Source organism: Salvia miltiorrhiza, chromosome 4, assembly GCF_028751815.1.
Source record: "Salvia miltiorrhiza cultivar Shanhuang (shh) chromosome 4, IMPLAD_Smil_shh, whole genome shotgun sequence".
Lineage (NCBI taxonomy): Eukaryota > Viridiplantae > Streptophyta > Magnoliopsida > Lamiales > Lamiaceae > Salvia > Salvia miltiorrhiza.
Window position 1 is genome coordinate 39784992 of NC_080390.1, and position 72089 is coordinate 39857080.

Genomic DNA, 72089 nt, shown 5'->3' on the forward strand with positions numbered 1-72089 from the left:
CTGTTAGCATTTGTATTGATTTGACTTGCAATGAGTTTTCAAGGATGATGAGATGAGTATGTTTTGATTTGTGCATTGGTTATCTATTTAGTTGTGGTTGTGACAGGTGCAACTGTAAACGAAAGAAAGAGTATTGTGTTGGTATGTGATGGATGCATTTTTGCCGCAAAAAGCAATAATATACTCCATCTGTTTGGATTCTTTTATACATGATTGATGATTCATAAGCTGCATTACTAGATTGAGTTGCCAACATACTCGCTGTGCATTAACCAGATGAAGTAGCGGTAAAGTAGTAGATTTTCTAACTTTAACCAATGTGATTTCCTTGTATTTGTCTTTGTTTTCACAGTTTTCCCCTTCAATATATTGCTATCAGTAAACTGTATTTGCTCAGAGACAGCAGCATCCTTTCCAAATAATGTATTCTAGTTACATTCATACATAGATGCAATAATACTTACAATAATATGATTGATTGCAGCTGCTTAGGGGGTTAAAATATCTACATTCTGCAAACATTCTTCACCGGGACCTGAAACCCGGGAACCTCCTCGTCAATGCAGACTGTCAGCTAAAAATATGTGATTTTGGACTTGCACGTACTAGCAGAGACAACGGGCAGTTCATGACTGAATATGTAGTCACGAGATGGTACCGTGCACCAGAGCTGCTGCTTTCCTGTGACAACTATGGAACCTCCATTGATATCTGGTCCGTGGGATGCATCTTAGCAGAAATTCTTGGCCGGAAACCAATCTTTCCGGGTACTGATAGCCTCAGTCAACTCAGACTTATTATCAGTGTTCTTGGCAGCCAACCTGAAGCTGATCTCAAGTTTATAGACAATGCAAAGGCGAGGAAATATGTGCAGTCACTCAACTTTCCTGGAAGAGTGCACTTTTCTTCTTTATATCCGCATGCGGACCCTTTGGTGATAGATTTGTTGGAGAGGATGCTTGTATTCGATCCTACCAAAAGAATTACTGTTGCAGAGGCGCTCTGCCACCCTTACATTGCAAGTTTGTACGACCCGAGCTGCAACCCTCCGGCCCAGTATAAGATCAATGTCGATATAGATGAGAATATCGGGGAACCAGTTATTAGGGAGATGATGTTGAGAGAGATGCTCTATTACCACCCTGAAGCTGCCTATGCCAGTGCAGTATATTAAGGTTTCAGAAAAACATTCTGCTTGCAGAAGAAGGTGACGCAGACGAAGAAACGACGAAGAACAGCAAAAGAGGAATCAATTTCTTGTCTGCTGAGAAGAGGAGTTGTATTCATTGGTGTTGGCTTTAAAGGTTCCGAAAAAGATGGATGCAGGAGCTTGTGGGTTATAATTGAATCGTTAATCTAAGATATTTTCATGAGACAGATATAGTTCATGATATGTAATTTGTTTTGTAATTAGTTTTTTGGTTTGAGAATGTTTGTCAGGCCATTGCTATAGCATATTTCTTATAGCTGCTGCTTGAGGATTATGAGTTCTATACTACGGCGGTTTGTAGTCTTTCAAGATTGAGGTCTGGAATAATATATATAGCATACTAGTGCGCAGAGCACGGTAAAGTGATCGATTTTATAGTTCATCTTCTTCTCTTGGGTTCAAGCCTGGATTGTAGTTTTATTTTATGTAAATATTGATCTACTATGTACACAATAAAATCACTTTAAAATAATATTTCACGACTATAAATTAATAAATTTCTTCGATTCGAACATGGCTAATGCAAAAAATCATTGATTCCAATAAAATAATAAAAGTAACTTTTTAGACGATTCTCATATATATTTATATATAGGGGAAAATTCAATGGAAATACAAAGTTAGATGGAGAAAGGACACGCAATTTGATTCGTTAGATCAATCTTAATCAAGGGTTGAGATTAGAAGTTAATATAATTAATATAATAATTTCTGACAATAAAATTGGTAAGATTATAGTATCCCTAAAATTTCTCACTTCCCTTTTTCCTCTCTCATCTTTCTCTCTCTCTCGTCCCTTTTTTCCTCTCTCTCTCTCGTCTCTCACACATAGAACACACACACACTGAACCTGCCGCCCCTTCTCCCTTTCAAATTTCCGGCGAAGCAGCGGCAGGCGAGCCCACCGCCGCACGCTCGACGCCCTCCTTCTTGCTCCAACTGGATCTCCCCTCTTTCTCGCGCCGTTAGTCACGCTCGACCGTCGCCCTTGCTGCCGCCAACTGGAGCCCTAGCCCTACATCCCGACTTCTCTCAGATCTAGGCATTGGCGCCGCCCTACGTGGCGCTGCCTCCTTCCTGGACGACGGCGACCGCCGCCGCCTCCCTCCGTGCTCTCTCTGTTCTCCAGCCCCGATTCACCCCCACCACCACCGCCGCCTTCGACCGCCTTTAGGTTCACTGACACCGCCACCCAGGTTCACTGACACCGACTCCATATCCCTCGCTCTCTCATCGGAACGGCAGCCGTCGAACTTGTAGTTCATAACTTGTAGTTATGAACATGTATTTAATTTTATTGAACTTGTAGATATAGTCCAATGAACTTTTAGTTTTCTGTTATTGAACGCAGCCGTCGAACTTGTAAATACAATCGTCGGAGAAACTTGTAGTTATGAACTTGTATTTAATTTTATTGAACTTGTAGATATAGTCCAATGAACTTTTAATTTTCTGTTATTGAACGCAGCCGTCGAACTTGTAGATACAGTAGTCGCAGAAGCAACTTGTAGTTATGAACTTGAAGAGAGAGAAAGAGAGAGAGAGAGAGAGATGAGAGAGGGGACGGGAGAGAGAGAGAGATGAGGGAGAGAGAATGGGAAGTGAGTAATTTTAGGGATATTATGAATCTTACCAATTTTAATTATATTAACTTCTAATCTCAGCCTTTGATGAAGATTGATCTAACGAACCAGATTGCGTCTCCTTTCTATATATAAGGGACTATTTCTATTGAATCTAATATATATAGGGGTGCACTCCACTGCTATTTTTCATGAGATCATGAGTACAATGAGTAAGACAGTATATAGTGTTGAATAAGGCAGTATATACTGACGAATAACGATATTAAAAAAATTGGTAAAATTTTCGCTCCCTCCAGAATTCGAACCCTGATAAAAAAAATTCGCCCTCTAAGTAAATATCAGCCATAGGTGTGTGTGTGTCGCGTCAATATTATAAATTAACAGTTCATAAAATACTAAGATTATGAATATTAAAAGTAACTTCTTACAATATGAATCTACAGTTATATGATGTCATTTGAAATTAAAATGTAGATGAATTTTATCATTAACTTTTATAATACACTTAAAAGTTCTCTGATGTTGAGTCTCCAACTGCAATAAAATGTAAAAAGTTGTGAAGAGTTGTTGTCTCTTTCAGTACTTCATTTTGCGTATCTGCTTATAGTTGTGTTGAATTAGATACAATGTGATACTGAATAATGCTAACTCTCAGAAACACTATGTATCAAATCTCTCTATAGGACCTAGCACCGCTTCGGGAGCCACTTATTATCAAAATCCCTTGATAGATAGGTTATGTATTTCAGAAGCCTCTTAGTCTAAAGTCCCTATCTTGACCTGAGATGGCAAATCCTATGCTGAGAAGTCTATCTTCAAAAGTGTAACAACCCAGCTCCAGACTTAACGGCTGTCCTCACAGATCAACACGAGTCTTTTCTAGCGTATTTTTTCGTCACTTGCACGCTCCTCGAGAAACTCCCCAGAGGGTCACCCATCCTGAAATCGCTCCAAGCCAAGCACGCTTAACCTTAGAGTTTCTTCCATGTGGGCACTAGAAAAGAAGAAGCACATTGTTGATATGAGTAGCACCTATCAAATCATTTAAGCTCTCCTCGAATATGCAGTCTCATACGCATATTCTCATAATCCCTCTCGTTCGGGTGTGTTCCGGTTCATCCGTGCACCCCTCCGCTTGGAAGTCTTAATCGGAGCCGCTTCTTGTCCGTGCCTCTTTTTGCACCGGCGATCACTCCGCACTTCATCCCCGGGCGTCAGAAGAAGTGTGCGAAAGATTCCTTATAATCCCTCGTGATTTTCCTCAGTTACTTTTACAACTATGTTATTATTTGCTACAGTATTGGGAAGAAAATGTCCTATGTGAAAATACTATTTTACTCCCAAGGTACTTCATTACACCTATAAATACCTCTATTCGAGCTCATGCGTACAGTACGCAAACACTTTATCATTTAAAGAATTATCTAAGTTTTCTCTTAGATTTTCTCCCAAAAACATTCTATTGCATTGTTGACTTAAGTGTCAGAAACTCTCTGAGGAGGAACCAATCAGGCTTGTTTTGCCGATTTCTCATGGAGATTTGAAGATCCTTGGAAGTTAACGCTTCGTCGATTCATCACAACACCTCTTCACCTTCAGATTATGCTTTTGAAGGTAGTTCATCTTATATCATTACAAGATTGAACCCAAATCATACACAATGAATTGATAAATGCATGATAATAACTAATTAGTTACCATGAATTTGTTTAATTAAACATTCATGAATCTATTTAATCTAAATACATTAAGTTACACTCATGGTTATACACGCATTCCCTAGTGAAAATATGTTGTATTTAAGAAACAGTCTTTTCTTTCATTCCGTAGTGAAAACCATCCCAAGAATTCGACGAATTGATATGTAGAACTGGGAAGTTCGTACGCTTAGAGGATGCAAAAGCCTCACAGAAACTCTAAACAACGACATTTCGACGAGATTGCAAAGATAAAGCAGATGACAAAAAGAAAAGAGGAAATCTCGAGAAGCTTACATCTTATACACCTTTGACTCGAGAGCTACCTGAGCTCCTTGAGATAGTGGTTAAGAAGTCAGTGGTTGTTTCTCCTAAGGGGTTGAATGAAGACCCGCAGAATCATATGCCAACCAACTTTTGTCATTTCCATAATGAATATGGGAACATAACCAATGAGTGTGCATACATATGAAGAACACGATAGAAAATTTAATCCGTGAAAGACAACTCCTAGAATATGTTAGGAGGGAAACAAATAAGACTAAAAGAGCCTGAAGGCAAGAAAACGTGAAGGCTCCTGAAAAAACCTTGAGGATAGAGAAACCTCAGCTAAAAAAGGGTTGATCAATATTATATTTGGTGGACCAACTACTTCTGCGCATGAAGCACAAACATGAGATAGTCAAGGCGTTATGAAAAATGAGAAATGATTCACTCCTCCCACAATCTCATTCGGAGAAGTAGCGATTACATAGTATAGCTAGTAGATAGGCTCATGGATTGTATCCTAAAAGTGTGCTTTAGTATAAGTGAGAGAATAATTGGATTTGTAAATTGAAAAGCAAGACATTTTATACTTGTATACAATTATACCAAGTCGATGCTTATCCTCCTATCTGAATTGTTTACAATTGCATATGTATGTCCCTATTATCTCTTTATAAGTAGATCATATGGTGATAAACAGATCACAAAGCGATCATATAATGGGACTAACCTTTATAAGATAATAAAATATGTTGGGAACTTATTGAAATATCCTAATCATTGTTTTGATGATACCAAAATCCATAGGCCTTAATTGTAATAGACTAGAACTATTCGAACTCAAGTGTTAGAGTTCTTTTCTAGTTTAGTTTGCTGTTCTGAAGACTGAAGACTGAAGTTACCAACTGAAGTATCAGTTGAAGAATTAGTCCGGAACTGATTACTTAATGCGTGCAACGTGGATTCAGCGGACTGATACTAAAGTCATGTATCAGTTAAACATTTTTCCTCGGACTGAACCTCCAACGTTCATAGGAAGCCACGTACTCCAAAAGTACAGCTGCATTAAATGCAGAGATCTCAGGATCATCCCTCTCTGCAGAGGTCATTCCTATTTGGTGGCTACTTTATCAGAGACGTCAAATCTCCTGCTCTTCAACATAGCCGTTCTCACCAAACAAGGAACCTCGAAGATTGAAGCCTCAGCCCAAATTCAAAAAGCTCTCCAACGGAAGAAATCTTGAAGCCGTTCTCCGCCAACGGATCTATTCAAGACCTCTCCTATAAATAGCACTCGAGGATCACTTCAATCTTCACCGATTCAACAACATAAGATGAAACTCTGCCAAAATTGTTTCTCAGTTAAAGCTTAACCTCTCCAAAGCTTGAATTGAAGAAGAGAATACCAAAGCCAAAAATCAGTCACTGCTGATTACATACATTCTCTTAGACCTTAGGCAAACCTCTGTTTACCCAAAGCCTAGGTCAAAACTAACTCCAAAGAACTTGTTCTTTGAAGTTTAGTTGGCAAGATTTCAAACCTCCATTCGAGAGATAGAATCAAGTGTTTGAGTTGAAAAGGAGTTCAGGAAGGTACTCTGACTCCATGAGATCCTAGTGCAGGTTCGTGCTAGGAGTGGAAAATCCAACGCGAGTGAAGTATTGGTACTGAAGATTGGATCTTCAGTTGTTTCGGTTGTGTGCACCCGGCTAAGAACACGAATAGGTTTGCAGTGCACCGGTAAAAGAACTTGCGGAGTAAAGTTGTTGGTCTGATCAACCGACCGTGGATGTAGGAAGTGTTTTCTGAACCACGTAAAAATCTCTGTGTTATTTACAGCTTTCAGTTTTACATTCTCACTTGTGCTCTCTCAATTGATAAACTGAATACTGATTAAATGCAAAGAGAAACCTAAGACTAACAACATGCTCAACAACGGTTATTTCGAAACAAAGTTATTTCCACTGCGTATGTTATCAGTCTGACTGATCTATCCTCTGATAGTCAGGAAGACTTGTAACATCTCTGTTTTAGCAAACTCGACTGAAGCCTTAACTTGCATCAGTTAAGTTCCAGTTACTTAACTGATAACTCTTTACTGAAGAGTATTTCAGTATCAGTCGTCAACCCTGTTTGGTCAAAACTCCTTTCAGTTAACAGGTGTCTAAGTTTGCGTGTAAAGTTTCATTTTGATCTCTATCTTGAGATCCCTCTGGTTTTTGAGGAAAAATAACCTATAGGTGTATTCCCCCCCTACACCTATTCGAGACCCTCCGGACCTAACAAAATATTAAATCACAACTAAGATAATTAAGGATAAATTATCGATTTATAATAAATTAATGGCTTGTCTTGGCTATTTATTTATGCGGGTATGTTGCTATGTATTGAGGATCACAGTAAGATGTGTTCTTCTTAACTGATCCAAGAAGCAGAACTATAGATCTCAGTGACGGTTGGTAAACCTTATTCCTGATAAAACTATAAGGGTGTATGCATGTCTATGTTTCATTTTGACTTACTATGGATAGAGTTGGTCTAAACTCAATATTCTGTGTATCTTGGGTGACAACAATGTGTATACGATTTTTGGAATTTGTATCGGGATACCGTCTCCGTTTAAGGTGATGATATCCCCTTGAGTAGCTCATAAATATTATTATGTTAAACCCTACAGATTGATTAAGTTCAAGCACATGGTACTACTCAAGGAATTAAATAAGAGACTAATTAATCTAAGCTAGTCAATAGCTTTAAGTAATTAATAGATGTCTGTAATGCTCCCTCTGTCCCAATAAGCTTGTCTCATTTCTTTTGGGAACTGTTATTAAAGAGAGTTAAATTAGTGTAGTAAAAATATGTAAAGGTGTGAGGCCATATTGTTTGTAGTGTAGAATCATTACCAAAAATAGAAACATGACAATATTATTGGTACAACCTAAAAAGGAAAACAGAACAAGATTAATGGGACTGAGAGAGTATTAAATATGGGGTTAAGATTAGTCTAATACATAGGACATAAAAAGAAAAAGATTAGTCTAATACAAGCCTAACTTAAATTAGAGATAAAAGGGTAGGTGAACATTGATTCTATAATGGAATTATTAGTATTTATTTATTAATTAATTTTTATTTGACTTGGATATAAGAAATTAATTAATATAAAGACCTATATTTATCCCTTGTATTTGGTTCCTGGAATGGCCCATTGGAGCCCAAGTCCACTGATATACTGCACTTGTTGTGTAGGTGTCCAACTCCATATTATTTATTACTTCCTCCATCCGGCAAGAGTATGTCACAATTGCCATTTTGGCGTCCGCAAAGAGTATGTCACTTTTCTTTTTAAAACATGGTCCCACATCTTTTCCTTATCATTTATCCTTACAAATACCCATTATTTACAAAAAAAAAAAACACCTCTTATTCAATTTCAACCGCTCATTTCAAACAATGGTGAGACCCTTTCTCCACTACATAAAAATCATCAACCATTTTATTAAATCTCGTGCCCAACTAAAATGACATACTCTTGACGGACGGAGGGAGTATAATATATCTTTCAGATATGTTACAGAATAAATAATTATATCTTGGTCTTATAATTAATTATTATTGGGCCAGTCTTTCTAACCTTAGCCCTGAATAATAATTAGAACATTAATAGAGAGAAAATGGAGAGGGGACATACACTACCTCATAGAGAACGCGCACACACACGTTTGATAAGGAACATATATCAAGTAGGATTTTTCTACGAATTTGTATCCACCCCAAAACATAATCTTGGTACGGGATCATGTTGGTGCCGAGCGAGTGCGTACTGGTGTATGAGGAGGAGGGGAGGGGTAAAATACATCAATTAGAAATTTACTTTGCTTTTCAGAGTAAGTGTTCTGAACAGTTTCAGCTAGTAATGAGTCAGTTGGTTTCATGTAGATTAGTTTAACACACGTCAAACTGATTGATCTCCAGATAAGTATGTTCTAACTGTCCAGTTAACAATCCTACTGACTGCTAGTAAGCTGACTGCCAAGCTCGAGCTCAATATTTATTTGTCGAGTTGAGCTCGAGTCAATTTAAAGCTTGAATTCAAACTCAGGCCATGCTCGAGTCCAATATAAATTTAACGAGCTGAGCCCGAAGGTATTTAACTCGGCTCATATACAACCCTCACTCCCACTGACCGATGTAATCAGAGGAACAAGCTGAACAAGTCAACGTCAAACTTGATATCAGCTGAATATGGACATGATGCAACTACCAAGACAACCTGACATGATAAAGGGAAGTACAATCTTATCAGAAGTCAGCGTACGAAAATACAGAAGCACCAAAAGCTACAAAAAAATGAGTTAAAAGGGAAGAAATCAATCACATGAAGCTTGAAGATTTGAAGATGTCTCTCCAACGAATGTATTCAGACATTGAAGCTACAAATACCGCAAGACTCACCCCAAACAAGGGGGAGGGGAGAGGGGGAAGGGTTACACATCAAGAAACAAAACGATGGAAGATTTGCTCCAAAGCATTCAAGAGTAAGAAGTCAAGCCATCAACAGTTGCTCAGAAGAGACAACACACTCACAAGAAGTTATTTTCTAAAATCTCAATTTAGTTTCTCTTAAGTTTTTTTTAGGTATTTTGTTTAAACAACATTTCCTATAAACGAAAATAAGCTCATCACATTCCACACATTAAACAACATTCATCTGCACTACTCAACAATCTATTAACAGTCATAAATATCTGTTGATCACTCCATGATTAATTTACTCGCAAGCAAAAGAAATATAACTATTGTATCCCCTCACAAACATCAGTACACACTCACTTGAAAACCAACATTTACAATAATCACGTATAAGTAGGAGTTAATATATTAAACTAGCCAATTTTTTTATAGTAAATTTAAAATCTATCCACTCAAATAAAAAGTTTAAATAATACCCAGTTTTTGTGCTAAATGACTAAACTGCCCCTAACATTAAAATTAAAAAATTAACCATATCACATCTCACTCTCTCCTATCGGTCTCTCTCTCTCTCTCTCTCTCTCTCTCTCTCTGGCTCTATACTGACTCTCTCTCTCTCTTAGCTCGACGATGCTGAATTAGGGCTCGAATTAGGACTTCTCAACCTACCCCAGCCTTTACACATTGAAACACCCTCTTGATAATTGAAGCCCAAGTTTGCAAAAAATCGAATCACATCTAATTCCCAATTCACTTGCTAGCATGCTTGGCTTTTGTGTGGGATTCCAAAGCTTTCTCCTAACCAAATGATTTGGTACAACTCTTGCACGAGACGAATCCTTCAGATTGTGGTGTCTCCAGATTGCATGAGACGGATCCTCCAAAGCTTTCTCCGAATTAGGGTTTGAGGCCAAATAATAATTCAATTCCAGGGAATCGCCGCCCTAAACCGCCACTGTCACAACAGCAGCTGCTCCGTCGTGCCTATCTTTCGCTTGCTCTAATGGAAGCAACGTCGTCGGTGGCGCAGCCGTGCAGGAGCCTCTTTCCGCCGCCGCGATTCAACCGGCTAATCACCATGCCCAACCCTAGACGATCCAATTTCAGTCGATCAGTAGCCACATATCACAATTTGGATGCAACAAGTGCTCATGATTCTAGATTTATGCATTAACAACCAGATCTATGAATTCACAACTTAATATTCTTGAATTCACAACTAGATCTATTAATTCACAACTAAAACTAGAATTCACAATCAGTTCAATGAATGCACAACTGAATTCACAACTAGAAATAATATTAGTCGTGAATTTAAATTTTAAATCTTGAATTCACGACTAACAATATTTCTAGTTGTGAATTCTTTCAAAACTTGAATTCACGACTAATACTATTTCTAGTTGTGAATTCACGCGAATTCATGACTAACACGGTTTATAGTTGTGAATTCACGCTTTAAAACTTTAATTCACGACTAACATTATTTTTAGTTGTGAATTTAAACTTTAAGCCTTGAATTCACAACCATACTAGTTATTCAGTTGTGAATTCGAGTTTTAAAGTTTGAATTCACAACCAATATTGTGATAGTTGTGAATTCGTGAGCAATTTTTAAATTTTTATATGCAAGGGTAAAATGGTAAGTGTAGGTAATTTTTAAATTTTTTATCTTAGCGGGTAATTTTTAAATTTTTTTTTATGTTAGCGGGTAATTTTTAAATTTATTATTCTAAAGTGACTATTTTCAAAATTCACTCTATAAGTAGAAAGCACATTAATATTTTTTTAAAATTTTATTTTCTTCTTAATTCCTCTTCACAATTCTAAGAGCATTTGTTTTGAGATACACAAAACGCCAAAATTAGGTGCACGTGATGCGCTTTTGTTTGATTATTATCAACTGTTAGGTTAAACAACCTTGATTGTTAGATTGTTAAACACCTTTGAGTGTGGAACAAGTGAAAATCTTAAATGAGGCACACTTGAATTGCTAACCTAATTATAAAATTAACCGACTAGCTTCCACACTTGAGCTAATAGGCACCTTAGGAATTCAGTCATGCCATAAATGGTTTATTTGGATTCTTTGTCTATTTCTCTCTGTTCTTATTTTTAAATTTGTTTTATTTAAATAAATTAAATATCCTCTATACATACATGGTTAGAGATAAAACTAAATTTTGCAAGTGATAGAAAAGAAAGTTTCAAAGGTACAGGCTACAGGCAGAGTTCCGGTACAATCTACATTCTTGTTACAAAGAGACCAAAATAAGTTAGATTATTAATTGTTCCCCCACCCTTAGTCTTTAACAACGTCAACGTGCATCATCTCTTATTGTATCTACAATCAATATGTCTTAAGAATATTAAAAAATATATTAAATTTTGTGGATGAAAATTCATGAAATTGGTCAGATATTTGCACGTACAAAAGGAATAATTAAGAATTTTTTATAAATAATACTCCCTCCGTCCTTATAAAAAGTATCAATTTGTAAATGACACGAGTTTTAATAAAGTAATTAAATGTGTTGTGAATGGAGTAAGGGTCTCACTTTATTGTGAGTGGAAAACTTACAAAAATAGACTTCATATATTTTATGAAGACAGACGAAAATGACAAATTGAATACATTTTTTGAGGACGGAGGGAGTATCTAGGTTTTCTTGAAAAGTAACAATTATTTGTAGATGGAATGTACATGACATGTGATTCAATACTAAGAACCCTCCAAATTTGGATTAAAAAAAAAAAACCATTATTTATAGAAGAAATAAGATGAGAGAGAGAATATAGCATCTTTTTTAATAATTCAAGTTAGTAGAAAAGTCGTTTCCAGCTTTTCAATACAACCTTTTTCCAATAGAATAATTTGTCTTCGTTTTACGAGTTCATAGCATTAATTACTTAATATTTCACGATGATTTGTTATTATTAAAATAAATTTTTATAAAAGAAGAAAAGAGAAAAAAGCTTAAAAAAACCCTTGAAGGCACAAAAACAGATTAAGGGTTAAACCTCGTTAAAATTTCTTTAAGTCATAATGATTTATTATATCAACTTGTTAAATTTGTGTTATTTTTGTCCAATTTACCTATATGTTAATTAATTTTAAATGTTGAGTTTGAGTCAATCCTCTAATTAGACAAAACAGTTCTATTATAAAATAACAAACACACAATCATAAAAAATGAAAAAAAATACACGAGAATTAGTTACCCATTTTGTCTCTGTGAGATTAGGCAATGCCAAGTCAGAAATTTTTAACTATAATTTTCAGATACAAAATATAATAGGTGAACACCTATTAATAATTGTAAGTGACTAAATCATGATCCTAAGCCTACGAGGATTTCACCTGAGCCCAAAAAATAAACTATGCCAATTATCTAAAAAAATTTGATTCGAGACCACCGTTACCAAACCCCCTTAGAGCATCCATAGTAAAGGAGGGTGCGGAGGTCGGTACAGACCGTAAAAAATAAAGGGAAAACGAAAAATAAAATTAGAGAGTCAAGTAAAAGACTCTCCCACTATGAAGAATGGACTCTTAAATGGTGTGGACCACTTTTAATAGCACACCTTAACTCTTTACTACGGATGCACTTATAGAGGGACGTTCATCGTGCTTCAACAAATTCAATCAGTATTGATAATTCTGGATTTTGGCACTACTACAGTATATAGAGGATCCGGCTTGTTAGTCAGTAGGAAATATGAAGGAGACAATTTTGCTTTTTTATGTACCGTTTCCAATTTGTGAAAGTTAGTTTTCTCCCTTATTGAGAGAAATTACATTGGATTTTCTGTTTCAAGTAGATTTTTAATTCAAGTGGTTTTTCTTCCAGGTGGAAGTAAATTTCTTTCTCTTTTTTTCGTATGGAATTCTCTATCCCACATAAATAGTGTGTTATTTCATGTTCGATTATAAAAAATACGTAATTTTAATATTAATTCAATTTATCCCATATAATTTGCTCCAAGTCGGCTCAGCTAATGAAAGCCGCGCGCATATCTTTTACTACATTTTTGGGAGAATATTTTTTCTTCACTGCAAGTTGATGGAAATCAGCCGAAATGTATTAATCTCCTCACCACTGAGCTGAAGATTAAAATGATCAGTTTCCATGTCTCCCGAATTTTAAAGCTTCAATATCATTTTTTATGTTGAAAAACATATAAGTATTAATCTTAAAATGATGAATATTTTCAATTCAATAATTTGTCTCGTGACGTATATTATTTATTGAACCGATTAGTTTCATGATTGCTGCCGTTGCAACAAATGAAACAAGAATAGTGGATTTTCCAAAAACTTATTATAAAAATTTCATTTCATTTAGCTATTGTAGAAAGTAAATGCTAGGGGATGAGAGGTTGATGTTGCTCTTGGCACAAGATTCTGATGTCGTTTCACTGCTCAAATTGGTTGAAGAAGTCGGACCAAATTACATACTATAACAAATCAAATGGTATTGCTGCTTGACCGTTGCCTATAGCAGAAGATAATTATTTCCTCCGTCCCATGAAGCATGACACACTTCTTTTTGACACGAGAATTAAGAAATTGGTATTTTATGTGTTAAGTGTGGTAGGTGAAAAAGTGAAAATGTGAATAAAGGTAAATTTTTCTGCCATTTTTAAAAACGTGTCATGTTTCGTGGGACAGACCAAAAAGGAAACTGTGTCATGCTTCGTGGGACGGAGGGAGTATATATATAGGGGTTGGTTATAGCGAAAACCGCAATTTAAAATGAGAATTGAGAACATTGGCACTGATGTGTAAAGTTACAACATTGGCTGTACAATTAACTGTATTTGGAAAAAAAAAAAAAATCTCTCCCTCTAACCCAAGTGGTGCATTCATCTATCAAAATGATGCATCCACCGTTGATCTTCATGATCTAAAAATCGAGAATGGTTCTCCGTTCTCATTTGAACCACACCCTATATATATATATATAGGGTGTTCTAGAGAGAACTACATTATTTGTGAGAAAGTGAGAACCATCAAATTTAATGCATCCACTGTAAAAATTAATGCATTCGTTGTTAAAATTAATGCACTCAAAAAAATAAAAAAAATTGCTCCCTTCAGGATTCGAACCCAGGATCTGCATTCATCCAACAAGATGATGCATCCATCGTAGATCTTGATAATCGAATGGTTGAAAATGATTCTCCGTTCTTTTATTTAGTGTGGTTCTTTCTTGAACCTCTCACTCTATATATATATATATATATATATATATATATATATATATATATATATATAGGGGACGATTATTCAATAAACCACCCTTATTTTAAGAATTACGAACCAGCAAAAATGCATGAATTTTATGTATAACACACATGAATAAACTGTATAAAGGCATGAATTGCGAAAAATAATTTTTTGCTACCTTTGGGATTCGAACTCAGGACCATGAATTTATCCAACAAGGTGATGAATCAACCGTAGATCTTGATGATCTAAGGGCTGAAAATGGTTCCTAATTTATATTTTAAGAAGCGTTCTTATTGTAGCATTCCCCTATATATATATTCTTTGGGGGTGTTTACTTTGCATGCGTTTACCTTGGGACATAATAATCCGCCTAGCAGTAAGATGGTTCTCGGTAGCAAAGTAGAAGAGGTCGAAAAAGAAAGAGAAAGGGGGTAGGGAACAGGGAATGATCTTGTGGCTGCAAGAAGAAGAAAAAGCAATTCAAATAAGAGAAAAAGAAATAGATATCCATGGCCAAGCTCAGAATTGCTGCTAATTTCTATGAATTATATTACGTTGTAAATAAAAACATTTTTCATAATAGATGGAAATAGGAGATATTTTAAAATCCAAATCCAAATATTTGTGGCTTCCAGTCAGCCCAGCCGAGCCGGTTTGAAGCTGTTGTGGATGGAAAAAATGAATAATAGTAAAATTACGTAGTTTTAATAATGACTAATGAGACACAAAATAAAATAGTTGTAGTAGTATCTGCCCGGTCTTACTACCTAGCTTAGACACTTTTTTTTTTAAGTATACTAGCTAGCTTAGATTTGCGACCTCCTAAATCAAATTTGTATAACTTCATACACTTTTATCGCATACGGCTTTTTCTCATCTCGTTTCTTAAACAAGATTGTAATGTATCCCATAAGTACTTGAACACTTTACTTTGAAGAAGTTTCATCTTTATAAAAAAATACTCCTAGTATTTGCTAGAGAAGTTAATGGAAAAAACAGAATTAATTATGAGTTAGCAAAAGAATACTTTTACATGTGAAATGACAATATAACTTCCACCTTTTAATGTGTGAAAAGAAGAATCCATATATACAAATTTGTACTCACTCAAAAGAGGAAGATAGTATATAGGAGCAAAGAATACATCTTCGTGTCCAAAAGTTAAGAATAAATTAACCATACGAATTCTGAGATAAAAGTATTGTAACATTTGTAAGCTTCGAAACCCCATGATCTTTTCTACGTTAAGCAAGCCGAAATAGATACGCCATTCCAATTTGTAATCCCTAATATCAATTTTCACAACACAGAAAGAAAAAAAAAAAAAAAAAAAAAAAAAAAAACACTGGAAACTAATCCGACCAACTTCTGTACTCTTACTCCCTCCAAATCTCTATAAATAGTTGGATCATACACACTCTTCTAAAACACACTCCAAATCTCTTCGTTTCACTGTAATTAATCTGTTTTCAGCAGTTAACAATGGCTGCCAAGTCCACCAACTTGATGATTGTCTCCATCCTGTTTACCTCTGTAACTCTTTGCTTCTCGCAGAGTAGCAACGGAGGCTTCCTTTCCCCACAGTTCTACGCCCGCTCGTGCCCACAAGCACAGCAAATAGTAAACTCCGTCGTCACCAAGGCCGTCGCAAGAGAGCCTCGTATGGCTGCTTCGCTTCTCAGGCTTCATTTCCACGACTGCTTCGTCCAGGTTCCTCATCCTACACTACAACTATATATATACACATTTTTGTTCAACAAATAACTATTTCTTATCAATGTTGATGAGATACAGGGCTGCGATGCATCGCTGCTTTTGGACACCGGCAATGGCATAATCAGTGAAAAGGGAGCTGTTCCTAACAACAACTCCGCTCGTGGATTCTACGTTGTCGATGAGATCAAATCCGCGGTCGAGAAAGCTTGCCCTCAAACAGTTTCATGTGCTGACATCCTAGCTCTTGCTGCTAGAGACTCCACTGTTCTCGTGAGTGCCAAAATTAGACTGGCTTTCTTCTGTTCTGCATATTTAGTGTGTTTCTGTGTGTGTAGGCTGGAGGGCCTAGCTGGGAGGTTCTGTTGGGAAGGAGAGATTCAAGAAATGCGAGTTTCAACGGCGCCAACAACAACATTCCTGCTCCCAACAACACATTCCAGACCATCCTCTCCTCCTACACTCAAGTAGGCCTCGACATAGTTGATCTCGTAGCACTATCCGGTAACAGACTCATCATAATAAGCAACAATTAATGTTCCCGTGTGATGCGTGGTGATAGTTATAGTCCACTTTTACAGGCAGCCACACCATAGGATTTGCAAGGTGCACGAGCTTCAAGCAGAGGCTGTACAACCAATCAGGAAACGGGCAGCCAGATTTCAGTCTAGATCAGTCGTATGCAGCTCGGCTGCGCACGGGATGCCCCCGGTCTGGCGGTGATCAGAATCTGTTTGCGATGGACTTCATCAGCCCTGCAAAGTTCGACAACAGCTACTTCAAGAACATACTCAACTCCAAGGCGATGTTGAACTCCGATCAAGTCCTGGCTACGAGGAATAGAATGACGTTGGGGCTGGTACAGAAATATGCTGCAAACAATCAGGTTTTCTTTCAGCAGTTCGCCAAGTCTATGGTGAAGATGGGAAATATATCTCCACTTACAGGTTCGAGGGGAGAGATTCGGAAGAACTGCAGAGCTATAAATACTTAGAATCCGGCTTCACTTATCCTTGCATACAAGCAATAAAAACCATGTATCCTTCCTTTCTTTCTATCTTTCCCTTGTATTCGGCTTTCCTTTATGTTTGTTATATTTCATAGGGAAGCTTCGTTGTATAACATCTCTTCACCTCTACTCGAATAATATATAGACTTCTTTCTCTTCTTCATCACACCATAGTTTCATCAAAATGTTAGTGTTACAGTTGTTAGGAAATAAACACAACAACAATCACGAAAGAAGAACGAAACACACACGAGAATTGTTTACCCAGTTCGTTACATTATGTAACTACGTTTGGGGGCGATGCCCAGTGGCGGATCCAGGATTTATTATTAGGACGTATGAAAATATTTATACGTCCGCCTCCGAACCAATTTTTTTAAGCATTCCGTCAATTCGTATTTATATCCAAGTAGAATCTTAATAGGTTTGGAATTAGAATTAATCACTTAATTGTTCACAATTTCATTAATTCAATGGCAAGTATATTAAAACATATAAAGACATACTTTTATTCGTATTTTTTAAATATATTATTTTATCTTCTAAACAAATAAACTAATTTCATTATTAATAGTTCGTAATTTATTTTAACTCGGGGATTAACTCAAATTAAAACTTATCTAATTAGAAAGGAAAATGAGACAAAAATAACATAAATTTAACAAACTAATAGAACAAATCAATGTAAATTGTTAAATATTTAATCTAATATTATAATTATTATAATACTATATTATACTTTTCCTTGTATATATATATGTATATAGTAAAAAAATTAAAAAAAAATTGGGGGTACAGTTGTACCCCCTTGCTCCCATATAGATCCGCCACTGGCGATGCCAAGCCAGGGTTTTCACTATATGATTTTTCGGATACAGATTATAAGGGAGAACAGCTATATATATATATAGCAAAACTAATGAAGCCCTAACCCTAGTCAAACTAGGAGGCATGCTTGGGCCCCAAGAATACCACAGCCCAAAACTAATCAGGCTCCATACCCAACAATTTCCCACTTAGAGACTGATACCCCAAGTAATCATATCTTCTTGTTCTCCTCCTTGCTCCACTTAGCATCACCTAGCCTTATCTTCAAGTTCCAAGGCCAATTGAAGCTATGCATAGCTTCAATTTCTCTAAGGTCACCACCTTAGTAAATATGTCGGCTGGATTCTTGCTTCCTAGTATCTTCTCAAGCTGCAAGATCTTATTCTCCAAAAGGTGTTGAATGTAGTGATACTTCAACTCCACGTGCTTTGTTCTCGAGTGAAACGCCGGATTCTTTGTCAAGAAAATAGCACTTTGACTATCGTTGTAGAGAGTGCTACTCCTTCCCAAGTTCACTTAAGAAATTCTGCAACCACACCATTTCTTTACTTGCCTCCGTCACGGCTGCATACTCAGCTTCCATGGTAGACAAAGCAACGATTTTCTGTAGCTTGGAAGTCCAAGAAACAGCAGTACCACCATAAGTAAATACATATCCTGTTGTATTCCTTCTCCCATCGAGATCATTTGATGCCAAGTCCGCATCAATAAATCCAGCTAACTTAATACTCTTGCCATCAAAACATAAAGTCTTGTTCGCGGTACTTCTGAAGTAACGAAGAATCCACTTGACTGCTTCCCAATGTTGCTTGCCCGGATCACCTATGAATCGGCTCACTACTCCCACTGCATGCACAATATCTGGCCTTGTACACACCATGGCATACATTATGCTGCCAATTGACGAAGCATAAGGAACATTCTTCATTTGGGCGCGTTCTTCCTTTGTACTCGGTGACTCCTTCTTCGAAAGCTTGAAGTGACTACCCAACGGCACACTCACCGTCTTCGAATTATCCATGGTGAATCTTTTCAGAACTTTCTGAATGTAAATAGCATGGGAAAGATACAATTTTCTCGCCACCTTCTCGCTCGATTCTCATGCCCAAAATCTATTTGGTCTCTCCAAGATCCTTCATTGAGAAACGTTCGGACAATTGCTTCTTCAACTTATCCATCTCCTTTGCATCAGCTCTTGAAATCAACATGTCGTCAACATATAACAAAAGGATAAGATACCTTTTGTCGAACCTCTTGTAGTAGCAACAATGATCAGCATGGCATCTCACGTAACCAATCTCCAACATAAAACTGTCAAACTTCTTGTACCACTGTTCCGGAACTTGCTTCAGGCCATACAAGCTCTTCTTCAACGTGTACACAAGATTTACTTTACCCTTCACCACGAATCCCTCGGGATGTGTCATGCACAAGTTCTCCTCCAAATCACCATGAAGGAACATCGTCTTTACATCCATTTGATGTAACAACAGGTTTTCTGCAACTACTATGCTCAACATTAAACTAATAGTGGTCAGTTTCACGACAGGAATAAACACATCGGTATAATCAAAACCGTATCGTTGCTCAAACCTTTTGACAACCAGCTTTGCCTTGTAGTGCTTGCTACCATCAGCTTCAACTTGATTGGATAGACCCACTTGCAGTGCAATGCCTTCTTTCCCTTTGGGAGCTCCTCAAGTTCCCAAGTGTCGTTTAAGATAAGAGATGCAATCTCATCATCCATAGCAACTCTCGACCTCCACTTGTTACTACCAGCACTGCCTTTGCATAGCATTTAGGCTCACCACCATCAGTAAGTAACAAATAAAAATTAGAGGGCGAGTACCTATCAGGTGCGCGTCGCTTTCTAGCCGGTCTTGGCAGCAGATTGTTTGGTGGTGGGGTTCTTGGCTCCTCATCTGGAACCTCTTCAATATTCTGGCTCTCCTTGCTCCCACTCGAGTTTGAGATGTCTAACTCGACTACTTGGGAATCAGAATTGCCAGAGCTCGATGCCTTCAATCTGTCTTTGTACAACACCTGTTCATTGAAAACCACATCTCTACTTTGAATAACCTTTCGATTTTGCTCATCCCAGAGCCTATAACCGAACTCGTCTCCACCATAACCAATGAACAAATTCAAACTTGAAAATTTTTTATTAACAGATTTAGCATCCAAATTGCTTCTACTAACAAGATCAATATGAGCATAAGCAACACAACCAAATATGCGTAGGAAAGATAGATTCACCTCCTTTTTCGTCCACTCTTCCTCGGGTATCCTATTCTCCAACGGCACTGATGGACCCCTATTGATTAGGAATGCAGCTGTGTTGACTGCATCTGCCCAAAACGACTTAGGCAACCCACTTTTCTGCCTTATGCATCTAGCTCGCTCATTCAACGTCCTATTCATATGCTCTCCTACTCTGTTTTGCTGGGGAGTTTCTTTCACAGTTTTCTCCATGCGAATCCCATTCTCAACACAATATTCTTTGAACTCCTTAAGTTCATATTCTCCTCCATTATCGGACCGCAGACACTTCACCTCCAGCCTTGTTTCAGTTTCTACAAGGGCTTTCCACTTCCTGAAAGCATCAAACGCATCAGATTTATTTTTAAGAAAATAAATCCATACCTTTCGAGCGGAATCGTTAATGAAGGTTATGTAGTATTCCGAGCCACCAAGGGACTTTACCGGCGCGGGTCCCCATAGATCACTATGGACCAGCTCCAGCTTTTGTGTCTTCAAGGTTCTGCCACCTCTCGAGAAGCTCACTCTCTTCTGCTTTCCGAACACGCAATCCTCGCATAGGCAAACTTCAACAGTTTTCAGGCCAGACAGCCTACCCTTCGAACACATTATCTTCATCCCCTTTTCGCTCATGTGGCCAAGCCGACAATGCCACAAATTTGCATTGTTCACTGCTCCTGCAAGATCAATGCAATCTTTGGAGTTAGTTGTCATATACAACGTGCCCTTCTTCTTTCCACGAGCCACAGTCATAGCTCCCTTGGTTATCTTCCAGTTACTGCAGCCAAACGTCACTGTGTAGCCCTCTGCATTAAGCTGCCCATTCGAAAGCAAATTCTTTTTCAGTCCGGGAATATGTCTGACTTGATTCAGCTTCAACACGGATTTGTTGGATGTCACAACTCATATGTCTCCATTTCCCACAATTTTCAGGGGTTCATCATCAGCAAGATACACCTGTCCAAAATCGCCAGAGACGTAGTTTTCCATTATTTCGACATTATTGTAGGAATGGAACGACGCTCCAGAATCCAGCACCCATGATTCTATCGAACTGCTCATGCTCAAGACCAACACATCACCTTCATCGTCTGATGTGATTGCGTTTGCTATCTTCTTGTCTTCCTGATCCTTATTCTTATTTTTCTTCGATGGTGCTTTACATTGACTCTTATAATGCTCGTACTCCTCATAATTCCAGCATTGAATTGAACCCTTATCCTTTCTGGATTGGCTCTTTCCTTTGGACTTTGACTTTTCCCGATTCTGCTTTTCCTTCGACCTGCCTCTGTTTTTCGTGCCTAGTGTTGATCCGAAGAAGAAGATCCAGATTGTTTCCTGCGGATTTCTTCGCCAATCATCAGATCCCTTACTCTGTCGAATTTCAGTTTAGCATCTCCAGCGCTAACTACAGTAACTAAGTTCACCCAACTGTCTGGCAGAGAAGATAGCATAACTAGGGCACGAAGTTTGTCATCGAACTTGATATCAACTGAGTCCAACTGTGCAGTGATCATATTGAATTCGTTCAGATGTTGTTGCACTGGTGTACCCTCTGACATGTTCAGAATAAACAAACGCCTTATCAGATATACCTTGTTTGCCGTGGATGACTTCTGATACATCTTCTCCAGGATCTTCATCATCTCCTTCGTCGACTTTGCTCCAGTCGTGTGATAAGCCACATCCTTGGATAGCGACAAACGAATCGCGCTCATCGCTTTTCTGTCCAGCAACTCCCACTCGTCCGCATATAACTTTTTGGGTTTTGCTTTGAGGGACAAGTACATATCTTTACCATAGAGGTAATCTTCGATCTTCATCTTCTAGAAGCCGAAATCTGATCCATCAAACTTCTCGATTGCAATATTTCCGTCGTTCATCGTGACTTCTCCCACCGAATTCAGAGCTCTTGATACCAGTTGTTAGGAAATAAATACAACAGCAATCACGAAATAAGAACGAAACACACAAGACAATTGTTTACCCAGTTCGTTATGTTATGTAACTACGCCTGGGGGCGATGCCAAGCCAGGGTTTTCACTATATGATTTTTCGGATACAGATTACAAGGGAGAACAACTATATATATAGCAATATTAATGAAGCCCTAACCCTAGTCAAACTAGGAGACATGCTTGGGCCCCAAGAATACCACAGCCGAAAACTAATTAGGCTCCATACCCAACAATAGTATGGTTTATATTTCCTCTTTCACATATTAGTATCAGTAGACATTCTTGTTTGATTCAAGCAGGCATGCAGCTTCTTCATTTATCAGCAATTTTTTTACAGCTGGTAGCCTCCTTATTCAAGGATAACTTCGTAACACTCTGCAACCATCTGAACTTTGATTTTCTTATGACTGAATATATATTCAAGGATAATTTCGTAACACTCTACAACCATCAGAACTCTGATTTTCTTATGACTGAATTTATATGTTTCCGTAGATATCTTCAAAAGATATCTTCATACTTGCATGACACTAAGATTCAACTTCTCTTGTATAGATCATGATGAAATTGAGGTTTAATATAAAAGAAGTGAAAAAAGAAAAAATACTTGAAGGCACAAGAAAGCAGACTAAGGGCCCGAGGCTCGAAAGAAGCTCGTTAAACAAAAACGACACCGCACAGGAAAGCCTAAATCAGCTGAAAATAACAGCATGTCGCCCCAAAAAAATCAACCTTGAGACCTAGCGGATATAACTGTTTAGCGGATTCAGGAATGTATAATATGATTTTAACCTTGAGACCTAGCGGAGATAAGTGGATCATAGGGAGCTATTCTTGTGAGCTGTTGGGAGTTAGTAGATTTTCTTGAGACCTAACGGAGATAGAGAATTTATTAATCTACTGTCATATGTTTGATTATATTTGTGATCTCTCATCATAACTGGATTAAGCTGGTAATTAGGATTAATAGGTTAACTATGTGAATTTGATTAATGAATTTACATCCCTAGGATTAGTATTTTATTTATTTGAGTTATTTCTTTTTATTTATTTATTTTATTTGAGTCGAATATTTTACTTTCCTACCTCTTATTTGTGTTCTTGCCTGAATATTTCTAGAGAATTATTAGGATTACTTAGAGTATTTTCGTCTATCAGTTTTTGTGGATACGATACTCGATTGTTATATATGCTACAATTGCATCGTGTTAGTTGCTGAGACGGATCTACATTACATGGCATGGGCGCACGTGCCCCCACAATATTTTTTTATATTTTTACTAATTATATATATATATATATATATATTTGTATATATATTTAATTAAAGTATATAATAACTAAGCAAACCTTTAAATTTTCAATCCCCAATAAATATATACTTAGTTTGAAATGATATTTTCTGTAATGAATACCATAAAGAATGTTGTCGCATAAGAGATAAATGAATAATTGATAGTTGATTGTATATATTGAGAAAAAGATTTTTGATGGTCGATCATGCAAATGTTTCAATTACTGAAAACTCATAAATTTTTATTTTAATAGACTAGAATTATTATGTAGTAATTTTTTTAACATATTTTATATTTATAGTATATTTATATTTTGTGTCCCGCAATAAAAATTTTCTGGATCTGTCCCTATCGCTGTATTTTGTTGCTAATAAATTAGTGATCAGTATCATATAGTGATAAGTATATATCAAATTTATGTTTATATGTTTCTATTAATATATTGATTTCCCTATTATTTTGTATAATAAAATAGTTATCAAGTAATAATAATAAGTATATATCAAATTTCATGGTATCATACAAATTCTGAATTGAAAATAATTATTTATCAAATAATATCAATTATAGAATACACGTAAAATAGACAACAAAAAAATGTAATTAAGGATATAAATAAGTAAATAAATAAAAGTGCAATAAGTTTAGAAATAATATAATGGGGAATAAATGGAATGAGATTTAGTGTATCATACTTGATGTCCCACTTTTAATTTTATTTATTTTTATATATTTTTTCTTCAATTTTAACTTTGTATGTTTTAGTTTAATTTTGTGATTATTAACTAGGGTTTATTTCATCAAATTAGGGTATATAATTATTTTTTATCATTTAATTTTACTTTTATTAGCTAATAATAAGTTATAAATTCAAAGTCATGGTATATACTATATACTCTTTGAAAATTTTAATTTTTCAAAATAAAAATTAAGTATAATTCATAAGATTATAATAAATTTTATTTTATGAAAACTATTTTTAAAATAATAGATATAAGAATGAGACATAGTGACACATATAAAATTATATTATATAGACAGAATTATTAATACAATCAGTGGCGGATCAGTGGGCTTAACTCCCCAATCCCCAAATTTGACATTAAAAAAAATTGAAATGCACGGAACTTGAAAGTTGAAACCCTTGCGCGCATGCACCACCACCGTCGCGTTGAACAAGCTGAGCAGTAGCCACTGCCAGGGGCAACAGTGGCCGCTTGCAGTCTCGCACCACCATCGTCGCCCTACTCGTCGAGCAGCAACTAATTTGTGAATTGTAGGTAGAATGTAAACTTTTTAGTAGAATTAATTTATTAATTTATGGTCAATTTGTGAGGCGATTTGTGTCGGTTTGGTTTGTGGTCAATTTGCATCTTCTCAATTTGTTTCGATTTGATGTTGCTTCACGTGATTTATACACCTTATGCTTTAGGGGTCACACTTGCGATAATGATATTGAAGCTAAAGTGTTCACCATTTTAGTTTATGAGGCTCGAGATTTTTCAATGAAAGAGCATATGTGAATGATAAATGATGTATGACTGAAAGATTTATTAAAATTATTCATGTTGGTGACATTTGTTCACATTCTCTGAAGCATACAATTGATGATTTATTTGTGAAACATTGTTTATCACTGTCAAAATTGAGGGGCGAAGGATATGATGGAACTTCAAACATGAGAGGTTAGTTTAATGGATTGAAAGTCTTAATTATGGTTGATCTTGTAGATCCCAACAAATATTGTAGAAATTAGGGACGTTGCCGCATTCTTATCATCGTTGAAATTGGAGGTGTCATCACTTTCTCTTTCGTCGTCGAAATTGAGGATGCCGCCGCACTCGCTTTCTTGGGTGCAATTGGGTTTAGGGTTCTCTGTCGTCGGCGAAATTGAGTTTAGGTTAAGTGAGTTCTAAGTGTTTTTCAGAATTTTGGCTTCGTCTTCTCTCCAAGGTTCGTGAGTTCTTTATCAATTAGGGTGAAATTAGACAAGTAGATGTCATTTCTTCAGTGATAAGGATTTTTCATTTTTTTTAGCATAATGCAACCTACATTCTAGGTAGATTAATAAATCCGCATTAGCAAGTCATGTTGGATATCCAAGAATTCAAGTCAATTTCAGGGAATCAAAATATTTTAATGGGATACAAATAATATTTTTTTAGTAGGTTAGATATCGTTTTGTAATACGTTGAGACATTTTTGAAAATTTGATAAACCGGTAAGACGGAAAGTGATATTTACCATTTTTACATTATCATAACAAGAAAATTTTAGATCCTTAAAACATGACAAGTTGCTTCCTCATAGAAGTCTTACGTGAAAAAGACCTCGGCTTTCCTCACACATTTACTATTCTTTATCTCCAACTCCTAAAATAAGCTCAGAGAAAGATTCAGATTCACAATCACCAACTCAAGAGCTTGTGTACCTTTTTTTCTAACCTTATTATAACGAGTTTCATGGGCTGCTCTGCCTCTTGCTCATTTCATATTTATTCTGAATCTCGCACAAGTTTTTATGGTTCCGGAAAATGGAGGTAAGAGTGAGAATGAGTTGTTGGGGGATTTTGATTTTACTCACACACAGAAATGTCCACTTCTATCATCTAACTATTTAACATCTCTTTTTATTTTCATCCAAAAAGAAAATCCTTTTACTCCTACTATTTATTGTAATAAAATTAATGTGTGCTATCGGAGTATCTTCTACATTCGACTCTCTTCCTGAAAACTATTCGTCCATAGGATGCCAGGTGTTGCTTTATAATTGCATGAAATCAAATGCAAATGGTATGTCACTGCAGTGAAAAGATATGATTCTAGAATCACAACTACCCCAAACAGAGCAACTCACCTGTCCCCTCTCTATCTCTCTCTTAATGATATAGCAGCATCCCATTTTACTCATCAACAATGTGCGGTCAATAGTGTGCGAGTAGAAGTTGAATGAAATTGAGTAACGAACTGATCACATATAGCATTATTATTATTTGGAATCGTACATTATTAATGAATCAAGAGAGTTTGAGAATGAAAGATAAAATTTCGTGGGAAACTTGGTGGGCCCTCTCTAAATGGATGAAGTGATGACCATCTAGAACGACGATCTCATGATCTGGGACTAAGGTTTTGAAGGTGGAGCTCTCGATGTATTCCTTTGTACCGCCGCTTTTGAATCCCATATCCTTGTCGCCCACAATCAACTTCGCCGGAACTCCGATCTTCGATCCTTGCCACGCCGCTAGCAGCTCCCAATTTCTGTCATCAGATTTCACCATTACAGCGCTAGTGATCAATTTACCGACGACAAAACATATGTGGATCGGATACTCACAAGTTTAGGGCTCGGTAATAATTGAAACCGCCCGTGAAGCCCGACTCCTGGAATTTGTCGGCGAACACCTGAATCTCTTCCTCCGTGATCCACGGCGGCGTCACCGACGGCGTTTCTAGGAAATCGATGATTTCGGTTCCGGGAGGCGCGATGAGAATCTCAGTCTTGTTAATGAGCAGGAACTTCTTCATAACCGTCGCGCAATCGTACCTCGCTAACGCCCTCTCCGCTCTCCCTGCTTCCTGAGTTCAATTTTTTTTTTTTTTAATGATTTTAAGTCGCAAAAATTGGGTGATTGATTGATTAATTACCTGGAACTGGCAGAAGTAGAAGTCATCTCCAAACATTTGCTTCATTGATTCGAGGGGTTTAATGTTAGTAAAGCGAGGAGCAAACGGAACGGAAAGAGCTACGATTCCTTTGACTCTGTCGGGGCGCAGCAAGCTCAGATACCAAGCGGCAACAGCTCCCCAGTCCGTCCCCACCACATACGCCTATTTCCACATGCCAATTTCTTATCACTGTATATTTCTAGAGAGAGAGAGAGAGAGAGAGATTAGAGAAACCTGTTGGACAGAGAAGTGGTCGAGCAGGGCAATGAGATCGCCGACGATGTGCAGCCAAGTGTAAGAAGAAGGGGAGAGGGGGGCATCGGTGTCGCCGAAACCTCGCAAATCGGGAGCGACGGCGTGGTAGCCGTGGCCGGCAAGGAACTCCATCTGACGGTGCCATGAGAACCAGGTCTCCGGGAAGCCATGGAGCAGCAGCACCAACGGCCCTGATCCTTTCTCAGCTACATGCATCCATATGCCGTTGCCTTTTACTCTTTGGTGATTCACATCGCATCCCATCATCATCGGTGCCGCCATTGCTTCGTCCTCGCTTATCTCGCTCTACTTCAAATCTCAACGGGTTGATAGTGGTGTTTGGTGTTGACTTTCATAGTCAATAAAGACGGTTTGTTAATACCATATCGGATATGTATTAGCAATCATAGTTTTGCACTTGTTCAATTATTGCTCTTGTGAAATTTTCAAAAATTTCAAATAATTAGTAAATTTCGCATAAAGAACAAAAAAAAATATCTTCTAAAAAACTTAAAAATCAATAGATTTTTATAAATGAAGATAATTTTACCTCTATTATTAATTTTTCAATACTGTCTCTCTTTTCTCTCTCTCCGCTTATCATCCGTAACTCCTTCTCCGGCAATGACCGTTTCATATCCGCTTCTCTTCTTATGACCATCATGACATTTTGATCATATTGCCATGGTCGTTTGAGAAGTAGATGACAAGTATCCATCGGGTATAACATCACACCAAACATAATCCTTATATTTTTATCAATTGAAAAAATCATTAAGCGTCTATTTTCAACTTTTATTTTATCTCATTTACTGAGCCAAGAAAGGTTAAAAGGGCGTGGGTGTACCTCGACTTTGAGATTGAGCTTCTCCATCATTTCGAAAAACACCATATTTTCACAGCACTCTCCATCAATAATAACATTGCATATTTTTCTACCGCATGTGCATCTCGTGTGGATGATGTTCTGATAGAGCCAATTTTTCTCTTCTTGAATAGCACTTAGGCATCTTCTCGTCACAAGGAATTATCCTTGATCTCCATAAGTGACTTTTTCGCCATCTTCATGTACTTCATTGGTGCCTTCAACTTCTTCAATCGGTTCGTCTTCTTTAACGAGCGAGACGATTCTTCTATTTGGGCAATCATATGCAATATGCCTAAAACCATGGCACTTGAAACATTATCGAGAGGACAAAGCAGAATTATTTGGAGCATATGTCTTCAGCAAATCACTCATCTTTGCTAATGGCTTCGACGAAGTTGGGTTGCTTAAAGTAGACTTTGCATTAGTACCGGCGCCTCTTTTGTTAGCAAACCAGTCTTTGTTCCAAGATCGAAAGTTGCTCCTTGGTGCTTCATTGATTTGTTTCTCCACCTTGAGAGCAAGCTTGAAACATCACTATATATCCAATATGGGTGCAATTGGACAACATTGGCAATTTCAAACCTTAAACCTCCAAGATAACGAGCTATTGTTTGTTCCTCGGGATCCATGACTTGACACCTCATTATGAGATGTTCAAAATCAATTGTGTATTCTTCCACTGTCTTATCCTTTTACTTGAGATTATGAAATTTGAGAAAAATATCTTGACTATAGTTCTTGGGTAAGAACTTTCACCTATGAAACTTTTTCATCTTTTCTGAAGTTTCGACCCGACCTTTTGCTTCATGAATGCGCAGTTTCTTCCCACCAAATTTATGCATGTTTAGTCAATTTGATAGCAACAAGCTTCACTTTACGGTCTTCGGGAATATCGTGACATTCAAAAATTCTTTCATCTTTTCCGAAGTTTCGACCCGACCTTTTGCTTCATGAATGCGTAGTTTCTTCCCACCAAATTTATGCATTCACCTAAGAAACTTTTTCATCTTTTCCGAAGTTTCGACCCGATCGCTTCATGAATGCGCAGTTTCTTCCCACCAAATTTATGCATGTTTTGTCAATTTTTGATAGCAACAAGCTTCACTTTACGGTCTTCGGGAATATCGTGAAATTCAAAAATTCTTTCAACAGTGTGCAACCAATTAATGAACTCTTCGGGTTGCATTCTTCCTTGAAACACTGGGACATCGACTTTGGCGTTGAAGAATGGTTTAGATTGACGTTGGTGATGACCACAGGCTCTTGAATGGTCACTTGAATTGCAGTTGCGATAGAAAGGATTTTATACCTCGTTATCAGATTCGGTATCATCCTCTGAATCATGATGCGACTCGTCATGTTCCATCTATTCGCCTTGTGCACGCTGTTGTTGGAGTTGCTGCACTTATCTCCTTAATTTTTCCAACTCGATGTCACGAAGATCGTGCTCACGTCTTGGAGCTTCACCCTGATTGTTCCTTTGACGTGGGCCATCACGAACCTTGGCTCTGATGCCACTTGATACCGGCCAAATGGAAAAGTGAGAAGAAAACACAAGTAAGCACTCCAAGAGAACTCTTCAATCTAAGGAATCCGCCAAAGAGATTAGAGAGACTCGTCACCTTAAGGAATCCACCAAAAAGCTAAGAGAAAAAAAGAAGAACTTCTTCAAACAAGTTTAATAACTGAAATTATAAGTGGGAGAGTGAAGGCATATATATATATATATATATATATATATATATATAGGGGAGAGTTCAATGGAGACCACTCCCCTATATAGAGAATGAAGACCAAATCTGGTTCCTTGATCTAACTTAATCTAATGGTGGTAATTTAATTGATTAATTTTATTAATTTTCATTTATTTTATAATCAAAAGGTTAAGCATGTCATTTTCTATTTAACCCTAATCTCACTCTCTCTCTCTCATTCACGCTCTCTCTCTATCTCTCTCTCAATCACTCTCCCCCCTCCCCCGATGCCTCCATCTCTGCTGCTCCGCCGCCTCCCCATCTCTCCTACTGCTCCGCCGCCTCCCTCCCCGCCACCTTCCCAATCGCCTCCATCTCTCCTGCTGCTGCTCCGCCGCCTTCCTCCCCGCCACCTTCCTAATCGCCTCTATCTCTCCTGCTGCTGCTCCGCCGCCTCCCCAATCGCCTCCATCTCTCCTCCTGTTGCTCCGTCGCCGCCCTTGCTCCTCCGGTGAGGACGCCGCCTCCCTTTTTCAGGTTGAAGGTTGAGGATGAGGGTGCAATTGGTGTTGATTTGTTCAGTCAGGATCTGTGGAAAAGCCAAGAACTTTCTGGAAACTTGAATGCTGGTGTGGGAGGAGGTGGAGAGAATGAGAGTACTCCTAATGTAGGAACTCCTGTGGAGAGCCATGAGAATGATGAGGTGGATTTTGCATTGGCTTTGCAAGCATCTGCCTCTTCCAAGAGTAGTCGTAGGGTTTACCACAATGTGATGGGATTAGCTTTGAATTTCAACTTTAGCCCTGATTGTGGGAGTGAGAATAAGGGGGGTGGGGATTTGAACTTGAAGGGGAAGGAGCTCTCAGCAAATGAAAATGGTGGGGTGGAGTGGAACAAATTTGTGGGTGCTAAGCAATGAGGGAAGGATTGGTGGTGGAAGCAGGATGGGAGTGGTGAGTTTTCTAGTAAGGACTATGTTATGGAGTGGATTGGCAGCCAGATCTGCCATGAGAATTCGACTGATTGGGACGATGAGAAGGGGGCAGTCGAACAGAAACCTAGCTCGGATCGTGCTAACCACTTGGATAAGTGCGAGGAAGTGAATGAACATGATAATGTTCATTGAAAAATATAATGAACATGATAATGTTCATTGTCATCTTTGTAGTGTGTTCGTAGTGTGTTTGTAGAAAAAAAAATAAATGTTCATCGATTTTTTGTACTGTGTTCGTTGAAAAATAAATGAACATGATAATGTTCGTAGAAAAACAAATGAACATACTAATGTTCATCAATATGTTCATAGGAAAATAAATGAACATACTAATGTTCACCTATTTTGTTCATTGACGGATCAGGTCCCAGAATTGGAAAAGAGTAATTTTCGGGATTTGTTCAACCAGATGCCATAATTCGTGGATTTGAGTGGACGTTTTTGCCCTTTTTGGATTAAATAAATGTAATTAACCATTATTTAATTACATGAAAAATCAAATCAGGAAATAATCTGGATCATTGATTGGATTGAGATGAATGGCCTTGATTTGGTCTTCATTCTCTATATAAGAAGTGGTCTCCATAGAATGCGACCCTATATATATATATATATATATATATATATATATATATATATATGGTTAGCTTCAATTGAGACCACTTCCCTATATAGAGAATAGAGACCAAATCAGAGCCATTGATCTCACCAAAATCAATGAATCAGATTAATCCGAAATCTTCAAGTTTAGGAAATCTCGTAAATTCCTCATTTTCCAATTCTGGGAACCAACGAACATTATTATGAACTTACAAACATAAGTATGTTTATTTGTATGTTCATTTGTTTTTATACGAACATATCGACGAACATTAATATGTTCATTTGTTTTTTATACGAACACAACGACGAACATTAGTCAATTTATGCATGTTTAGTCAATCCTTATGTTCGTAAGTTCATAATAATGTTCGTAGGTTCCCAGAATTGGAAAATGAGGAATTTACGGGATTTCCTAAACTTGAAGAATTCGGATGAATCTGATTCATTGATTTTGGTGAGATCAATGGCTCTGATTTGATCTTCATTCTCTATATAGGGGAGTGGTCTCCATTGAGCTCTTCCCTATATATATATTTTTAGTAAACTTAAAATTTATCCACTTTTTGTGTTAAATGACTAAACTGCCCCTAAGATTAAAATTAAAAAACTACCCACACCTAATCCCTATCTATCCTCTCGGTCTCCCTCTCACTGTGTAATCTCTCTCTCTCTACACACTCTCACTCTCTCTCTGTGTCTTCTATTGGCAACATTTGCAGCTTTCTGTTCAATCGTGTTTCTGTTTCTCATACATTTTTTTTTTGGTATAGTGAGTTGGTCGCCCAAAGTTGACCACCTCCAAATTTCAATCCTCATCTACCACTACATACACCAACCAATTTTCTTTCATCTAATATATCAAATCTAAGAAGAACAATTCAACAACAAAATTGTGGAGCGATTTGCTTCTACAGGCTGCAATATTTGTGATCTTGGGCGTTGGTGTTACTCTTCCGCGGTCGTTCTCATATATTTGGGGCTTGTAGCGATCTCTCTCTCTCTCTCTCGATTTTCTCTCTGTCAATCTTTCTCTCTGTGTGTGGAATGCAGTGGTGCGTGTTTCGATTATGATGGATGATAATGTTTACGGGTCGTCGATTCTGATTATGAATTGTGTGAAAACTAAATTAATTTGTTTGGTTAATGTTCTTGAATTCACAACTAACTCGATGAATTTACGACTGAATTATGAATTCACAATTGAATTACCAGCGTTGGTTGTAAATTCACAACCAACACTATTTCTAGTTGTGAATTTACGCGAATTCACAACTAACACTATTTTTAGTTGTGAATTCAAACTTTAAAACTGGAATTCACAACCAATACTAGCTATTCAGTTGTGAATTTGAGTTTCAAAGGTTGAATTCACAACCAAAATTAATGACAACTGTGAATTCGACTGGTTGTGAACTCGCGGGCAATTTTTAAATTTTTATAACCAAGGGTAAAATGGTAAGTGTGGCTGATTTTTAATTTTTTTTATCTTAGTGGGTATTTTTTAAATTTACTATTCTAGAGTGGCTATATAGGGTCGCATTCAAAAGACAACAATGATTATGAATGAGATGTTTGTGGAAGAATTGTAGAAAGACTGAAAGCATGATATTTATATTCTCAAGAATCTCTAATACCACTTCACGACTGAAATAGAGCCTTCATTCCAACCGCGCCGGCCATCACCAACTCCGTCGATCGCTCCTCTCCCGTCGCCGCTCCAGTCCCGTCGCCTCTCCAGATCCACCCCCGCTTTCCTTTGGCGATTTGGCGATCTGAGACAGACCGTTGACGTCGATTGAGGCCGGCTAAAGACGGTGAGCTCTGGACCGGCTGTCAGCGTCTGGAGCCGCCGTTTGACGTCGCCGAGGCAACTCCACCGCCGGATCTGCTCATGCTTCGCCTGAGGTCGACGGATCTGACCTCCGGCAGCCCACTTCTGCCACTGCTGCCCGGAGTGAACGCCGGTGCTGCTGCTCTGTAGTTGGCGAGGGACGGCAGATCGGCTGCTCCCGTGCAGATAGTGCTCGACGTGTTCACTAGTCCTGATCTAAGCATGTCATTTCTTGTTTTGCACCGCCATTAATATCACCTCAAAAGCTACCCAGCAGATCGATCGGCGCCGCTCCTCCGCCACCCAGCAGATCGGCTCCAAGCAGCAGATCGGCGTCGTTCCTCCGCCATCCACCAGATCGGTTATCTCCCTGCAGAGCTCTGCCGCCATCCACCTTTCGGCTTCCAGCAGATCTGCAGTCGTGCAGATTTGAGGCAGCAGCCGGCGCCTTTCCTCCGCCACCCAGCAGATCGGCTCCCAACAGACCTCCGACGCTTAGGAGACAGAGTCGTTGCTGCAGTCGCAGCCACCGGAGCCGCACCTCTGCGCAAGATCGGTCAACACCGGTAGTCACGACACTATGCTCTGAATCTCGCCAACCAGCCACCTATCTCAACGCCTGCAGTCTCTCTCGGCCGAGTTCCGACGCCAACCCAAGTTCCGACGCCAATGTAAGCTATCTAGTAATGGTTGAAAGCTCTATCGTTGTGCCGTCCTTCATCCTTATCGTAGTCTCTTCTCCACTATGAAAATGGCGTTTGGTTTGGAGTTTGGGATTTGGATTTCACAACACTTTGAATAGAGGCAGTTTACGGATTCCTTGGATATGAATGCTTACTGGAATGGATATTTGCAATAGTGGATTACCTTGAATGTTTTACAACTGACCAGTGGCTGTTGAGTTGAATTAATTGTGGAGTAACTTGAAGTTGCTTGGTTGAGAGTTTTTTTCTATTTCTTTGACCGGAGAGCATGAGTCGCGAGGAGGTTTGGAGGGTGGTGAGGAGAAGGGGGCACGAGAGGACCAGAGCAGAAGGCAATGAGGTGTATCAACGGAGCAATAATTTTCATAGACAGCCGAAGACTTGGAGGACTGGAGCTGGTCGATCCACTGGAGAGGTTAAACCTCCTCCGAGATCACAGAGAGTCACCTTCTTCTTCAACAACATCCCCGAACATTGCAGCTTTGATTTCTTAAGAAGGAAGTTTGGTGCCGTCCGCGTTCCGACTGACATTTTCTGTCCCAATAAGAGAGATAAAAAAGGGAAGCCTTTCGGCTTTGTCCGATTCGAAGGTGTCGAGGATACAGAAGGTTTGCTTCAACAGTTGAATCAACTTTGGATTGGAAGCTACAAAATTAGAGTTTTTAAACCAAGGTTTGAGAGGGTGGTGAGGGATGAAGAAAAAAAGGGGTTCGACGCCAAAAGAGATATTGGAAAGAAACCGGACTACTACTTCCATTTTTTTGGATTCTGCAAAGAAGAAGCCGGGAGTTTCCTTTAAAGAAGTTCTCACTGGAGTCTCTGAATGAGAACCCAGCACAAGAGAAAAGCTACAATTCAAAACTTCGGAGGAGGATTCAAAGTGGCTTGAAGGAACATTCACAGGTTTCATCAAAGATGATTTCTCCTGGGATGAAATCAAAGAAGAAATCAACAGCGAATGTGCCGGGAAACTGAAAGTTTCGACGATGGGGGGAAGTTTGGTGCTCATCCGAAGTATTTGCGAACTACCAACACAAGAAGTTCTCACGGAGTTAGATGAATAGAGTGACTTCTGGTTTCTTTGGAAGAGGAAATGGAACTTCGTGGATGTTCACCAGCAGCGATCTATTTGGACTAAATGGATTGGGATCCCGCTTCATGCATGGAACTCTCGTTTCTTTGATTAGGTGACGGCAAAATTTGGGCAGGTTTTGAAAATTCACGAACTCACGAAAGAAAGAGAGAAATTGGACGAAGCTTTGATCCAAATCTCTACAGGTCTCAAATCCATTGAGCAAGTAGTGGAGTGCTGCATTGATGGAGCTAGTTTCACACTTCGCATTGAAGAAATTCAGGATAACCCACTCTCGTCCTTGTTCGGAGAACTGGATTTAGACGAGTCGGAATCGGAATCGGATCCAGGATGGTCGGATGGAGTGGAATCCATGGATCAGGCTATCGCTACCATTGGAATGATGGATGACATCGGTGTGGAAGATGGAGACGTTTCGGTTCTCCAAGAATTGAACTCTTCGATTCCTTCGCAAGAAGTCTCAGTTCTCCAAGAATTGAACTCTCCGATTCCTTCGCAACAAACCGTCGCAGATACGTCAGTCGAGGTTACCAATCATGAGGAGACAACGTTGGGAGGCTCGAGACTGCTTTTGAATGCGATTGCTGCCGCAGTTTTAAGCCAGTCTCCTTGCAGGGCCGAGCAGGCCACTCTTTGCGAGGTACCTATTTCCTTGCCCACGGTTCCTGCTGAGAGAGAAAAGAGAGAAAAGGAACCCATTCTTCTACAAGGGGGTATTGATGATCTGGAAGATAACAGTGAGAGTCTCGACGTGAATGTTTTTATAGAAGAAAACAACCATTCTGAGGGAGTGTCTAGGACCGAAAATGATGATTCTTCGGGCTCCCAAGCAGGGGAAGTTAGGCTGCCTTCCAATAACAAAAGGGCTGATCACCGATGCACAAAAGAAAAAAAAGGTAAAGGGAAAAAGAAGAATAGAGCGAGGGAGAAGGAGAATTGGGGGCGTTTCATCTCTGAAATAGAACCACTAAATGGGAGAGAGGAGGAGGCCGCAGAGGAGGAAGACATTGGGGAGAGACAAAAAGGGTTGCTTTTGACAGAGGAGGGGGGAATTTCAGGTCAGAAAATCTGGGACTTTGGGAAGAAGTTAGGTCTTTCAAGTCAGACTGAAGAAGAGGTGATTGTCCGCCAAATCGAGATGCAAGGTAACTTCCTTTCCTTCAATAATGCTGGGAGTCAGATGAATTGTCCATGAATTTACTGTCATACAACATTAGGGGCTTGGGGAGTATTGCGAAACAGCGAGATGTTATGGAACTTGTAAGAGGGCATAAGATTGATATTTGTTGTTTACAAGAGACAAAAATGGAGACTTTTAGTGATGTTTTTTGTAATTCTTGGTGGGGGTTTAATAACACAGATAAGGCAATCAGGAACTCTGACGGGAGAGCTGGGGGAATTGTGTGTTTATGGAATAGGGAGGTGTTCGAAGCATCTAGTTCTTGGGATTTACCGGGGGCCTTGGTTGTTAACGGTAGGTACAAGGAGGACGGTCTCTTGTGTTGCATTATCAATGTTTATGCGCCAACTGAATCAAAGGAAAAGAGGATTCTCTGGGATGCAATTGGTTCTATTGTTGAACAGAATGCGGATCGAAGTGTGTGTATTTTGGGAGATTTTAACGCAGTCAGGAGAAGAGAAGAGAGGGTGGGCAGCGGGGAGACGTTTCGAGCGTCGGATGCGAGGTTTTTCGAGGATTTTATTAGGGGGAACGATCTGAAGGAAATTCATACACAAGGTCGAAAGTACACTTGGTACAAGCCCAATGGCAAATGCAAGAGCAAGATCGATCGTTTCCTTGTTAACGAAACTTGGATGCTTACTTGGGAAGGAAGTTCTGCACGCGGTCTTCAGCGTTCGATCTCGGATCACTGCCCAATTGTTCTCACTACTAGAACGGAGGATTGGGGACCAAGACCTTTTAGGTTCCTAAATGCTTGGACGAATCACCCGGACTTTGAAGATGTTGTAAAGAAAGTGTGGACGGGGACTGACTGTCAGGGATGGAGCTTTTTCGTGGTTAAGGAGAAATTGAAGAAACTTTGCGAGGCTTTAAAAGTTTGGAATCGTACATCCTTTGGTGAGATTGATTCTAAAATTCACGAATTAAAGAAGGAGTTACAACAGAAAGATGAGCTTGACGAGCAGAGTTGTTTAGGCGAAGTGGATGTTATCAGGAGAAATGAGCTCCAAGCTCTCATTTCCCTTCAGATGAAGCATAAGCAGATGACTTTACAACAGAAGGCTAAACTGAAATGGCTTAAGGAGGGAGATGTGAATTCTGGCTTCTTCCATAAGGCGATTAAAGGGAGGCGGTTGAAGAATGACATAGGCGGACTGATCTTTGATAACTCATGGATCTCCAAACCGGAAGAGGTAAAAGCTAGGGTGAGAAATCATTTTGAAACCTTTTTCCAGCGGAAAGATAGACAGATGCCTATTATTCCCATTGACTTTGTGAGAAGGAAAATCTCTGATGAGGAGAGAAATTGGCTGATTAGAGGTTTTGAACCCGAAGAAGTTAAAGAAGCGGTCTGGAGCTGCTCTGGCGATAAGAGTCCAGGACCTGATGGCTTTAACTTTTCATTCTGGAGATCGGCTTGGCATATGGTTAAGGAGGATATCCTCCAGGTCTTGAAGGACTTCCACGCGAACGGTAAAATTCGTAAAGGAGGTAATGCTTCTTTCATCGTTTTAATACCGAAGAAAGAAGGGGCTGATTCGTTGAACGAATTTCGTCCAATCTCGCTCATTACCAGCTTGTATAAAATCATTGCAAAGATCTTGGCGGGGAGACTGACGAAGGTGATGGGGTCGATCATCTCTGATAATCAAAGCGCTTTCATTAAAGGGCGGTTCATTCTCGATGGTGCGGTCATTTTGAATGAAGTTGTTGTTGAGTCAAAAAAGAAGCGACGAAGCCGGATATTATTTAAGATTGACTTTGCCAAAGCTTTCGACTCAGTTCAATGGGATTTTTTGGATACTTTGCTGGATAGAATGAACTTCGATGGGATTTGGAGGAAATGGATTCAAGGGTGTCTTCAGTCAGCCACGGCAAGTGTCCTTGTTAACGGGTCATCAACGGGAGATTTCAAAATGGAGAGAGGCTTGAGACAGGGTGACCCGATGTCTCCCTTCTTATTCCTCATTGTTGCGGAAGGGTTGAATGCGCTTGTTGAGAGAGCATTGGAACGACAGTTATTGTTTCCTGTTAAGATTGGTAAGGATGAAGTGCCGATTACACACCTCCAGTACGCGGATGACACCATCTTTATTTTAGAGGCTGATGAGCGTAATGTGGAATCACTGAAAAGTCTGTTGCTTCTCTTTCATTTTGTCTCGGGTCTTGCTGTCAACTTCGCGAAGAGCAGCCTGATGACGGTGGGAGTGAATGTGTCAGTCGAGAGGACATGGGCTTCGTTTCTCCATTGCAAGATTGGTTACTTCCCGTGTCTTTACTTGGGAACCAAAATTGGAGGCCGAAGCAATGTTATTAGCGACTGGAAGTTCCTGGTGGATAAAGTCTCAAACAAAATTGCAAGCTGGAGAAAAAGACCTCTCTCGTTGGCAGGGAGGATCACTCTTGTCAAAGCGGTGCTTCAATCTATTCCGGTATATCAACTGGCCTACGCTTTCATTCCCAAGACTGTGCTCAAGAACCTCAATTCCTTGTTCTCCAGATTTCTGTGGGGTGGAGACTCTCAGTCGAGAAGAATCACCTGGTTTAAATGGAGCTCCTTGTGTTCCAATAAGAAAACAGGAGGTCTTGGGTTTCGGGATGTGGAATTGTTTAATCATGTTCTGTTAATTAAATGGCTTTGGAGATTTTTGGTGGATGGGGGAGCTTTGTGGGCGAGAGTGATCAAATCGATTTATGGGGAACTTGTCTGGGGCGAAGAGGGGGATTGCTCGATGGTGGGAAGAAGTGGGCAGTTGGGGTGGTGGGCGAAAATTGTGGAGAAAGGGGGAGGAAGCGACGATAGATGGTTCATTGATCACCTTCAACACAGTCTCGGGGATGGGATGAATACAATGTTCTGGGAGGACGTGTGGGCTGTTAACAAACCTCTCAAGTTCTCTTTCCCGAGATTGTATAACTTGTGCTCGAATAAGAAAGCCCTCGTCGGAGAGAGTGGGTTTTGGGAAGGAGAAGAGTGGGTGTGGTCGGTGAATTGGAGGAGGGATTTGAGGGAAAGAGAGAATGGACAGGTGGAGGAACTTTTGAGACTTGTTGCTGCTTTTGTCCCTTCTACAGGTTTAACTGATGGATGGAGTTGGAGGGCAACTACGGACGGTAAATTCTCAACAAAGTCGGCTTATGATTTGGTGGCGGCTTCCAGTGAGGCGCAACAAACTCAACCGGCTGAGATGGCTATGGTTTGGGAGGCTCCAACATCGCACAAAGCCAAGGTGACAGCGTGGAGATGTCTTAGAAATCGTTTGGCTACCTGTGACAACTTAAGAAGACGACAAATTCAAATTAGCTGGGAAGAGAGAGGATGCAACGCCTGCGTCGCTGGAGAGGAGACGACGGAACATCTGTTTCTTCATTGCCCGAAAGCTGCGGCGGTGTGGGACCAAATCTTCCAATGGTTACACATCAAAACGGCAAATCCTAGAGGTACTCTCCATCATTACACTTCCTTCATCTCTGCTGCCAAAAAGAAGAAAGGAAGAAGATTGCTAAATGCGTTATGGGTGGGAACGGTTTGGACACTATGGGAAAAAAGAAACGAGAGTCGTTTTCAAGGAAAGATTTGGGATATTGAGAGACTTGTTTTACAGATCAAGGGTAGACTTTGGAGTTGGAATGAGGTCTATAAAGTTTTGGAGTTGAGAATCCCTTTCACCATGTGGTGCTCAAAGGGTTTCAATCTTTCCTTCTTGTTTTGATTGGCATCCCTGGTGCCTTGCTTTTTATCTTAATAAAATTTTAATTTTACCGATCAAAAAAAAATATAGGGTCGCATTCAATAGAGACCACGAACACGCCCACGTTCATCAAATTATATTGAACATATCAGTAATTTCGTTGAACGTTCATCAAATTATTCTGAATTTTTGGGGGTTCTGGGGTTCGACCCTGTATATGATCAACATAAAAATCCATTGAACTTGGCTTGAATAAATGCTGACCGTTAGATTAGATAAGATATAAGATCAACGGCTGAGATTTGATCTCTATTCTTTGAATATATATATATATATGGGTGGGCTGTGAGAACACATCTTAAAATAAGAAATAAGAGAAAATTTCAATGTATGAATTTTATGTAGAACACGTATGAATTCGCTGTATAAATGTATGAATTGTGGAAAAAAAATTGCTACATTTAGGATTCGAACTCAGGACTATAAATCCATCCAACAGGGTTAGGAATTAACCGTAGATCTTGATGATCTAAGGGTTGAAAATGATTCTTATTTTATATCCTAAGAAATGTACTTATTTTAACCCTCCCATATATATATATATATATATATATATATATGGGAGGGCTAGAATAAAAACACTCTTAAGTGTATAAAATATAAATGATTTTCAGCCCTTAGATCATCAAGATCTACGGTTGATTCGTAACCCTGTTAGATGAATTCGTGGTCCTGAGTTCGAATCCCAAAGGTAACAAAAATTTATTTTTCGCAATTCGTAACTCTGTTGGATGAATTCGTAACCCTGTTGGATAAAATTCGTACATTAAAAAACGTTTATATTTATATTTTAAGAAGTGTTTTCACTATAGTCCTCCCCTATATATATATATATATATATATATATATATATATATATATATATATATATGGTTGGTTATAGTGAAAATCGAAATTTAAAATGAGAACTGAGAACAACACTGCACTAGCGTATAAAGTTACTACATTCGTTGTACAATTAACTGTATTCGGAAAAAATGAAGAAAAAAAAAATTCGCTCCCTCCAGGATTCGAATCCAGATGGTGTATTCATTCATCAAAATGATGCATCCACTGTTGATAATCATGATCCAAGGATTGAGGATGGTTCTCCGTTCTCATTTTAAATCTCGGTTCTCATTTGAACCTCCCTATATTATACTCCCTCCGTCCCGCTATTGAAGTCCCATTTCTTTTCGGCACGGAGATTAAGGAGAAGCAAATTAGATGATTTAAGAGTGTGGTCCACATGATTTAGTTTGTGTTTAAGGAATAACTAATTATTTCTAATTTATTATTATTAAAAGACTTAATTTTTTTAATTTATTTTTATATAATCTGTAATTTTATTTATATTAATTTTATGCTTGTTTAATGAGATTTTTACCTGCCTAAATTAAAAATTAATGGACATAAGTTGACAATTTCCTTCGAAAATCTGCCTAACTAAACTGGAATGCATTAACTTAAAAAAATTGAAACACAATGCAATGGACAAAAAAAGTGGCGGCAGTTGAAAAAAAAGAAACTTTAGCATTAAAAATTGGCCAACATTCAAATTTCCCACAATTTTCAAATTGTTTCAGATTGCTATGCCCTTTATAAATAGGGCAGCCAACACTATCACTAAACTAAACTCCCAAAAACAAAAAACACTCAAAACACCACACTTTGCTCCACATGGCTAGAAGGAAGGATCTTTCTTCCTTTGAGAGGGCTGCCATCATCGAGTTTCTGCTTGAAGGAAGCAAAAATGGAAAGCCATCTCGAGGGAAGATCACTGCTGCTGTTCAGAGATGGAGCTGCTGCCGGCGAACGATCAGTCGTACTTGGGCAGCTGCAAAAGAACGAAGAGCAAATGGTGAGGTAATGAGTTCGGTGAGTAAGAAAACAATGAGACCAAGGAGAAAACTTGTAGCTCTGGATTTACAGTTAATTGCTAGCCTAGATTTGTCAAAAAGATCAACAATTAGAAAGCTTGCATGTGGGGTTAAATGCAGTAAAAGCACAGTGGGTAGATGGGTAAAAACTGGACTGATCAGGGCTCATTCGAATGCAATTAAACCTGATCTCACAGCTCCAAACAAGTTGCTTAGGCTACGGTTTTCCTTAGAAGCTCTAGAATATGATAGGATTATGAGGAGTTTGACATTTAAAAGCATGCACAACACAGTACACATTGATGAGAAATGGTTCTACATCACAAAAAGTGCACAAAGGTTCTACTTAACTCCTGAAGAGATAGAACCTCATAGGACATGCAAGAACAAGAAGTTCATCACCAAGGTGATGTTCATGTGTGCTGTATGTAGGCCAGTGTTTGGGGCTAATGGTGAGTGCTTGTTTGATGGAAAAATTGGAATTTTTCCATTCACTGAACTTGTTCCAGCAAAAAGGAACAGTAAGAACAGGGCTGCAGGCACTATGGAGTGGAAGCCAATTCAAAGCATCACCAAACAAGTGGTGAAAGACTGCCTGATATACCAGGTATATAGGGTGAATGAGATATGCCCTAAATGTAACAATAGCATGTTCCAAGTTCAATTTATTTCTATGTATGCTTAGATGATTTGAGACATGCAATGCACTGTGAATATATGACTGTTTCTATGCATAGCAGCAGCTTTGTAAGGTGTAATGCAGTGGGTATGTAAGAATGAATGCTGAGTTAGTTTCATTGTTTTTTTGATGGAAAAACACAAATAATTCCTGCTATTAAAGCTAAGTGGCCAGCCAATGCAAGCAAAACCATCTTTATTCAGCAAGATAATGCAAGGCCTCACATTCAAGACTCAGACCCTGATTTCAGGGCTGTTGCTTCAGCTGATGGCTTTGATATTCACTTGGTGCATCAACCACCAAACTCCCCAGACACAAACATTAATGATTTGGGGTGGTTTAGGGCAATACAAAGCCTCCAAACTGAATCAGTGTCTACAAATGTGGATGGCCTAGTGAATGCAGTAATTAATTCATTCAATGAGTTAAGCCCAACAACTTTAAATAAAGTTTTCTTAAGCTTGCAAAGTTGTATGGTGGAAATTCTGAAAGTGAAGGGGAGGAATAGCTATAAGATCCCTCATTTAGGGAAGGATGCTTTGATTAGGCAGGATATGCTGCCCTTGAATCTCCAAGTTCCAAGTGAACTTGTAAGGGAGTGCATATCCTACCTAATTGACAATGGAGCTTTGTCAATTAGTGATACACTAATGCAGAATTTGGGAGTTAATGCAGGTTGCACAGATGAGGTTGAGTTGATGGTGCATCAACTTCAAATTCAATCAACTGAAGTTATGTGATATGGGAGTGCAAGGTGGATGTTTTTTGTAAATGATGCACAACTTTTTTGTAGATAAAACCTGTGATAAAAGGTTTTTTTTTGTAAATGAATGCTTGTGATTGCAGTCTGCATATTCCAAGACTGCAGTAGAAAGGTTTCTATTTTGTAAATGATGCTAAAATGATGTGGATGAGATATGCCCTATAATGTGATGCTATAATGCTTTGATGTTGTGATTGCAGTCTGCATAAACCAATAACACCAGACCAATAACACCAAATCAAACAACAGCAGCCACCCAACATCATCAGTTTCAGCAACCAAACCAATAACACCAAATCAAACAACAGCAGCCACACATAACACCAATTCAACCACACCTAACCAACAGTCACACATAAACAACACCACACACCCAAAACATAAACTAGAACAACTGGACCACACAAGCCAGTAAGAACAGGGGAACAAGTAAGAATCAGGATGCACTCATAGTCAAAATAATGTCATTTAATCATAGATCATTGGACCAAACCAAGTAGGGACATATAAAGTTGAGCATCAATCATCATTTCAGACCAATGGACCACACATACCACATATGACTAACACTGCAAAATCCCACATGCAACTTCCTAAACCAATCAAAATCCCACACGAGATCTAGAAGCACCAGTACTTGTAAATGAAGATTAGGGTAGATCTCACCAGAAAAAAATCAGGGAGCATGCTTTTCAACATCAACAACACAGCATCAGACATATCCCTGTGTTGCCAGTTTTCCTCACACAGAAAAAAAGAATCAGGGTAAGAATTAGGGTTTCCAGATGAAAACGATACATCACCGGAGGAAGCACTAGGTGTAGACGAAATCATTTTACCTTCATGGATCTCAGCCCGGCGACGCCAACCTTTGCATCCATCTTCAATCACCAACAATTGGATCCAAGTCTCCAACTCAACCATCCATGCGAAATCGGACTTCTCTGCGTTTGATTTCGGCATAGAATCGGTGGAATCGGTGGAATCCCTCAGAACAATCGAATTTCGACCAAAGGCGACGAAATAGAAAGCGAGAGAGAGAGAGAGCTTCAGATTTTGACGGAGTAAAATCACAGGGATTCAGATGGGTGAGACAAATTGAAGGTGAGAGACGAATGCAGAGGAGCGGCGGCTGAAACCCAAGAAAGTCGACGACGGAGCGTCGGAGAATCGGAGAGGCAGAGCGCCGATCGCGATTCGAGAGAGAGAGAGAGTAGTTTTAGGGTTTTGGACTTGCGGCGGACTCAAATGGAGAAAAATTGGGACAAAATTAAATGGTGGTTGGAGTCCGGTAGGTAGCAAATGAAATTAGTGAGTTAATTAGTGATAAACATCCCCTTATTATTTCCTTTTTAGGAAACGGGACATTATCGGTGGGACAACCCAAAAAGGAAAATGGGACTTGAATAGCGGGACGAAGGGAGTATATATATATATATATATATATATATATATATATATATATATATATATATATAGGGAGTGGTTCAATTGAGAAGCTCAAATGTGTTGAGAAGTTGAGAAGCAATTTAATAGATGAACATGTTAGTACATTTTGATGAACATGACAATTAGACCCTAGATCAATAAATTCTTTGAACATACCAAATATAACTGACGAACATACGAATCTATTTAATTTGTTAAAAAATACGTCACAGCCAAGGATCGAACCCCAGATCAAACTCGTGTTCATAAAAACTAATTGACATGTTCATCTATTAGATTGCTTCTCAACTTCTCAACACATTTGAGCTTCTCAATAAAACCTAACCCTATATATATATATATATATATATATATATATATATATATATATAGGGGAGGACTATAATAAAAATACATTTTATTGTATAAAATAAGAACCATTTTCAGCCCTTAGATCATATCTACGGTTGATTCATCACCTTGTTGGATGAATTTATGGTCCTGAGTTCGAATTCCATAGGTAGCAAAAAAATTATTTTTCGCAATTCATACTTATACAGTGAATTCATACATGTTCTACATAAAATTCATACATTTTTGTTGGTTTGTAGTTTTTATTTTAAGAGCTATTTTTATTGGGCTAATTGCCTGTAAATTCCTAACGTATACACGAAATTCGTTTTTGCACCTATTTTTATTTTTCTACTTTTAAATACCTAACCTTTCGTTTTTGTCTCAAATTTATCCGATGACCGGTTTTTTATTACTCCGGCGCCGGAAATGCCACTGTGGCAGCCGGAATTGATGAGGTGGCAGCCGAAAGTTGACACCTATGCACATTTATTACATGTGGAAAAAAAAACTTTAAAACAAAAATAAATAAAAATCCATATCATCTTCTTCCCCAATCTTCCATACTTCCAAACCCTAATTTCCCCCTACCCGCCGCCGCCACCCTCCCCCCCTCCCACCGCCGCCGCCCCCTCCCCTTCTCCCACCCTCCGCAGCTGTCACCTCCCCCAACGCATAGAACATAAAGACGACGATAGATGTGAAGCCCAGATCCGCCCAGATTTGAAGCTTCGTGGAGGCCGGCTCGGCGGAGGCGCCGCCAGAGGATTCGGCGGCGTTGGCTAGCGTGAGAGGTTTGATGGTGCAGGAGGCTGAGAGGGTGGGGCAGCGTTTGGAGAAAAGGGGAGCGACAGTGTAGGCGGATTTGAGGGACCAGGTCCAGTGGTGGGCGGAGGAGAGCACCGCTCCGCCGCCGTTGGCGGCCGGAATTAGCAGAGGTGAGTGTTGTATAGACGGATCTGAATTTCCTCCTTTTTTTTCTTCTTATTTTCTGTTGGAAGAAGGATAGTGTTGTGTAGAGCAGGGTGGTGGGGGTTGGCGGCCGCAGAGGGGGAGGCGGCGGCAAGGGGAGAGGATTAGGGTTTGTTGGATTGATTTGATGGTGGCTTCTTCTACTGTGAAACCCATCTCTGCCATGGCGGAATTATGCGAACGGTGGTGGTGGTGGTGGTGGTGGCAGGGGGGAGGCGGCGGCGGGTTGGGGAAGGGAAGGAGGCAGCGGAGGGGCAGCGCCGGTGGTGCTGGCAGGGGGAGGCGGGGGCGGGTTGGGCATCGCCGGTGGAGGGTGAGGGAATCGCCGGTGGAGGGTGCGGCGCAGACTGAGCTCGCCGGTGGCGCGCGAATCGCCGGTGGTGTGTGGCTGGGGGCAGTGGTGGTAGCAGCGGCGGCAGAGGGTGGCAGAGCCGGGTGGGGGAAGGGGAAGAGGATGGGTAGGGTGGGGAAGATGATGACATAGATTTTTTTTATTTTTTTATTATTTTTTTAATTCCACATGTCATGAATAGGCTATGTGTCAATTTCCGGCTGCCAAATCAGCGATTCCGGCTGCCATAGTGGCATTTCCGGCGCCGGCGTAAGAAAAAACCGGTGGCCGGACAAATTTGAGACAAAAACGAAAGGTTAGGTATTTAAAAGAAGAAAAATAAAAATAGGTGCAAAAACCAATTCCGTGTAAACGTTAGGAATTTACAAGCAATTACCCCATTTTTATTGTAGCTCTTCCATATATATATATATATATATATGGGAGGGCTACAGTGAAAACACTTCTTAAAATATAAATATAAACGTTTTTTAATGTACGAATTTTATCCAACAGGGTTACGAATTCATCCAACATGATTACGAATTGTGAAAAATAAATTTTTGCTACCTTTGGGATTCGAACCCAGGACCACGAATTCATCCAACAAGGTTACGGATCATCCGTAGATCTTGATGATCTAAGGGCTGAAAATTGTTTATATTTTATATTTTAAGAAGTGTTTTTATTTTAGTCATCCCATATATATATATATATATATATATATATATATATATATCTCTTATAACCCTTCACTTCCCCTAGTAAATACAAATTCACTCATGTTCCAAAATACATTAATAACTCATAAATCCAAGACTAATAATAATTCCTCCATTCCATTACAAATGTCCTATTACTTTTGGACATGAAGATTAAGAAATGTGTAATTAGTAGATAAAATGGATTGATAAAAATTATTTAAATATTCGGTATAGAGAGATAAAATGTTGCCAAAAAAGGAATGGGACATTTGTGATAGGACATTCCATTATGAAAAGTTGAATATTTGTAATGAGACGGAAGAAGTATGAAAATATATTGACTTCTCAATTTTCAAATTGTACTGCTATCCTCTAGTAAAATAGCCATAATTCCTTCTACAAAACTCCAAAAGACCTGTAGTTTATTGGATATGAAATTAGATCCATATAGTTTCCAAACCATATAAGGCTCATGGACATATTCATTTTCAATCAAAGTCGGTTGGTGTTAAAGTTGACCTATCTATTACATATTTATGCTGAAATTCTGCATCAATCAGACATTTCCAAGAGTAAGAATAATATCTATACTAATATAAAAAGGCCCTTGGGCACAACATGTAAATTTTATCCTATTATATATTTTATTTTAAGATTATTTTATATTATATATTTATAAGAATATATTAATTCATTAGATATTACACTAAATTTATGTAATATCTTTCCAATAAATTATACTCACCTAATTGTTAATTGAAAAATTAAATATAACATATATTATATTTATATATTTTTTATTTTATCAAATAAAATAATATTAATTATGCGTGCAATTTGTTGAAAGTAGGTGAATTCATTTTTTTCGGTTTAATTTTGGCCCGAAAAGAAAATGGACATAGATAATCACAATTTAGAAAACCAAACCGAAATTACCAAAATAACTTGATGATTGTTCCATTTTTGTTGCAATCGTCTAACAAGAAAATTACTTTACTATCTTTTATTTTCATCAGGAAATCTGATTTTATTAATTCTCAAAATAAAATTATAAACTTATCGATGTCTGGAAATCAAATCTTTGCTTTAGTTACTTCTACGCAGAGAACGAAACTAAAAGAATGAATCAAATATAGACAAATTAACAATGAAAATGCAACATAATACAACACAAAAGCACAATAAAGTAGTAGGATTAGAGCACCCGCATCGCGGGTCCTCGATGGGGTACTCGAGGAGACCATCGTCCTCGAGGAGGGCGATGCGGCGAGGAGCTCCTCGAGGACTCCTCGAGTTATCGAGTATCCTCGATAGGGCGAAGGAGATGGCGCGTGCAATGCACGCGCCCAATTTAAAAAAAAATGAAAAAATCGAAAATTCGAATTTATATATGTTTAATTTTATGTTTAATCCAGTATTTAAATATGCAATTTAAATTATGCAATAAAATTTAAATGAAAAACATAAAATCAAAACTAATATTATCAAGGAGGCTATCAAGGAACCCCAATGCAGCACTACCTACTCAATAACACAAACACTATCAAGGAGGCTATCAAGGAGGCTATCAAGGAGGTCCCAATGCGGATGCTCTTATACTCCATCCGTCCCATAATAAGTGGCCACATTTCCTTTTTCGTCTGTCCCACTATAAGTGACTGCTTTCTAAAAATGGCAAAAGTTTACTTTAATTAAGTCAACAATTACTCACTAATTTGGTCAACAATTGTAGGCCACTTTCTAAAAATGCCAAAATTACTTTAACTAAGTCAACAATTACTCACTAATTTGGTCAATAATTGTAGGCCACACTCTATTAAAACATATAACACTCAATTTCTTAATCTCTGTGCCGAAAAGAATGTGGCCACTTATTATGGGACGGATGGAGTAATAGAACACCAAATCTGGTCCTAATGCACAAGGAATATATTGTTGAGAATGAAACTATTGACCCCATTGACAAAGATGCAACACTAACTACTGTGTATATAAATATAATTAAATAAACAAGATGCACGCAAGCGGAACCTTTACATCACTAATTACTATATAAATATAATTAAATAAGCAAGTCGCACATAGACAGAACCTCTACATTATATATACAGACGGGATCAACACACAAAAGTGGAAACATTACCTATATAAAAGTGAAAAAATTACATCGCGAAACCTCTACACCATGTAGGTGGGACCAAGTACCTATAGAAAAGTAGAAATACTACCCACACAAAGTAGAAAAACTACACTGCTCGCACGCGTGATTGAATCCAAGACCTCTCGTTAAGGAGAGTCTTTGAATACCTTAATTTTGTCACTTGAGCTAGCCTCATTGGCGTTCGTCAAATTAATATTAAATGAACCATATTATATACAGATAAAGGACAAGAGTGGAAAATTATAAATAGTACTCCCTCTGTCCCAAACGAAATGTCATGTTTTCCTTTTTGGGTTGTCCCAAACGAAATGTCATGTTTCCTTTTTTGGCAATACACTCTCTCTCTATACTTAATATTTAGTAAATAATTTCCATCAACCCACTTTATCTACTTTATACACATTTCTTAATCTCCGTGCCGAAAAGAAATACGACATTTCGTTTGGGACGGATGGAGTATGTTTTTAGGCATTTTCCTTCGAAATAGGAAGCTTAGGTCCTCACGAAGAAGCTAATTAATCAAGGAAAACTTTCTCAAATAAACTTAAGTACTTAACCAACCATCCAAACCAAATATAGCTTGAATTGCAAAACAATCACTCCCAAAGATTACAGTACCTTCTACGCACGGTCAACATATTGTGTGTAGTAAATTAAATTAAATGAAACGAGGCAAAATTGGTGATATTCTCATATGTAAAAGTTGCATTGTTTGCGATAAATAATACGTTGGAGAATAAAACAAACTAGACATGCTAGTACTACCGAGTCAAGACAGTCTTTTTTTGAAAAAAAAGGAGGATGATACTGAGTCATGAGAGTTTGAGAATGAAGGATAAAATTTCGTGGGAAACTTGGTGGGCCCTCTCTAGATGGATGAAATGATGAGCATCAAGAACGACAATCTCATGATCTGGGACTAAGGTTTTGAAGGCGGAGCTCTCAATGTATTCTTTGGTACCGCCGCTTCTGTATCCCATATCCTTGTCACCCACAATCAACTTCGCCGGAACTCCGATCTTCGATCCTTGCCACGCCGCTACCACCTCCCAATTTCTGCCATCACATAATTCACTAATAATCTACCTCACAACATCATGTGCAGTATTTATGAATGCAATGACTCACAAGTCTAGAGCTCGGTAATAGTTGAAACCGCCCGTGAAGCCCGACTCCTGGAATTTGCCGGCGAGCAACTGAATCTCATCCTCCGTGATCCACGGCGGCGTCACCGACGGCGTTTCTAGGAAATCGATGATTTCGGTTCCTGGAGGCGCCACGACCATCTCAGTCTTGTTGATGAGCAGGAACTTCTTCATCACCGTCGCGCAATCGTACCTCGCTAGCGCCCTCTCCGCCCTCCCTGCTTCCTGAGTTCACCGTCATCGTCTTCTTACTTCGTTTTATTAATTAATCATTTTAAATGGAAATAAATAATTGATTAATTACCTGGAACTGGCAGACGTAGAAGTCATCTCCGTACTTTTGCCTCATTGCTTCGAGCGGTTTAACGTTAGCAAAGCGTGGAGTGAAGGGAACGGAAAGAGCTACGATTCCTTTGACTCTGTCGGGGCGCAGCAAGCTCAGCTGCCACGCGGCAGCCGCTCCCCAGTCCGTCCCCACCACATACGCCTATTTCCACATGCCAATTTATTATCACTGTATATTTCTAGAGAGAGAGAGAGAGAGAGAGAGAGAGAGATTAGAGAAACCTGTTGGACAGAGAAGTGGTCGAGCAGGGCAATGAGATCGCCGACGATGTGGAGCCAAGTGTAAGAAGAAGGGGAGAGGGGGGCATCGGTGTCGCCGAAACCTCGCAAATCGGGAGCGACGGCGTGGTAGCCGTGGCCGGCAAGGAACTCCATCTGACGGTGCCAAGAGAACCAGGTCTCCGGGAAGCCATGGAGCAGCAGCACCAACGGCCCTGATCCTTTCTCAGCTACGTGCATCCATATGCCGTTGCCTTTTACTCTTTGGTGATTCACATCGCATCCCATCATCATCGGCGCCGACTGCTTTCACCTTTGGTAATTAAGTAATTAATTAATCTCGCTCACTTGAAAACTCTCAAGGATGATTAATGCATATAAATATAAATAATGACAGAGACCACGTACAGTTGAGCTGCTAATTTTGTCTTATAGTATTTGTTATCATTGTATCGGTTGATATGCCAATTCAATACTTAGACCGTCCACCAAACATAATAATGCACTTTTACTATTTTGGGATCTTCACGCAAATTAATCTCTTTATTTTTGAATATATAATACCCATTATATGATGGATTTCTTTGTCAATTCATAATATAATTAATTATTATTATTATTATTATTACTACTAATTTTTAAATGAGTCAATTTTCTCCACCCATAAATTACTTAATCATTTTTGTTAAAATTCGTGTCGTCCTCTTACGAGATTAATTTTTATGGATAGAGTGAATAGCATACTTGTAATCATTGTATCGATTATATCATATATTATTGGATCCATAGTATTATACTTAAACTTATGTTTTAAAAATTGAAATTAAAATATATATATATATATATATATATATATATATATATATATATTTACACACATTAATTTTAGATTTATCAACCTGATAATGAATTTCTACTCCCTCCGTCCCATAAATAATGGCTTGTTTCATTTTTAGGCTATAATTAACACTTAATTAAAATTTATAATTATGCCAACAAAACCCTAAATCCCTAATTATTTCACCCCTCCATTCCAATTCCACCGCCTCCCATCTCCCATCTCACTCTACCGCCTCCATCTTTCCAATTCCACCATCTCCCATCTCGCCGGTTCCACCCACCGCCGCCGCCCTTTATCGGTTCGCTCGCCTCAACCCTCCGGCGAAGGCACGACGAAAGCCAGAGACGACTACTCGCCAGACTTGTAGCAGCAGCGAAGGCGGCAACGCCTCTTTCTCTCTACCCGTCTCCACCCTCACCTTCTCCACCTGAGCCGCATTCTTTTCCATTAGCCTTTCCTCCGCTGGTCGTCGGAGTCATCTACTCCGCCGCCTTCACTGAAAATCCCCTCCGCCGGCCAAGCCAACGTTGCACTCTGCGTCGAGATCCACGCCGCCGATGTCCTCTTACACTGCCTCGACCAGATCCAGGCCGTCATCTGGTAGGTGATGCTCGACCATCCCCTTCTTCGTGTTAGTTTAAAAGACTTTTTTTTTCTTCAGATTTTGGATGTAATTTTCGTGTAACATCTTGGAGTTGGAAATGTAACATCTTTTGTTGTTAATTTTGATTTGTGTTTTCGGACCAGTGGATGTTTCTCTGCCTTTTGATTCTGTGAGTACTTGGAGTTTGGATCTGTGAATGGATCCATTATTGTTTGAAATGTCTGTAGATAGATTTGGGGGTGGAGAGTGAAGGGAAGGCGGCGGCGCTGACGCCGGCCTCGCCGATGATGAAAGCGCTGGTGGCAACAACAACAACTAATTTTGGAGGAAGAAATGTTATTTTATTAACATTATTTAAAACTAATTAACCATTAATTAAATATGTGGGGCATACAACTTATCTACTAATATAACTGTCATCAATCTTCGTGCCCAAAAGAAACGGGCCATTATTTTTGGGACGGAGGGAGTATTAACTAACAAAAATAAAATTAAATAATAAAAAATTATTATATGCTCCTATTTGGATGATATAAATCACAGTAAATAATTATAAAATTAGATTAAAGTATATAAAATTGAAATTGAAAAAAAAAAGATAAAATTAAATTAAAAAAAAAATGAAATTGGAAAAAAGATCAAATAAAATTTAAAAAATTGAAAATATAACATAAAGTGGGCTAATAATACAGTAAATATAATACATAGATTGCAAGTCCATTTTGCTTTGCTCTGTATAGACTGTATTATTGATATCGTCTGAAACAATCGACATTGCTCAGACTGCAAGCAAATACTATGTTTCTACAAATTCTAGAAACATAGAGGATCTTGAAATCAATAGCTCTCACATGCACTATAAGGATATACATACCTTTCTCCATTGTTGTACTTGTGTTGCTTGATGAATAAAACTAGAGTTTCTCTTCCTTGACCATTCCGTTTTGCTATCTGCGTAAGTGATGGTTTTATTTTGAGATACACCTTAATGTCAGGAAGAGGATCTAGTTATATATATGTTTGGCTTAGTGGGCTTTTGATCCCTTAAATCTGCTATGTCCATCAAATAGCAGCTATAAGTATTTAATTGCTCCAACAGGCCCAATTAACAAGTTAGCCCAATTATTTATTTATCAGTCCAAAAGTCACTTGATACACAAATTGTCTTACACAGACTTCTTATTGCTAAAAAAAATGTGCTCAAATTGCAGAAACGTGAGAGAGACAAAAAAAAAAAAAAAAAAAAAAAAAAGTGGACTGCTACGCACAAATTTGTATATTTGGAATTAGTATTTTAATTAGAATATGACATGGAATTTAATTAAATAATTTAAAAATGAATTTTTTAGGGAAATGAAAAAAATAACTTAGGAAGTTATTTAGTCAACTGAAAAATTATTAGTTACATTAAATACGGATTGAAGATATCAATCATATGAGTAGTGGATCTATCAAAGATTCAAAATCAAACAAATTGAATAAACTGAAAAATAAAGTATAAAAGTACAAGAACTTCAGCATGTGTTTTGAATAATTTTTTAAATTATTATCATGTTTATTATTAAGTTAAACTCATCAATGTAATGATTAATCATATAATATTATACCATATTACAATAACTAATTCAATTACTAAGCATTTCATATTATCAAGTTTTACCAATAAATTGAAGATAGACGAATTCAAGTAATTGAATTACCAACGTCTCATATTATAATGTATTACAATTAGATTAATTGTACTTATATAGTTTCACTTACTAATACTCCCTCTACCCCGTAAAAATAGTCATAGTCATAGGAGGAGTAACACGAGTTTTAATAAAAGCGATTAAGTATATTATGAGTAGAGAAATGATCACACCTTAAAGATAATGATAATTAATTAATTGTATTGCAAGTGAAGAGATAGAATCCCACATTTGGTATATACTAGGTAAATAAGTTAATATATGGATGATAATCTATTATAGGATAGTGTCCATAAATAGAATATGGCTATTTTTTGTGCACACTTCAAAAAGAAAAATTAGGACTATTTTTACAAGATGGATGGAGTATCATATATAATCATATTATAGTAACTAATACTCTCATTGTCTCATTATTTATGGTCTGTATTCTTTTTTGGGATATCCTATGTAGCATGGCATGTTTTCCTTTTAGGCCATAATTGGGGTTTAATTTAAGTTTTTAATCAACTCCTTATTGCACACATTCTCTCTCTATTTGCCGTCTCCCCTTTTTCTATCAAAATTCTCGGCTTCTGTCTAGTCTCCCTGCTCCACCGCACATCCTCCACTGTTAGCAACACTCACAGCTATCTCTTCGGCCTAGTCGTCCTCTCCATCTCAACCCCCCTCTCCGACCACTCCACAACTGAAGAACCCACCACTAATATCCCTTCCCTCTCTCTCTGACCACCAAAACCAGAAGACGCAATAGTCACTCAAGGTGCTCGAATAGCATGTGAATGAGACGGAGGTCGACGAATCAGAGGGTTTGCTGGTGAAATTGAGGGGATTCTGCTGCAGGATGGTGGCGAAGGAGTTCTGGATCTTCGTGACCTCGCGGAAGAAGGAGTTCAAGTTGTTCTGGTTGGAGGCTGGAGCTACCGAAAGCCCTCTCAAGTTGCGTCGATCCGCCGCGATTCTTGCTAGAGGTGATCTTCGAGGTCTTCGCGGTGACAATTTCATGTATTATTTATCTATTTGTTTATTGATATTTTTTTGTGAGATGATTTTTATCGCAGTTCACGACGATGAGGCGAGTGAATGACATGGCGTGAATTTGTCCGAGCTAGAGGGAAAACTGTTGAGGCTGAAACACGTCGGAGAGATTCTAACATACAAAGACTGAGCTGAGTTTCTTCGAGATTCCTATGGGAATTCGGATTGTGATGTCGATTTCAAACTGTTTCTAAGAAATTGGTAGTTCAAAGAAAGATGAACAATAATTAAATTTTAAGTTTTTTCCGATTCAGTTGGTAAGATCTATAGTTAGGGAAAAATGAAAGACGGACATAATAATAATAATAATAATAATAATAATAATAATAATAATAATAATAATAATAATAATAATAATAAAATTCTTAAACACACTACTAAACATGTAGGACACGCACACATATTTTCTAATTTTATTCTCCTTAATCTTCGTGCTCAAAAGCTAGGGGTGAGCAAAACCAAACCGGAACCGCCAAACCGAACCGAACCGAACCAAACCGGGCGGTTTGGTTCGGTTTTTGTAGTGAAAACGGTGCGGTTTGGTTTGAAAATTTTCAAACCGCCAGTTTTCGGTTCGGGTTCGGTTTGAAAAAAACGGTGCGGTTTATAAACCGAACCGAACCGAAATTTTTAATAATTTATTATAATATATTTTATAAATAATTATTATTAATAATATTAGAATTTTCAACCCTATTCTCATTTCACTTTCAGCCCTAGCCGCCCTAACCTTTCCCCCATTGCAATTCTTATTCAAGTTTCAATTTCTAGGGCTCCCTCCTCCCACTTCCCGTCGGGCCGCCGCAGCGCCACCGCCACCCCACCCCATTCTGGCAGAAGGCGACTGCCATCCCCACCAACAATCGCCGACCCTTGCCTGCCGGCGCCGCCTCTTCGTCCAGTAGAGTTCCCCGCCGCTACGCCCATCGCCCGCCCAGGTCCCAGCAGGCAGCAGTCGCGAGACTCACGACGTCGCCCAGCCATCCCGCGACGCCGTCGCCTAGGCCTGACCGAGCCTCGCCGCCCCACGCCGTGGCCCAAGCCTGCCTCGCCGTCGGCCCGTCGTCCCTGCCTTGCAACCTCGGTAAGTCCCTCTTATAATTTTTGCATTATTTGTTATGTATGGCTGAAGTTACAGTAGACAGTAGTTATTCAAATTTGTTGTGTTACTTGTGTATGGCTGAAATTGGCTTATTTTCATAGATGGCAAAAAAAAATTGGAACGGTTTTAGGCCAAACCGAACCGAACCGAACCGAAATTTTACGGTTCGGTTTGGTTCGGTTTTTTCAAGTAAAACGGTTTGGTTCGGTTTGAAATTTTAGTTGGCGGTTTGGGTTCGGGTTGGGCGAAACGGTTCGGTTTCAACCCAACCCGCCCGAATGCTCACCCCTATCAAAAGCCATAGACCATAAATAATGGGATGGAGAGAGTATGATCATAACAATGATTTTAATAATATATCAAAAAACAACTATTACACCATCACCATTACATCACATCACATCAAGTATTAAAACCAACATCTTTTATGAAACTTTGTAATATAAATAAATAAATAAAATAATTTTTACATGAGTCTCACTAAAGCTCTTATTTGTCGTTCTTGAAATCAACTTATGGGACATTTCTTTACATGACAACAATAAATGAGGGTGATCAATGAGCATCGTCTACATCATTACTAAATCATGAGGCACCAAAGAAAGAATATCATGTCGGTGTTGTAATCGTCCCGAGTATATTGTTCTTTTCAAGTCGTAGGATAATTCTCATTTTCCAATGCATTCAGTTAAATTTTCCTAACAATTTAGGCATCCATATAAGTTGCTCATGCATTTGAAGCAAGTTGTTAGGATTATTGTTAACTTCCTAAGCACTAGCCAAGCCTGGATTAGGAGGGGCTGAATTTATACGGGGTTTAGAACACTAACCCTCGAGCCAAATTTTCTTGGGCAATCCATACCATTCATTTTTTATTTTTATTTTTAAAACAAACATAATAGTAATAAAAATGAACAATGTTTTTATATATTAGATAAATCCAATACAGTGCAACTAATCTAAGAATAGATATTGGTCAAGCTAATTGTTTATGTATAAGAAAGCAAATACAATTGATTTCGATCTATACTTATCTATTGAAAACAATGCAAGATCTTCTCATTATCAATTTTCATATGATTTTGCAAATCACTCTTAACAATCTTCATTGTAGAAAATGTTCTCAACAAAATAGTAAGGCCTTGATAGTTTGGAGACCCTAGGCGAAAATGAAAAAAGTGGCCTCTTTAAGAAATGACAATTTGAGATTTTTGTTGTTAATTATACATAGCATGCGATCATCTTGTATACTTGTGTGGCTGCATAATTTTAATCTATAAAATGCCATAAATTATAAAACAATGATCAAATAATTATTGAAGTAATTTAGAATGTAGCATTTTTAGAAGCAAAATTATTAATAACATCTTCAATATCAAGTGTTTCCAACACCTTATTTTCAATGCATAAAATTGTTATGCAATAGGAACATTTAAGAAAGCAATACATATTTTTTAACAAACTCAAATAACTTCGTCGGTAGACTTTAATATTTATGATGGTTTCACATTTGCAACACTTGTAATATAAAAAATAAATCATTAAAATCAATGACAACAATATTTTTTTAATGACTTCAAAATTATTAAACGTTAAATTATAATTAATGGGACTATTTTTGAAATTTGGACCCCCTCAAATTTATTTGAGGGAAGGGGGGAGAGGGCTAAGCTTTGGCCTTTCAATAGAATCAAAGCACCAACTAGCCAATCCTCAATAATTGTCACATCCACAAAGGATCAAATCTTTACATGGAAAGCATGGGGTTTATAGGCTTATCTTAAGAGATGGACAAAGTTATGTCAAATTTCAAATTCTTTTAAAATTCAAGTTTTTTATCGTTATTGTTAAATATAATGACAAGAACAACAACAAAATATGCAGAGAACTTGTTTAAAGCCAAAAGGGCTCTCCTAGTGTATTTAGCAATATTTCTCTCGAGTCAAGAATTATACTCGGAAAGAATGACCCATTTGCGTCTAACAAAATTTCTTGTGTTCTTAAAAACTTTAGAAAATTATCATTCTATCCCAACACTGACACAACTCTGCTCAACAAGTTAAATGTCAACAAATGAAACTCATGTTCTAACATACGAAAACAAAGCGTGTCACCTTCCATGCTGATCTGTCCCCACTAATTCCAGAACCTTAACAATAGTTCCTGAAATAAGAAGATCAACAAGTTTCTGCAACCACACTCTCTTCAACCTCTCCGCGTGAATCTGAACACGCCCCATTTGATAATGCCTAAAAGGGGGAAAATGATCAAAGGGGAATTTGGCACACAACAAAGAAATGTCAAAATGAGATCAACCACAGATCAAGTGCCGTGAGAAGCTCCAAGAAATTGATCATGCAGAAAGAATAATATATGCAAACAACTTGAGAGGAGCAGCCAAGAAGAGTTGCAATGAGTATAAATGAATCATTTTGAAGTGTTGAAGCAACTGATTGGAAGATCAAGTGAATATACTTAGTAGAATACGTATAAAATAGAAGTCATAGTATACTTTTTGTTTTATATCTTGGTTAATGTAATCTGAAGTGATCAATGAAAACATTTATTTTGACTCAATAATTTTTGTTAACTACAAACCCTTGTCAAGCTCTGTTCTTCATAGTATACTGTTGCACGAACCCTGAGTTTTTCTTATTCGAACAAACCAACTGCTATAATAAGATTTCAGCCAGAAAAGATTCAGTATAGGTTCAAGTTTTGGCATCATCAAAAAGCGGTAAACTGTTGAAAATTTCTTGGTTTTGAAGATGCCATAGCCCAATGATAACAAAACCCCCATGATAGCTAAACTAGCTGACTAAAATACAACATGCTATAATCTAAGTCCATGCGAGAAGACTTAGAGAAATACTATGAAGAAGTCAAAGGTTGCTAGAAGACCCAGCTAAAGAGATCATCCCAGTTGGAGAAGTAGATTCTGTTGAAGATGGAGTCGCAACTGAAGAAGGAGTTCTAGCTAAAGTGAAGATCTAGGGAACTAGCTGACGAGGAGATCCAACTCAAAAGACTCAGCATAATCAGAAGACTTGGCAAATGTGCAGATTCAGCTAAGTAAAAGGGAAGAAGTTGACCATGATTAGTAGACCCCATGTTGATCATCCGTACCTAACAAATGGAAAAAAGAAATTTGAAGTCGCAGAGTTCGTCGTACAAAGTGTAGGACTTGACAGTGACATCTCAGAAGCAGTCCAATGGGAAGTTTTCAACAGAGAAACAGATGGGAATTGACGAATGGTTTCTCCAACGACAACGATCCAGAGATAAACTTATTCTTTATTGTAATATTTCAAGTTTGCACTTAATAAATATACAGTTGCTGGACTAAGCAGTTCTTCATTGTAAACAGCTTTTGCCTAGACCCAAACATACTGGATATACTCAATTGTTCTTCATTGTAACAGTGTGATCACTTAGTTGGAGACCCCCTCTAAAACTCCCCACCTAGTGCAAAAGATAGGCGATGAAGTAAGAAAAAGTCCAACAAGTGAGCTACGTGTGAGTAGTCTGAAAACTAGCGGAGTAACGGGGTGCTACCTGAAAATAGCAAACGGAGACAATCCACGTAAATTGCCATTTACAGTCACGATCGTATTACCCATGGATCAGCTTAACTTAACTAGCTGATCAGTTGACTTGCAACCATAAAACAAGAAATCCTAAAGGAAAATGGATTTCTCTATTCAATAGTAGTCTAAAAACTGACGGAGTAACGGGTGCTACCGGGAAATAGCAGACGAAGGCAATCTGTGTAAATTGCCATTTATAGTCACAATCGCGTTACCCGTGGATCAGCTTACCATAATTAGCTGATTGATTGGCTTGCAACCATAAAACAAAAAATCTTAAAGTGAAGTGGATTCCCCTGTTCACAGAGTCGTTGACCTAGGAGCGAAGCTACGCTAAATATTTGTGTGCTTTACTTTATGCTTTATATTGTTATTATCTTTGGTTCTTGTTTGAAGCATTGCATATAACTATACTTTGAACAAAGAAGTAATAAACACATACTTCACCTTATTTCTAAAAGAGCTGACTAAGTCTTCATGTTGACTTAAAGATATTTTCATAAACCACCACATTCTGCACGCATATCAATTTTTAATTCAACTACTCAATTGAACTGCTGTCAGTAGGAATGTTAACAGATCACTTAATGTGAAGGATTATCTGGACCTCATTCAATCTACCGATTAGCTGATTGAGATCAACTTAGTTGACTCATTATCAGCTGGACATTTCTTAGACACAACTCTAATAAAGAAATAAAAAGGATGTAATTAATGTATTTTTCTCCATACACTAACACGCACTCGCTCAGTACCAACATTATCTTATAAACTTTCTCTATATGAGAGAGTTTAAATATAACTAATTCATTCTAGATGAATTAGTTTAATCACACGACTAAATAAATAGACAATTAAATAACTAATCAACATAACTAATCAAACTCAATAACTAAATTCTACCAATTTTCATCACCAACTCAAGATATATGTCCGAGTGGTTACAAAAATAAATGGAGAATCTAAACCCTAAATGATAATCTAAACCTTAAATGGATAATCTAAACCCTACGGGAAAGTGTTCAAAATGGTCATATAATTGTACCAATCTAAATAATATTAGCACATAGGTATATGACACTAATATGGCCATAAGTACCATTCGTATGGCAGTAATGGCACTAATATGGCCATAAGTACCATTCGTGCAACACTGAGTATATGGCAAACGTAAAAAATGGCTAGATTTTGTGTTTTTTCAATTAGTCGCCAAATATTGTGTTTTCTTCTTCAAAATGACCATGCGAATATATTGTTTCAAAAAGAAATTTGAAAGAAGATAAAAGTAAAGAAAAGTAAAAGAATAAAATGAGAAAATAAAATATTAAAAAAAGTTTACCTCCTCTGTGTCAGAGTTCCAACAGCACCTACCCTCTCTCTTCTCTCCTCTAATTGTCCCTAAACTAGAATCCCACAATGTTAATTTTCAGGGTTTCATCCCCAATGCGACATCCCATAAGAGATGCTCTAAAGCAACATTGACTTTTAAAAGTGAATGAATGAATTTAAATAGATAAAAGTACTCCATCTGTAGCATTACAAATGTTCCATTACTTTCAGGCACATAAATTAAGAAATGTGCAATTAGTAGATAAAGTGAGTTAGTGGAAAGAAAAAATAAATTGAGAATTGTAAAAATAGGTATAGAGAGAGAAGGTGGTGGCCCATTAACTACTTAACCACTTTTTTTATGAGAATTAATTAACCTCTTAATTATTTGTCAAAAGGAATAAGATATTTGTAATGAGACATTGGCCACCGATTTTCGGCGAGAACACTGTCACAATATACGAACGAAATTCAGACTCGGGACAACATATGTGAGAGAGAGATAAAGCGAGGAGATAGAGACAGATGAGAGAGGGACATGGAGGCAGAGTGAGCGAGGAAGAGAAAGGGAGCAGAGGCGGCGGCGACCGCCGTCGCTGCATGCGCCGCCGTTGCCGCCGCGAACATGAGAGAAAGGGAGAGAGGACAGAGAGAAAGAGATCTCGAGAGAGAGAGAAAGAATGGGATTACCTAAGACAGGGGCGGCAATGCGACGGCAACGACGGTGGCGAGACTCACTGGAGGGGCGACATTCAAATAGGAAATGGAGGCAAGGAACCCTAGAAATTGGGGTAAGAGAAAAGAAAGGAACGAGGGAGAAGAAGAGGCGCCGGTCTCGCTGCGCCGGAGACAGCGAGAAGCGGCAATGTCGCCGGACGAGAAAGAGAGAGACGATAAAGAGCGAGATAACGCAGATGGAGAGGAAGTGTGAGTGTGACAAGAGAGAGTATGTTTTGGGAACGAAAAGGTAGAAAAAATAGGAGGGGGAGAAAAAGATTAGGGTTTGATAGTTCATTAAAAATTTTAATTACATGTTAATTACTCCATCTGTCCCGTTAAAAGCGGCCACGTTCTTTTCAACATGGAGATTAAGAAAGAGATTGTTAAGTTTTAATTAAGTGTTGTCTACCAAAATTAAAGAGTTAATTAAGTCTTCTTCTCATTGCATCGGTTCCATATTCTGGCCGCCGACGACGGCGACGAGAAATGCAAATTGCAAGCCAGATCCTAAATTGCAAAATAGATCGCAAATGAACTAGATCCCAAATCACAAGAAATGAACCATATCCCAAATCGCAAATCGAAAATCCCAAATCCCAGAGGAGAGTAGATCTGAGCTCAAATGCAAATTGAAAACCAAATCACAAGAAGTTGGGTCGGATTTGTTCGAGAGAGATCTGAGCAAGGGAGAAGAGGAGAGCTTCGTGCCGGACTCGGGAAGGGAGAGAGAAGCAGAGGTAGGTGGCGGTGCTACCGCCGCCAAGAAAGGAAACATCGTCGCGTGGCTGGGCGGATCTTGGTTGTTCGTTCTGAGCAAGGGAGAAGAGAAGAGTGAGAAAGAGAGAGGGCAGTGGCTGCAGCTGGTCTTTGTTGCCGGAGTTTGGAGAAGAGTGAAGAAGAGAGAGGGCTGTGGTTTGCCTGGAGTGATGGCGGTGCTACCGGAACAAGTGAGGCACCTGCACACAGTGGCGGTTTTGAGGGTGTGCGGGGTGGGCGACCGCACAGGGCCCCGAAAAATTGAGGGCCCCCGATTATATATAGGTCTATATATTTATATATACTTAAATAATTGAAAAATAAATAACTTTATTAACTAGTTCAGTGGAAAGATGCTCTCTTCAAGTTATGTGGAATCTTGTTGATATAGGTTCGATTCTTGAGAGTTACAATTTTACATTTTTATTGTTTTGGGGCCATTTTCTTTCATTAAGTGGTGTGTGAAATTGATGATGAAAGTGTTATTAGTGATTTTATTTAATTATAATTTTATATTTTTATTGCTTTAGGGCTCTTTTCCTTCATTAAGTGGCATGTGAAATTGATGATCAAAGTGTTATTAGTGATTTTGTTTCAAAATTTATAAGGAGAGCAACACTTCTCAAGTAAATGTTTTAGTTTTTACATGCTTATTGTGTAATAAAATAATAATAATAAATAAATAAAAACTATCGCTCGGTAATATATATTTTTTTGTTTTATATTTTTGATACCATTTTAGCTATAAAAAGGGCCCATTTTTAAATTTCGCACCGAGCCTTCCGTAGGTTAGCCCCGCCCCTGCCTGCACACCACTCGATCGCCGAAGTTTTTCGGGTCCGATCTCGTTGGAGGAGACGGCGGTCGCGGTGCCGTCGACCAGAGGGTGTGTTGAGGGAGGCGCTGAGTGTGTGTGTTTGTGTGTGATTTGTATGTGTGTTAGGGTTTAAGTTTACCTAAAAATTTAAATTAAATTAATTAATTTAACTCAATTAAATATTAAACATTTTCATTTTAAGAAAGTGGCTATTTTTAGTGGGACAAACCAAAATAGAAATGTGGCAACTTTTATTGGGACGGGGAAAGTATATATGGGACAACCCAAAAAGAAAAACACGCGATTAATAATGAGATAGAAGAAGTATTATTTTGTGTGTTAAATGTGGTAGGTGAAAAAGTGAAAAAAAAAATGAATAAATGAAAAAAGAAATTGTCATATAAGAAAAGTGCTCAAGCTTTAAGGGACAGCCTAAAAAGAAGTATTGTTCAAGCTTAGCGGGAATGAGGGAGTATTATTTAGTGTGTATAATTCTGGATGACATAATCTTGATTATAAAGCCGTATCTTATTTAATTCCTTAAGCTTCTTCGTATTTTCCTTAATCTAGTTGATAACGTAAAAGCACTGGGAGAATCAAAACCTAATCCACTTCCATTTGGAGGATTTCACTTTTATCCCTTGTGAATCAATTTTAAAGGAACTATTGAGCTTGAATCATCCAGTCGAAGATTTAATGGCGCGTGCTACTAGTACTAATGCAGGGCCAACTTCAGGCAGTCGTGGCGTCCCTTCCAACGCGGTCGGCTTGACGATGACTGAATGCGAGAAGATGATCCGGAGAAGTCTCAGAGGTATATTCCTTTCAATTTTCATGTTTTTTCTATTGAAAGCTGAAATCTTACCAAATTGGAGATAGTTTTTTCATTTTAAGGTTCTAGAGCCACACTCATCGCCATTGCTGTATATTTTTAGATCCCAAGGTGAAATTTCTCAGTGAGCAACTGGAGAAATCAGGGTGTGGTATTGGAAACAATTTCATCAAGGGGTACAACTGTGAAGAAGCCCTAGCCGGGGGATATAATAGGGCTCAAGGGGTAATTGAGTGATTGTCTATTGCTTTTTGCTAAATTCAAGAGCACAAGTTCGACTTTTGGAATCCTGAATGACCAATGTAAATATGTTATCGTATCTTTCTTTTCTGTTTTTTCTTTTGATGTTTACTTACACTTGATTGCCGGAGCACTCATACTTAGATATCAACTCTTTATTGAAAAAAAAGAAAAAGAAAAAGGAAATTTAAGAAAGAATTTGGTTTCATGAAGTAGCCATCAGTAAATGGAAATTATTTGAATTATTTTGGGCGCCTTTTGTGCAAATAGGTATTTGTATGTTGTAATCACTTGATAATACAAGACCAAGTTACCCAAGTAGTGATTCATGAGCTGATTCATGCATATGACGATTGTCGTGCTGTGAACTTGGACTGGAAAAACTGTGCTCATCATGCCTGCAGTGAGGTTAGGCTCTGCTAAAAATTACTTCTTTCTTATTATTACATTATTATTTCTTTATCTTTATTGATGTAATCTTTCGAATACGAAGGGGCATTATTTGACTTAGGAGTGGTTCTGTCGTTGTGGTTTTGTTTTCCTGATCATATATGGTGCTATACTTTTTATGGGAGCAGATTCGAGCTGCTCATCTCAGTGGTGATTGCCATTACAGAAGAGAGTTATTTCGTGGTTTTCTAAAGCTAAGAGGTCATGGGCAAGTGAGTTTTGTATTGCACTAAGTTCTCCACTGTCGTGTGTTTTATTTTCTGTTACATTTTTCTTTAAGATTGAACAGAAGCGCTCTGGATTCTTTAATTTGATGGGATAGTTGAAATGAACCAGAAATTAACAAGAAACAAAATAAGGTCGCTGTAATTATGAGTTGTCAGGTTTTTCCTCAGATGAATTAATAATAAGTTATGGACTGAGCAAATTTAACAGCCCCGAGCTCCTCAATTCCGATACGTACTTTATGGCATTTGGCTTTTAACTTTAACTTAAATCAGTTTGATATAGGATATAATTTGTAGGGCTAGTTTTGGTCCTAATTTGTTATTTAGGTGATATACTGTCTAATAATTGGTGTAAGGCACCATATTAATGGCCATTGGCCAAAGTCTCTACCTTGAGACTGGCTCTCTATCCCAATCAGGAATAAACAAGAGGAGTTTAACATGTCAATTTATAAGGAATATAGAATGGTGGGACTGGGAGGACCAAGTTCATGTCTTTCTCCATCACTTCTTGCCTCTTCATCTGCCTCTTTTATGTTTGCCATTTTCTCTTAGTGCTCGTTTGGTTCAAGTAGAGGAATGGAAAGGAATTGGAATCAAATAAAGGAGTGGAATAGTAATAATAACCATTACTTTTATTGAGTGTTTGGTTAAACAATGGAAAGGAATCATTAGTAAGGGATTCCCTTTCTTTTGTTTCCCCTCTATTTTGAGGGGTAACAAATTGGGTGATTGGGTTACCCTCAAGTAAGGGTAATGGTTAACTCATTACTCAAACCAAACAATAAGTAATGGATTCAATTAATTGAATCCCTTTCCAACCTCTAAAAACACTCAACCAAACGTGGGCTTAAAATGTGCTTAATTAGAACATAAAAGTATTTTGGTATGTTTCATGCAATAGTAATAGAGGAAGTTTTGTCATTATTGCTATGTAAGAAGAGTTTTGTCAAATTGTTAAGTTTCTACTCTCTTAACAAACATTAGAGACCTCTATATAGCTTTTGATACTTTATATGAACATGGATGTGCATCTTGTATCAATGTTGACAAGGAGATAGCATCATGAAAGTAGAATACAGTATATTTAAAAGCATAATACATTGCATATATCTAGGACTAGAAGAGAGAGATCCAAGTCATAATTGATGTGTATTGCTGTGATATAGTACTACTTAACTTCACATTATTACTTTTTCCTTTTTAATCGTGATTTACAATATTGTGTGTGTCGGATCTGATGTTAGGAATGTGTGAGGAGAAGAGCAATGGAGTCCCTGGCCTCAAACCCAAACTGCTCAGAAACAGCATCAAAGGATGCGTTGGAAGCTGTTTGGAATATTTGTTATAACGATACAAAGCCCTTTGACAGAGTTTAATTGTAGAATTACTAGTTTTGGTTTTCCTATAAAGAAATCATCAGCTTCTGTATGATTAAGAATCTTAGAATCTTGAAATTTTGAAATAAACATACTGATATTGATTTGCACTCATGAGAGTTGCTCAATGAATGTATAAGTTCTTGAATGGAGAGTACTAATTTTTCATTTTATTTGTTAGAAGTGCTTATTTTGGTCTTATCTGCCTGTATTGTGTCATAGAATGTTGGCTCATGTATAGTGGTGTCCAAAGTCATCTCTGAAGTTGGTGTGGTTGATCAAGATATCCTGCTGGTGTACTTCGATATATATTGCACTCTTGCTATACACTAGGAACATTTTATGCTTTATATCACAGGTTATTATCCAACCTATGGGTCAATTGCAAAAATGATCTGGCTTATAAAATATACTCTCTCCGTGCCATAAAAAAATATCATATTTTTCATTTTTATGTGTTCCATAAGAAAGTATCATTTTCATTTTGGGACATGACTTCACTTTCTCTTCTTATTTACAACCACTCATCTATATATTATATAAAGAACAAGTTTAACATCATCCCATTTACCGTCATTTTTCTAACAGAATCTTTTTAAATATTAACGTCACTTAATTGAGGTTATATGTTGATATCTATATATCTATACATCACACGTTCTCTCCCAATAACAATATCTCTCCCACGTTCTCTCCCCCAATAACAATTTTCTCTCTCTCAGTCCAACATGGTTTTCTCACAACAACAATTTTATCTCTCACACGCACAATACGGTTCTCTCAAAATATCTATGAAGCAACAATAAATTCTCAAAAATTAATGCAATTTTCTCAAACTACTCTCCTCCATTTATGCACAAGGATGCGGTTGTTTTCGATTATTGAAGCACATGGAAGAGGCAAGGGCATATGGCAAGAATGATGGAAAACGTGCATTCAATGTTTAATGATCACGAGATGAAGAACATGTGACCAGATTTGAGAGCGACAACATGAACGACACATTTGGTGATGATCAAGACGTCAAACTGTCGAGAAAGAAGAAATCTACCGATTAAATTATTTCTCATCTGTCTTTCTATACTCTTCGACTTTGAATCGAAAGTAAGGAAAGCGTGCACACTATTCAGTCACATGCGGGCCATAAAAGATTTGATCTTTTTTGCAGGCCGTGGATGCAATTCGTTGCCCCATTGTCTTTCTATTCCCGTAGCACACCCTCCTCATTTCTCCAATTTTGAAATCGCGAAAATGCGTGGTTACATCTGAAATTAAGCCTCTATCTTAAAGTTGATAGGTGTTGCTCCAATTTCAAGCGACCAATCGGCTGTTTCCAGCAATTGAATGGGGGAAAGTTTGGGCTCGCGTCAGGGATTGTAAATTCGATGACAAAAGATGGAGAACTTTTGAGGCGTGGAGTATATATCCTCAAGAAAATTGAAAGTGGTAATTATGTTTTATCTCTTACCTTTTTTATTTACATATATTTGATGACTTTGTTCCGTATCATGACTTTTTATTGAATATTCTTCACTGTATACTTTTGCAGCAAGCGGTTGGAATTAACAAGGATGAAATTTTGGTAAGCAGAGGAGGTTCGATCGAGCATGGGCCTTAACATGTCGGAAGAGGGGATGGGAAGGAACACCGGGAGCATGGTTTCGTTCATATTTTTGTAGCTTTTGGTGGTGCTTCTATAGCTAAAGGGGAACTGAATAAAAAAAGTGATAATGTAAGCTTCGGAGATGACGAAGTTGAGCGGCGTTGGGAAGGGACTCGCTGCAAAAGAAGTCGATGATGAAGGCGACGCCAATGATGATGGATAGAGAGGGGTGGTGGTGGAGGATGAATTTGCCGAGCTCCACCATGGACACCAGGTGCCCTATTCTTGGAGATGGGTAGAGGACTATCATGCTCTACTTCACTTAATTCATCTCATCCATGCTGCTTATATATCATCTAGCTGCTAATCAGGATTGTTGTTGGTCAATGTTTAAAGATAATAATGACCACAATTTCACCTACCATGCAGATAACTATTGGCCTTTAATTCTTAATACTTTGCAATTTGCAGCTCGATAGTAGCGCCACCTATTTGTTTTTTTTTCATTAAGTTATATTCTGTTCATGTTTCCAGCTTCAAAATAAACCCTATAGAAATTATAGAAATTAAATTAAAAAATATAGAGTGATGTGAAGATGTATTTGGAAGAAGCATAAGAGCTACGTAGAAGAAAATCACAAGAAAAAGCACTTGGGAGAAGAAGCAAAGGAGCGAAGAAGAAACTGAAGACCAGAGAAGAAAAAGAAAAAAAGGCGGCATTATCTGGAAAAGAAGAAGCTTCGCAGAAATGATAAAAAAAAAAAAAAACCATATGGATTCTTAAGTATATTTTTATATTGTTAATTTGTTATTGGGCTAATCAGTTTGGACCATAAAATAAAATAATTTTATATAATTTGATTTTCTGTTAATAATGAAAATTATCCAATATTTCAATTTGTAAGATTAAAAAAAAAAACCTATTTTACTAATCTATAATTTCGAGAAAGAAAATAAAGGCTTTCAACATGACGAAGATTAAAACCTTTTCATTTGAAGATAATAATAATAATACAAAAAAATATGACTCAAATGAATTATATCTATATGATACATAATTTATACTACTTGCTTTTGATTTTAATGAATTTTAGGTATACTCATGTTCTTTATTGAGTAATTGATATATTTTATTTTTAAAAAAAATTATTTTCTTATATTTTAATTTTATATATTTAAACAATATCGTTCAATTTCGATGTTCGCCGTGCATCGCACGGGCGAACGTACTAGTTTTTATATAAATCCACAATTATTCATTTTGCACTCAACATAATTATTTACTAATTTTTTTCTTAAAATTCGTGTCATCTCCAAATGATACTCTCTTATGAGAGGGAGAGAGTATAAACAAATCCATGGTCTTCCGGTGAAGTTGCAAATATACAAGGGCAAAAAGATTTGGAATAGTAAATAGAGATGTCATGCTCGAGTCATTCATGGATTAATTTTACCACCTAAGAGCATCTCCAATGGGAGGTGCTTAAGTTGGTGCTATAATGGTGGTCCCCACCTTAAGCACCTCCTCCCTAGTCCCTCCAATGCATAGTTCTTTCTTTGGTGCTAAAATCTTCATTTCCACCAAAATTCCAATTTCAACACTTTTATGCTAAAATGTTTATTTTTCATTGAAAATAAACTAAACATTACAATAATTAAAATAAAATTCAAGACTTAATTAAAATACATGAATAAAAATAAAAATTACAACAATTTTCTAGGGCTCAATCGGAACAAAGCGAGACCAAATGTGCTCCTTCAAATCCCAAGTGAGGCGAGCATGCATCTCCGCGTCTCGCATAGACGCTTGTCGAGGATTATTTTCGGCTCCTCCTGATCACCTCGAGTATATGCTCCTTGTCATGCCGTTGGACAATTCTTCCATGCCCAGTGCATGCAATTAAGACTTCCTAGCATTCCTAGGAAGCCGTGTTTCTCCTCGTACATTGCTATGAGCCTTTGGCAGTTGGCAGGGGTCGGTCTCCTCAAGTATTCCGCGCCGAAGAGTTGGATGGCCACTCGACAGAATCGGCGCAAGCACTCCAACGAAGTAGACTCTGCAATCCGTAGATATTCATCGTACTGGTCAGTTGCACCTCCACTTGCTAGCATATGAATAGCAACCGTGCATTTCTGCAACGGTGTGAAGCCGGGTCTCCCAAGTGCATCCGCACATTATTGGAAGTACGGATCGGACTGCACCGCGTTGACGATGCGCAAGAACAATGGACGGCGCATACGAAATCGGCACCGGAAAATAGAGTCGATGTAGACCAGATTTTCTGCAAAGTAATCCTCGTACAACCGTTGTGCTTCGGCTTCACGGTCCCGACGAATGTACTCATTCTTTGTCGGCCTTCTTCGAAGGGAGGGTGCTCTGGCTCCGGTTCACCAATAGCTTCAACAACTTGGTAAAATTGTTGAAGGAATTGGTTGAATCGTTGAGCACGTTCCTCGTCGCCGCCACTTGATGAAGAGGATGATTGTGAAGAAGACATTTTGTGTAGAGAGATATTTTTGATATAGAGAATTTTTTAGAGTGATTTGTGAGTGAAATGAAAGAAAGTATATATAGATGAAAGAAAAAGAAAAAAAAATTAAAATCCTAAACTATCCGTTGCAAGGTGTTGGGTCCCGGGGTGCTATAGAACTGGTGTATGGGGGTGGGGAGGAATACACCAGTAGACTTTTTAAAACCTTTTCGACTGATGAAGTCAAAGATAAGGCTGAAAACAATGATCAGTTGCTTATAAAAGGTTCAGTAAAGTAAAGATAACTACAGAGTAAGGTGAGAAAACTTTTCAATAAACAAAAGGAATGTCAGTAGAAGTTTTCACATAGGTGCGAAAGCTAAATGAACTGAAAAAGCCTTTAGAGCAACAAGTTACGTATTTTAAAGTTTCTCTTTTTAAGTTATCAATTTCAGTAAAGTGATTGAGAACAAGAAGCAAAAACAAAATACTGAAAGCGATAAATGACACAAGATTTTTACGTGGTTTGGAAACACGTTCCTACATCCACGGTCAGTCGACCATGTTGACGAGTACTCGCTTGTGCTTACGGGTGCACAACAAACTGTTTCAGTGCCAACATATTGGGTTGGACTTCTTGTCTCTTTTCTCAATCTCGCAGAAACGCTAAGACTCCACTCGTCTTGCTTGCGGGGATTGAGAACTCTTCGAGTCTAGACAACCGTCTATAGCTCTATCACTCAAACTCTCTTTTCGCTCGGTTGAAAAGGGGTTTATTCTTCCAACTAAATTACAGAGAACATGCTCTCTGTAATAAGTGCTTAGGCTAAAGGTTTACAATGTATTGCCTGAGTATTCTAAGAGAATGTAGGTAATCAGGAATCTGATTTGAGCTTTGTATATTCTCTTTTTCGGTTCAAACTTTGGATGATTGTGAGTAGGCTGAGTTGCAAATTCGGCAGAGGTTCAGCTTGTGTGTTTGAATCGGTGAAGAGTGAATTTGAACGTTCAGCCTATTTATAGGCAATGTCCTGAATAGATCCGTTGGAGGAGATGTTCTTCAGAAATTGTCGTTGTGAGACATGCTTGAATTTGGGCTCAAGTCTTCAATCTTCTGATCTCCATAAAGCTAAAAGTGGTAACGTCTTCTTTCACTTGGAGATGGTGTTTGCAGGCCGATGTGACACGGAAAGAGAAGCTTTGTGTCGGGAAGGACGATCTCCTATCTTTGGCATTCAATGCTTCTGTCCTTTGCATTAAATTCACCTTCT

The 72089-nt window shown here is 38.2% G+C and overlaps 6 protein-coding genes across 6 annotated transcripts in view; 4 read left to right on the plus strand and 2 right to left on the minus strand.

Moving 5' to 3' along the window:
• Positions 1-1592, plus strand: part of LOC131021620 (mitogen-activated protein kinase 7-like) — a 2831-nt gene extending 1239 nt beyond the window's left edge. The window contains exon 3 of the mRNA XM_057950878.1: positions 485-1592. Coding sequence (XP_057806861.1) covers positions 485-1174 — 690 coding nt within the window. The 3' untranslated portion in view covers positions 1175-1592. The remainder of the gene's footprint in view (positions 1-484) is intronic.
• A 14022-nt stretch (positions 1593-15614) lies between these two features.
• On the plus strand, positions 15615-17355 carry LOC131021621 (peroxidase 49-like). The gene is made up of 4 exons (XM_057950879.1): positions 15615-16177; positions 16262-16453; positions 16519-16684; positions 16762-17355. The coding sequence occupies exons 1-4, from the start codon at positions 15950-15952 to the stop codon at positions 17172-17174; spliced, it is 999 nt and encodes a 332-aa protein (XP_057806862.1). The 5' UTR covers positions 15615-15949; the 3' UTR covers positions 17175-17355.
• A 9128-nt stretch (positions 17356-26483) lies between these two features.
• Positions 26484-27909, minus strand: LOC131021622 (uncharacterized). Its single transcript, XM_057950880.1, has 4 exons — positions 27432-27909; positions 27177-27359; positions 26866-27107; positions 26484-26789 (listed from the first exon to the last, which is right to left on the minus strand). Exons 1-4 carry the CDS (start codon positions 27732-27734, stop codon positions 26546-26548), a joined length of 972 nt encoding a protein of 323 aa, XP_057806863.1. The 5' UTR covers positions 27735-27909; the 3' UTR covers positions 26484-26545.
• A 13924-nt stretch (positions 27910-41833) lies between these two features.
• Positions 41834-43452, plus strand: LOC131023424 (uncharacterized). The gene is made up of 2 exons (XM_057952965.1): positions 41834-42640; positions 42916-43452. Exons 1-2 carry the CDS (start codon positions 41834-41836, stop codon positions 43450-43452), a joined length of 1344 nt encoding a protein of 447 aa, XP_057808948.1.
• Positions 43453-50100: 6648 nt separating this feature from the next.
• LOC131021623 (uncharacterized) lies at positions 50101-51632 on the minus strand. The gene is made up of 4 exons (XM_057950881.1): positions 51135-51632; positions 50872-51054; positions 50551-50792; positions 50101-50478 (listed from the first exon to the last, which is right to left on the minus strand). The coding sequence occupies exons 1-4, from the start codon at positions 51423-51425 to the stop codon at positions 50235-50237; spliced, it is 960 nt and encodes a 319-aa protein (XP_057806864.1). The 5' UTR covers positions 51426-51632; the 3' UTR covers positions 50101-50234.
• A 12470-nt stretch (positions 51633-64102) lies between these two features.
• LOC131021624 (mitochondrial inner membrane protease ATP23-like) lies at positions 64103-66892 on the plus strand. The gene is made up of 5 exons (XM_057950882.1): positions 64103-64430; positions 64552-64673; positions 64959-65096; positions 65267-65350; positions 66613-66892. The coding sequence occupies exons 1-5, from the start codon at positions 64313-64315 to the stop codon at positions 66742-66744; spliced, it is 594 nt and encodes a 197-aa protein (XP_057806865.1). The 5' UTR covers positions 64103-64312; the 3' UTR covers positions 66745-66892.
• Positions 66893-72089: the final 5197 nt, after the last annotated feature.

Coding starts and splice junctions, on each gene's coding strand:
- LOC131021621 (XM_057950879.1), top strand. CDS start 15,950: ATGGCTGCCAAGTCCACCAACTTGATGATTGTCTCCATCCTGTTTACC. Junction 16,178..16,261: donor TCCACGACTGCTTCGTCCAG/GTTCCTCATCCT, acceptor GATGAGATACAG/GGCTGCGATGCATCGCTGCT. Junction 16,685..16,761: donor TGATCTCGTAGCACTATCCG/GTAACAGACTCA, acceptor CCACTTTTACAG/GCAGCCACACCATAGGATTT.
- LOC131021622 (XM_057950880.1), bottom strand. CDS start 27,734: ATGGCGGCACCGATGATGATGGGATGCGATGTGAATCACCAAAGAGTA. Junction 27,360..27,431: donor ACCACTTCTCTGTCCAACAG/GTTTCTCTAATC, acceptor ATGTGGAAATAG/GCGTATGTGGTGGGGACGGA. Junction 27,108..27,176: donor TCTACTTCTGCCAGTTCCAG/GTAATTAATCAA, acceptor AATTGAACTCAG/GAAGCAGGGAGAGCGGAGAG.
- LOC131023424 (XM_057952965.1), top strand. CDS start 41,834: ATGGCTAGAAGGAAGGATCTTTCTTCCTTTGAGAGGGCTGCCATCATC. Junction 42,641..42,915: donor AAGACTGCCTGATATACCAG/GTATATAGGGTG, acceptor ATCTTTATTCAG/CAAGATAATGCAAGGCCTCA.
- LOC131021623 (XM_057950881.1), bottom strand. CDS start 51,425: ATGATGATGGGATGCGATGTGAATCACCAAAGAGTAAAAGGCAACGGC. Junction 50,793..50,871: donor TCTACGTCTGCCAGTTCCAG/GTAATTAATCAA, acceptor CGGTGAACTCAG/GAAGCAGGGAGGGCGGAGAG. Junction 50,479..50,550: donor TATTACCGAGCTCTAGACTT/GTGAGTCATTGC, acceptor ATGTGATGGCAG/AAATTGGGAGGTGGTAGCGG.
- LOC131021624 (XM_057950882.1), top strand. CDS start 64,313: ATGGCGCGTGCTACTAGTACTAATGCAGGGCCAACTTCAGGCAGTCGT. Junction 64,431..64,551: donor GATCCGGAGAAGTCTCAGAG/GTATATTCCTTT, acceptor GTATATTTTTAG/ATCCCAAGGTGAAATTTCTC. Junction 65,351..66,612: donor AGCTAAGAGGTCATGGGCAA/GTGAGTTTTGTA, acceptor ATCTGATGTTAG/GAATGTGTGAGGAGAAGAGC.